The sequence below is a fragment of the Phyllobates terribilis genome, unplaced genomic scaffold (genome assembly GCF_046119375.1).
Source record: "Phyllobates terribilis strain yellow unplaced genomic scaffold, ASM4611937v1 Scaffold_11__3_contigs__length_659146591, whole genome shotgun sequence".
Taxonomy (NCBI): Eukaryota; Metazoa; Chordata; class Amphibia; order Anura; family Dendrobatidae; genus Phyllobates; species Phyllobates terribilis.
In genome coordinates, this window is record NW_027362771.1 from 291521724 (window position 1) to 291593812 (window position 72089).

Here is a 72089-nt window from a genome sequence, read left to right on the forward strand (position 1 = left end):
TCCTTGTTGGCACAGTAGCCGTGTTTGCGTGGGGTGTCCATCAACCAGCCATCCTCCACTCCATCCATCTGGACCATCGAGCATTGCACGGCACTCATCGGTGAACAAAACAGCTTTGAAGTCAGTCTTCATGTATTGTTTGGCCCACTGGAGCCGTTTCTGCTTGTGTGCAGTGGATAGAGGAGGTCGACAGGATGGCTTACGCACAGCTGCAAACCTCTGAAGGACTCTGCATCTTTTTGTTCGGGGGACGTTGGAGGCACCAGCAGTTTCAAAAACTTGTCTGCTGCTATGATAAGGCTTTTTTGCCGCTGCTCTTTTAACCTGACGTAATTGCCTGGAGGAAAGAGTCCTCAATTTTCCCTTATCAGCACGCACACAAGTGTACTGTGAATCAGCTACATACTTCTTGATTGTGCGATGATCAGGATGAAGTGTCTTGGCAATGTTGATTCTAGTCATGCCTTGACCTAAACACTCCCCAATTTGTTGCTTCTCAGCAGCCGACACATCCTTTTTCTTTCCCATTTTGGCAGAAAATGTAGGCTGCTTAATAATGTGGGACAGCCTTCTTAAGTAGTCTTGCCTTTCATTGGACACACCTGCCAAACTAATTAGCACAGGTGTCTGCAATTGCTTACTGTGATATAAAGAGCCCTGACACACATCACCATCAATGAGTTTAACTGACAAACAAACAAATTCTTCCCTTATCACTCCTAAACACTTTTTGCATAATAATTTGGAACACAGTGTACATGTGCTTTTCCACAAAACACCAGTGGTTCATATAGTGAATCTTACAGTTCTAACTTGCCAACCGTGGTCTGTATGGAGTTGTTCAATAAAGGGCCCAAAATTAAGATAACATAGACGGGAGAGGTCTCTATGAATACGAGTTCCTAAGTATTTGATACCCTGTGAGGGCCAGGCAAAGGGAAAGTTGGACTGGATGGAATCCTGTATGGATCTGGGGAGGGAGACATCGAGGGCCTCAGACTTCGCTGCATTGATTTTAAAATTTGACCATGTAACAAAGTGATCTATTTCAGCCATAACAGCAGGGATGGATATATGTGATTGAGTGATATATACTAGGACATCATCAGCAAATGCAGAGCACTTGTACTCGGAGCCTCCCACCTCAATCCACCTAACATTGGGGTTATGGCGAATTGATGAGAGCAGGTGCTCCGTCACTAGGATGTATAAGAGAGGGGACAGAGGACATCCCTGCCTTGTCCCATTGGTGATTATGAAAGGTGATGAAAATGTTCCATTTATCTTCAGCCTAGGTGACGTATTGCGATACAGGGCCGTGATTTTGCCTATAAAAGGGTTCCCTAGACCCCTACCCCAAGCTTTTCAAGGGAATAATATATGGCATGCCAGGAGACTCCATGTAGTGCTTTCTCAGCATCCAATGAGAGTATCTAACTACACATTTTTAACTGCATCTAGCCCAGGAAATACTTTGTGCCTAGTAGCTGTGTCTGCTAGTCAGCGGATTATCCCAGCTGTTAAGCAAGCTACACCACCTGTAGTTTGGACACTTAATTTTTTCAAAGGAAATGGTTCGGGCCCCCGGGACACTCATTGAAAAGCATCGGGGAGACACCCCAAGGCATAGGGGCTGGGACTGGTGGTAGGACGCCTTGCGGTGGACCGCCGAGCTCGATCCTTGTAAAAGCTTTTTAACTGCAGCAGCTTTAGTGGACGCTACTGGAGCTGGAATTACTCGGCTGCTGGCATGAGACTTGCCCTCCAATAGATCCTTGTAAAAGGATTTAAAGTGTATTCATTCAAATTAGAGAGACAATTTAAATTAAAAAGCTTAGACCTGCCTCCACCACAGGGGGGCTCGCTCGACCCACCAGCGGACAGGCACCAGTATTGGGAGAGGGGGGCTGGCCGTCAGGGTCCACCGCAGCTCTGGCACAAACCCGGTGACACGGAGGTCGCACGGGCAGGAACGGACTGGCCGTGTCGGCTTCGCCCTTTTTTGGTTTTAGAAGGGCATGACATGCCTATATCTGTGTCTCCCCCTCCTTTTACTCCTCCACCTCTTTTCTTTTCGCATGACTATATGTACTTATCACTTTTCCATGTGTTAGTTGTGTCTTCTGAGCAGTTTGTCAGCTTTTGAAGGTGTTTTCTATGTATTTCTATGTGTTTTTGCTTGCCTACCATTGGTTTTAACGGTGCTCGAAGGTGTTCGACGAACAGTTCAACGAACAGTTCGGCGAACATACGGGTGTTCGACGAACCAAACCGAACTCGAACACTACAGGTGTGGCTCAACACTAGCTAGGACCTCCAAGCCATAGAGAGCCGGTTCATGCCATGTGTCCGGCTTGGATACCCAGTAGTTATAAGGCACAGAGGAATCACGGAAGACGCTGGTACGGTCAGCAAGGTGCTTTTTCAGCATCTTCCAAAACTTTTCCTTCCTTGTCAGAGTACCCCGCGCATCATGGCCTGGGCGCTGGGAGGGGCTGAGAAAACTGTCCCAGACCATTGACAGTGTTCCCCTGCCTCTATTCCTCCTGGTTTGTGTCTCCCTCACCTCCTTGGTTGTCCAAGAAACTGTGACCTCTGCCACCAGCATTGTCAGCGCTGTGAAGTTTCTGGTACTGTAACATTTTATTTGACTTCTCTGCCACAAGAAGGAGAGATGGAAAGTTCTCTTTGTCTAGAAGTGTGACCAACTGGGAATTGCTGTCGCCCAAAATGCGCACAATGTGAGGGTTACGGGAAAGGCAGAGGAACATAAAGTCAGCCATGTGTGCCAGACTGCCAACAGCCAAGACTTCCCTGTCCTCACCAAGAGGACAGTTGTCCATGTTCTCCTTTTCCTCCTCCTCGTCCTCCTCCTTGTTTCCCTTCTCCTCAGGCGATCCACGCTGAACAGATGGTATGAATGTTGTGTAAGTACTGTAACGGGTCTGGGAGGCGGAACCTCTGAGCAACTATACAAGGGGGCGGTCCTTGTAAGGAAGCGGGTGGCTCCCAGGGAAGATGGGCAGGAAATCACGGCAAGTGACAGGGACAGTCTCTGGGTAGAAGGGCAGGTAGTCACTGCAAGTGACAGGGACAGTCTCTGGGTAGAAGGGCAGGTAGTCACGGCAAGTGACAGGACAGTCTCAGGGTAGAAGGATGGGTACTCACGGCAAGTGACAGGGACAGTCTCTGGACAGGCAGGTGGTCACGGCTAGTGACGGCAGAGCCTCCAGGAAGGCTAGCAGGCAGGTAGCAGGCGAGCGCTCCTAGGTGAGCAGGCGAGAGTCTCTGGACAGGCAGGTGGTCACGGCAAGTGACGGCGGAGCCTCCAGGTAGGCTAGCAGGCAGGTAGCAGATGAGCGCTCCCAGGTGAGCAGACAAGAGTCTCTGGACAGGCAGGTGGTCACGGCAAGCGACGGCAGAGCCTCCAGGTAGGCTAGCAGGCAGGTAGCAGACGAGCGCTCCCAGGTGAGCGGGCAGGCTGGTCCATAGACAGACTGACAGGTGTCGGAAGGCAGACCGTCGGACCGCAGGCTTGCAAGCAGGTAAACGGATATCTGGCAGGTATCAAGCAGGAATCTGGCAGGTGACTGGCAGGTAACAGGCAGGAATCTGGCAGGTGACTGGCAGGTAACAGGCAGGAATCTGGCAGGTGACTGGCAGGTAACAGGCAGGAATCTGGCAGGTGACTGGAAACGGGACCTGAGGGCTGAAGCAGAGTGAAGGCTTTGCAACAACATTGCTCGGGCACCTCCATTTTGGAGGAGGTGCCTTATAAATGGTGAAGTCCTCCGGCCATTGGCCGGGGACTCCTTAGGATGGCGCGCGCGGCCCCTTTAAGAGAGGGGGAGCGCGCGCGCGCCCTAAGCACAGTGGCCGGGAAGCAGCGCGCGCTGCCAGCAGAGCGGGAGGAAGATGCCGGGCACAGAGCGGAGAGGTGAGGGGAACAGCGTCCCTGCCTAGCAGGAGGCAGGGACGCCGACGCTACAGTACCCCCCCTTTTAGGCCCCCCCTTTTTTAGGCCAGAGAGAAATTTATCAAGGATGAGAGGGGCATGGATGTTCTCCCGGGGCTCCCACGTTCTCTCCTCAGGACCAAACCCCTTCCAATCTACCAGAAAAAAGGTTTTTCCTCTTACCCTTTTGGTGGCCAGAATGTTCTCTACCTCAAACTCGTTCTCAGCGGAAACCGGAGCAGGAGGCGTACCTGTAGACTTGGAAAAAGAGTTAAGTACCACGGGTTTGAGTAGAGATACATGGAAGGAGTTAGGGATCCGTAAGTTGGCCGGGAGTTTTAATTTATAGGCCACCGGGTTGATCTGTTTGATAACTTCCAGTGGGCCGATGAACCGAGGCCCTAACTTGTAGGAGGGAATCTTGAGCCGGACATATTTGGACGAGAGCCAGACTTTATCTCCAGGACGGAATTGTGGAGGATCCAGGCGTTTCTTGTCAGCGTGTTTTTTCATCCGTTCGGACGACTGAAGGAGTGCGGATCGGGTACTCTCCCAAATGGAGGAGAATTCGCGAACGAGAGATTCCGCAGCCGGATTGTCCACCGAGGTGGAGACGGGAAATGGGATCCGAGGATGCTGACCGAAGACTACAAAAAACAGGGATCTGGAGGAAGATTTGCTCTCGTGATTATTGTAAGAGAACTCGGCCCATGGTAGGAGATCCACCCAGTCCGAATGGTGGGCATTAACGAAGTGCCGGAGGTAACTGGTCAGGTTCTGATTGATCCGCTCCACTTGACCATTGGACTATGGATGGTAAGCGGAGGAGAAGTCCAGAGTGACGTCAAGCAACTTACATGTGGCTCTCCAGAAGCGTGAGGTGAACTGAACCCCACGATCTGACACGATGTGGAGGAGCAGGCCATGGAGACGGAAGATGTGGCGGATAAAGTCTTTAGCCAGTTCGGGTGCAGACGGGAGACCCGGCAGGGGAATGAAGTGCGCCATCTTGGAGAAGCGATCAGCATCCACCCAAATGACCGTACAACCGGCAGAGACAGGAAGATCCGTTATAAAGTCCATAGCAATATGCTGCCACGGGGCAGCAGGTACTGGAAGAGGAAGAAGGCGACCGGCTGGCAGGTGTCTCGGAACTTTGTTGCGGGCGCAGGACACACAGGCAGAAACAAAGTCTATTACATCCTTGTGCAGGGTAGGCCACCAGTAATGCCGGGTAATGAGCTGGAGGGTCTTTTTCTGACCGGCGTGGCCAGCTAGCTTAGACGAATGACCCCAGTGTAGGACCTTCTTCCGATCAGGTACAGTTACAAACGTCTTACCGGGAGGGAGACGATTTAGATTCACGGGAGCCACTTGCATTACTCTGGCGGGATCAATGATGTGCTTAGGTTCCTCCTTTAGATCAGACACCAGGAAGGATCGGGACAAGGCGTCAGCTTTGATGTTTTTGTCTGCCGGGCGAAAATGAAGAACAAAATCAAAGCGGGCAAAAAACAAGGACCACCGGGCTTGGCGCGGGTTAAGTCTCTGGGCGCTCTGAAGGTAAGCCAAGTTCTTGTGGTCCGTGTAAATTATTACCGGGTGAAGAGCCCCCTCGAGCAGGTAACGCCACTCCTCCAGTGCCAGCTTAATGGCTAACAATTCACGGTCTCCAATAGAATAGTTGCGCTCAGAAGAGGAGAAGAGTTTGGAGAAAAAACCGCAGGTTACCATTCTTCCGGAAGATGACTTTTGGGCAAGTACCGCCCCGGCTCCGGAGGAGGAAGCGTCAACTTCTAGGAAGAATTGTTTGTTGCCGTCCGGACGATGCAGCACTGGGGCGGAGGAGAAGGCCTGTTTTAAGGAAAGAAAGGCCTCCTCAGCTTCGGGCGGCCATCTTCTGGGATTAGTACCCTTACGGGTGAGCGCAGAGATAGGGGCAGTCCGGGAAGAAAAGTGCGGTATGAAGAGGCGGTAATAGTTGGCGAAGCCCAGGAACCGCTGAATAGCCTTCAACCCCTCTGGTCGGGGCCACTTCTGGATGGCAGACAGTTTCTCAGGATCCATTTGTAGGCCGGTCTGAGAGATTATGTAGCCCAGAAATGGAAGAGAGGTCTGCTCAAAGATGCACTTCTCATATTTAGCATAGAGGTGGTTCTGCCTGAGCCTGAGCAGGACCTGACGAACATCCCTTTGGTGAGTAGGAAGGTCCGGAGAGAAGACCAAGATGTCGTCCAGGTACACCACCACGCAGGAGTAGAGAAGGTCACGGAAGATGTCATTGACCAACTCTTGAAAGACGGCAGGAGCGTTACAGAGACCGAAGGGCATTACAAGGTACTCATAGTGGCCGTCCCGGGTGTTGAATGCCGTCTTCCACTCATCCCCCTGACGGATACGGACCAGGTTATACGCCCCACGGAGATCCAGTTTGGTGAAGATTCTAGCCCCCCTCAGGCGGTCAAATAATTCAGGAATGAGCGGGAGGGGGTATTTATTCTTCACTGTAATCTGGTTAAGGCCTCTATAATCTATACATGGACGGAGTGAGCCGTCCTTCTTTTTGACGAAGAAGAAGCCTGCTCCCGCCGGGGAGGTGGATTTCCGGATAAATCCCCGGGCCAGATTCTCCTCAATATATTCTGACATGGACCGGGTCTCCGCTGCGGACAAAGGGTAGATACGCCCACGGGGAGGAGTAGAGCCGGGTATCAGATCGATTGGACAATCGTATGGTCTATGAGGGGGTAATGTCTCTGCTTCTTTTTTATTGAAGACATCCGCATAAGACCAATAGGGAACCGGTAGACCGGGTAGACTGACTGGGGTAGGAGAAGGACGAGCAGGATGAACGGGAACTAGACAAGTCCTATGGCAGTCCTGTCCCCAGCGAAGGACCTCTCCGGTCTGCCAGTCAAGCACGGGTGCATGTTTCTGGAGCCAAGGTAGGCCTAACAAGAGTGCGTGAGAGAGTCCAGGCAGAACATGAAAGGAGATGCTCTCAAAATGCAGCATTCCCACCTGCAGAGTTATGGATTCGGTGATGAGTTGGATGGGATGTGGTAAGAGGCCCCCATCCACGGCGGCGACAGATAAAGGTACGGCCAGAGGTTTGGTGGGAATGCGGTATTTCTCTACCAGAGACTGAGAAATGATATTTCCAGCAGCTCCTGAGTCAAGTTGAGCCAGTTCGAAATAGCGGTTCTCTCCGCAGGTGATAGAGACTGACAGCATCAGAGATGGAGAGGGTTTACTTTTGTCTAGGGCGACCTCTCTGAGCGATCCTAGACACAGGCGTTTCCCGACCTCTCTGGGCAGGAACGGATCCGGTGCTCCTTACTGCCACAGTAGAAGCAGCTCCCCTCGGCACGGCGTAAGTCTTGACGGGTTTTGACCATCTTGGTCTGGTCGACCTGCATAGGCTCAGGTGAGTGTGACTGGGGAGTAACGGAGGGAGTGACGGGTTTCTGGAAGGTGGGGGCTAGACGTGGAAACCTCCTCTCACGAGTGACCTCTTTGGCGCGCTCCTGGAATCGGATGTCAATCCGGGTGGCAAGTGTTATTAAGTCGTCGAGAGTGGTAGGAATGTCCCGACCGGCGAGTTCATCTTTAATACGGCCGGACAGACCCACCCAGAAGACAGACACCAGAGCGTCGTTATCCCAGGCCAGCTCCGAAGCAAGGGTACGGAACCGTATGGCATATTGGCCCACGGTGAGATCTCCTTGACGGAGGCGTAGCAGAGACGATGCGGATGAGGTCTTCCGTCCGGGTTCGTCGAAGACTTTCCGGAAAGCCGTGAGAAAGGCTGGCAGGTCGGACACCAGGGGATCTCCTCTCTCCCACAGAGGATTTAGCCAAGCCAGAGCCTCCCCCGTGAGGTGGGACATGATAAAGGCTACTTTGGATCGGTCGGAGATAAACTGGTGGGACAAGAGTTCAAAGTGCAGGGTGCACTGATTTATGAAGCCCCGAGCTTGAGCGGAGTCACCTCCGAAACGAGGAGGTGCAGAAAACCGGGATCCGGAACAGGATACCATGGTATTGGTGGGCAGCGAGTCATGACACTAGCGGTGGTTGGAGGTGGAGCAGACAGTGTCCAGGCGAGAGTTGACACTCCGCAGGTGACTCAGGATGGACTCCTGTTGGGACCTCTGACGGGACAGTTCATGACATAGGTCCGAGAGCGAGGGAGCTTGGGTGCCACCGGATTCCATGGCCCGAGCAAACTGTAACGGGTCTGGGAGGCGGAACTTCTGAGCAACTATACAAGGGAGCGGTCCTTGTAAGGAAGTGGGTGGCTCCCAGGGAAGACGGGCAGGTAATCACGGCAAGTGACAGGGACAGTCTCTGGGTAGAAGGGCAGGTAGTCACGGCAAGTGACAGGGACAGTCTCTGAGTAGAAGGGAAGGTAGTCACGGCAAGTGACAGGGACAGTCTCAGGGTTGAAGGACGGGTACTCACGGCAAGTGACAGGGACAGTCTCTGGACAGGCAGGTGGTCACGGCTAGTGACGGCAGAGCCTCCAGGTAGGCTAGCAGGCAGGTAGCAGGTGAGTGGTCCTAGGTGAGCAGGCGAGAGTCTCTGGACAGGCAGGTGGTCACGGCAAGTGACGGCGGAGCCTCCAGGTAGGCTAGCAGGCAGGTAGCAGATGAGCGCTCCCAGGTGAGCAGACAAGAGTCTCTGGACAGGCAGGTGGTCACGGCAAGTGACGGCGGAGCCTCCAGGTAGGCTAGCAGGCAGGTAGCAGATGAGCGCTCCCAGGTGAGCGGGCAGGCTGGTCCATAGACAGACTGACAGGTGTCGGAAGGCAGACCGTCGGACCGCAGGCTTGCAAGCAGGTAAACGGATATCTGGCAGGTATCAAGCAGGAATCTGGCAGGTGACTGGCAGGTAACAGGCAGGAATCTGGCAGGTGACTGGCAGGTAACAGGCAGGAATCTGGCAGGTGACTGGCAGGTAACAGGCAGGAATCTGGCAGGTGACTGGAAACGGGACCTGAGGGCTGAAGCAGAGTGAAGGCTTTGCAACAACATTGCTCGGGCACCTCCATTTTGGAGGAGGTGCCTTATATATGGTGAAGTCCTCCGGCCATTGGCCGGGGACTCCTTAGGACGGCGCGCGGCCCCTTTAAGAGAGGGGGAGCGCGCACGCGCACCCTAAGCACCGTGGCCGGGAAGCAGCGCGCACTGCCAGCAGAGCGGGAGGAATACGCCGGGCACAGAGCGGAGAGGTGAGGGGAACAGCATCCCTGCCTAGCAGGAGGCAGGGACGCCGACGCTACAAGTACTATCATCTTTCATCTTTAACTGTCATGCTAGGTGTGGAAAAGACTAAGTGTAACATGAAGGGAAGAGGGGAAGAGAGCCCAGACACTAGGAAAAGGGGGAGTGGAGATCTCCTAGGCTGATCTGATAGCACTCTGTCTCCCCTATCGTTCCTATATTGGTTCCTCACCAATCACAGCACAGGAACCTAAACCCTGTATTTCCCTAAAGCTTGGCCCTGGATAAGGAAGGGGGGATGAGCACTAGTCAGTCCCCATTAACGATTAAATAAAGACAACAAGGGAGACAAACATGGGGGAAAGTAACTTAGCTTGAGCAGACTTTAGAGAGATTACACGACACGTTCTCCTAACTCCAAAGAAGATATAGGCCGACAGCAATAGCTCCAAACCTTCACAAGGGAACATGTGAATATCAACGGCACCTCCCTGTAGCAAACAGAAAGTATTTAAACACCCAGGCCTGTGTGTCAATTAGCAGGAGGGAGGAAGCCGCCGGGTCTTAGAGTGAGACAGATCTAAGAAGGTGTCTGTAATGCCAAATGAAGATATCTTCTGCAAATAACTGTCTGTCACAACTGACACACCCGTGACAGTAGTGCAGGAAACCAGCTCCAGTTCCTTCTCCTGCTCCTCATTATCATGAAATCCGCATTGAGAAGAGATGAGACTGGGCTGTGTAGTATCACCCTTTATAGTTCCTTGCTCCATCTCATCGTGCTCCGCCTGCAATGCCTCCTCTTTAATTGTGAGCAGCGAGTGTTTCAGTAAACAGAGAAGCGGGATGGTGATGCTAATTATGGCATCATCGCCACTCACCATCTTGGTCGAGTCCTCAAAGTTTTGTAGGACGGACAGATGTCAGACATCCATGTCTGCTCATCAGCTCTTACGTGCGGAGGCTCACTTGAATACTGATGGGTGTGTTGAAGCTCATACTCAACAACTGCCCTCTGCTGCTCACAAAGCTTTCATAACATCTGTAACTTTGATTTCCAACGTGTGGTCAAATTGAACACCAGTCGGTGAGCTGGAAGCTGCAAACACTGCTGAACCACAGCGAGGGTAGTGGAAGCTGTAACTGACTTTCTTAAATGGGCACACATGTGGCATACTTCACAAGCAGCTCAGGCAGACACGGGTACATTTTGAGAAACTGTTGAATCACTAGGTTGAGCACATGGGCAAGTCATGGTACGTGTACGAGGTTGCCAAGCTTCAGAGCCACCACCAGGTTCCCGTCATTGTCACACACGAACATGCCTGAGTGTAGTTTCAGCGGTGACAGCCACAGATCTTCCTGCTCTGTTACAGCTTTCAATAACTCTGCAGCGGTGTGTGGCTTATCACCTAAGCATATTGTCTTCAGCACAGCCTGTTGCCGCTTGGCCAAGGCACTGCTGCAATGATTCCAGCTTCCAACTGATGTGGGCATTTCAGAGATGGAGGCTGAAAAGGAGGAGGTTAAGGAGCTGTAGAATGTGGGGGCAACCCTGATTGACTCAGGGCCCGCAATCCTCGATGTGATCCATCCCAGGGTCCGACTGAGTCCCGGCTTCCAAAATATTAACCCAGTGTGCTGTCAGTGAGATGTACCATTCCTGGCCACAAGAACTTGTCCACGTGTCCATGGTTAAGTGAACCTTCCCAGTAACTGTGATGTTGAGGGCACTTGTAATGTTCTGGGACACATGCTTGTGTAAGGCGGGGACGAAATAGTGGTGGCTGGGGACCAAGTACCAAGGACGGCCACCGCCATGAGGTTGCATAAAGCTTGCATCTTCACGAGCCTAAAAGGCAACATTTAAAATTCAAGCAGTTGAGAAATGTGTCCGTTTAGTGTTGTGGACTGTGGGTGGTTGGCTCCTTTTTTGCGCTTGCGTTCAAAGGACTGGGGTAGGTAAAAACTGAATGCTGCACTGGATGTGAATGTACCTGCTGATGATGATGGTTGCAAGTGTGAAACGACAGGTGCAGGATGGTAGGCATCTTTGCCTGCAACAACGACGGAAGCTTGACATGCAAGTATAACAGGGAAAAAGGCAGTGGTGTCAACCGCAGACACTGTTTCTGGACCCTGGCATTTGACCCAACTACTCGGGTGCTTTTCTGTCATGTGCCTGAGCATGCTGGTGATGGTCAGGCCTGCCACACTCGGGAAGACCTAACAGTCAGTTGGACTGGAAACTTCCCTAGTATTAGTGTTTTGGGGAACTTGTGCCCACCTTGTGTCTGTGGCCACCCCACTGCTCTTTCCTGTCTGTTGTGGTGGTATGCCTCCCTCCCCCTCTGTGCTGTTGTCCTCGCTATGCATGTCACCGGCCAGGTTGGGTCAGTGACTTCATCGTCCACAACCTCATCTTCCACGTACCCACCCTGGGCCTCCTCCTGACTTGCTAGCAATTGTGCCTTATCATCATCATTCACTTTTTGCACATTTAATTGCACTTTCCTACCGTCGCCTTCATGTGACCGTGGCTGCTCAAATATTTGGGCATAGCTACATGCGATCTCGTCTTGCCTTGCTTGAAGTGGACTGAGGGAGACGCCAGAATTAGTGTTGAGCGAATTTGCTCTGCGAATGTTCTAAATTTTCTAATTCGGCACGAATATGGCACATTTGAATTCGTGGTCGGAATGGCAAGCAAAATTTGTTAAAATCGGAAATTGTTCAACAAATAAGCAAGGGAACGCGAATATGGGGCAACCACAGCATTTTGAACAGTTTTGCTAGCATAGTGCAAGTGTATGTTGAGCGGGGAGACATGGTAGATGAGTGTGGGGGTTGTGGAGAGGTCAGAACAAGTCAGATCAGTGGCGTGCACTTTTTCTTTTTTTGGGTAGGCGGTAACTTTAAGTCAGGAAAGCGCTGCCAGCCATTCAGAGCGCAGGAAGCATCTACACTGTCCAGACAAAAGGACTTGTGCAATTGGTTGCTGAAATCACATGTCCACCCTATATAAAAAGTGGCCATGTTCCCTCAGTGCCATTCTATCTATGTAACTGCTGGGGAGAAAGATGGAGCTCAGTGTGCTCCTGTGTAATGACAGATATTAGCTAACTAGATGGGCGATTGTGTGGAAGTCAGATAATGTATATAATTCCTGGCCTGTGTACCTGTGCAATCGATGGTGCAGCACATTTTTTGTTTTCTTGTGCAAGTACTAAGTCTGACAGAAAGAGCAGGGCCTATGCCATAGAACAGCGTTGTGCACCGCTTGTATTGAGCTCTATGCATGAGTATACCTTCAATCTATTTTTGCACTTGCTAATGTGATCAAGCAAGCAAGTGCAGCCCACCTTTTCATTTTGTGGGTTTGAAATTCTGCTCTATGCAGAGTCTGCAGAGCTTCTGATTGCAGAGCACAAAAGCCTTTTTTTCTGTTGCTATTGTGATAATGCAGGCTGTGTTAGCCCAGTTTTTCCTTTTTTGGTGGGTGAAATGCAGCTGTATGCACAGTAAAACAAATATATATTTTTTGTCGGCAGGCAGAGTCCACAAAAGTTTTTGTAGTGTCGCAAACGTGATCAAGTCTGCTAAAAGCCAGATACTATTTTAGTGGCATTGAACTTCAGCTGGTTTCACAGTAAAAAAATGATTTTTTTTCTCTTGCTAGGCACAGTCCAAAAAATATTTTTTTGTGTGACAAACATGATACACTGTGCTATAAGCCAGCTACTACGTCAGTGGCATTCAAATTCAGCTGTACGCAAAGCTTATGCAAAGTAACAAAAGAAATATTTTTTGCTCTGAGTAACGTGATACAGCAGGCTAGATCTGAGTTTCAAATATTTTGGAGTATATGTCATACTGGGCTCATCCACAGTGAAAAAAAAAGTTTCTTCTGTTCCTAATCTGATACAGCAGGGGACATCTCAGTTTGAAATAGTTTGGAGAATATTTCGTATGTTATACAGGTGTTATCCACACTAAAAAAAAATACTTTCTTCTGTTACTAACGTTATACACAAGGGGACATCTCAGTTTGAAATTGTTCGTATCATATCTTTTATGATATACACGCCTCATCCACAGTAAAAAATATACTTTCTTCTGTTACTAATGTGATACAAAAGGGAACATCTCAGTTTGAAATTGTTTGGAGAATATCTCATATGTTTTATCGGCCTCATCCACACTAAATTATTTTGTCTGTTAGTAACGTTATACGGAAGGCCATTTCTAACCTTGTCATTTAGTGTCACTGAAATTCAGGTGTGTGCAGAGCTGTTGCAGAGGAAAAAAAACAAGTTTTTCTTTAGTTAATAGCATGCTCTTACCACAGTATCTGAGCAACATGAGTGGGAAAAAGAGAGGTCGTGGTGGAAGGGGGAATAGGCTTGGTGGTCAAGGTATACGTGGGGTAGGTGGTAATGTTAGTGAAAGCACTAGTGAACCAACACAAACAGGTCCTTTCCAAAAACAACTGACAACTTCTGTTACTGGACGGCCTACTCCACTCCCTTTCTTTGGCAGCTGCACAGCGATACGCCTTGTTGATAAGGCCCAGAAAGAGCAGATGCTCCAGTGGATGGCAAGCTCTGCTGCAAGTGGCCTCCACTCTTCTTCCTCCACCTCAACATCACACGCAGTACAGTCCACAGAGGTGGCATTCCAATTACCCATGCTTCCCCTCGCGTCACAACAGTCCAACTGGCCAACTGACTGTAGCGAACCACAGATGGGCGAGTCTGTAGAACTGTTCATCCATTCTATACCATGGACATCAAAAGTGTACTCCAAACAGTCATAGAGTCAAAAAGAGGAAAGCATCTGCACCGATGCCCAAAATTTTTTAGCTTGGATTCGAGGCAGGACGAAGTAGGGTCCGAGCAGGTTCCTGACCCTCGTCACCAGACGTTAATTGCAGGGGAGGGAGGTGATCCCGATGAGACTCAGATACCTGTACTGTGCTGTCAGGGCAACAAGAGGAGAAGGGTCACTGTGAGGGTGAGAAATAGGATAACACATTGGATGATGACGAGGTTGAATATCCTACTTGGTGTGAGTAGCTCATCTGAGGAGCTGGAGGAGGAAGACGAGGTTACATTTCGCTGTACAGCGCAGACACAGAGTGATGCAAGCATGAGGAGCACTGCATCCTTAGCCACAACCGTGGCTGTGGCTAGCAGCGGTCATGGGTCTGCAGCTCGCAGGGGCGACAACGGTTGCCTAGCATGGGCCTTTTTTGTCACCGCAAAGGATGAGCCAACTCACGTTATCTGCAAACTTTGCAATAAAAAACTCAGTAGAGAGAAAAACTGCAATAATTTGACTACTACACGCATGAACGTTCACATGCTCAAACAGCATGCGTTACGCTGGGAATCTCACCGCGGACCAGCAGACCACAACAACCATCAGCTGCCCCATCAAATGCATCCGCTGCTTCTTCCTCCTCCTCTGTTACCATGCCAAGTATTGTCATGCAGCTCTCCCATTGCAGAAACTCTGGTTCTTTACCCGCTCCAGTCAGGCTGAGTGACAGCCCGTCCGCTGTAACGGAAGCAGACACGCCTGCTGTGTTTGTTTCACCGAGCACACAGCATGTTTCTCAATCCACCGTAACATCTGCACCTCACTCACGGTCCAGCAGTTTGTCCGATTCACCTTACTCCGCCCTCTCTTAGCACCACATCCAGCCCTCGGTCCCGCAGTTGAGGTCACGTAAAAGATTGTTTCATCCTACACATGACAAAGCTAAGAGGTTAACTCCATCTCCAATCTGTTGGCCACGGGAATGCTGCCTTTCCGCCTGGTAGATACAGACGGTTTCAGAAAGCTGATGACCATCGCAGTCCCCCAGTACCAGTTGCCGAGTCACCATTACTTCTCTAAGAAAGCTGTGCCTGCGCTACACCAGTATGTCGCAGACAACATCACCCGTTCCTTGTCTAAATCTACATGTGCCAGGGTGCATTTCACCACAGACACCTGGACAAGTAAGCATGGCCAAGGGCGTTACATCTCGCTGATTGGGCACTGGGTGACTCCGGTGGCTGTGGGGGTAGATGGGGAAGGGGCTGCTCCACAAATCTTGGAATCCCCAAGGCTTGCAGAAGAAACCTCTGTATTTCCCACTTCCTCCACTGTTTCTGTGTCCTCCACCTCCTCTACGGCCTCCACCTGCGCACTCAACCTTTGCCTTAAAGAGACACGCATTCCAAGGGTGCAGAGCGAATCCACACCACCTCCGTTCTGCGCAATCAGAGCTCACTGCAATCAGGCAGTCTTAAAATGAATATGCCTTGGAGATCGCAGTCATACAGGTGAAGAGTTGTGGGCAGCTCTCCAGGCTCAGTTTGAGCAATGGCTGTCTCCGCAGAACCTTGATCCAGGGAAGGCCATGTGCGATAACGGTATGAACCTGTTAGCGGTCCTAGGCCGAGGCAAGCTCACACACGTGCCTTGCATGGCTCACGTCTTCAACCTGGTGGTACAGTGATTTCTCCATCTCTATCCTGGCCTGGATGAGCTGCTTCACAAAGTACAGAAGCTGTTTGCTCACATCCGCCGTTTGCACCCCTCATGTCATTGTCTTGCATCGATACCGAGGTCTTTGTCCGTGCCAGTTAACAGGTTGATCTGCGATGTGCCAACATGGTGGACTTCCACTCTGCAGATGTTTCAGTGACTGTGGCAGCAGCAACGAGCTCTGACGCAGTATGTCATGTCGTATAGCCTGGGCCAACACAGTACGGATGTGGGGCATATCACGTTTATGGAGTGGGAACAGATTAAGAACCTCTGCACCCTTCTGCAAAGTTTTGAAATGGCTACTAAACTGGTTAGAGCTGAAGATGCTGTCATCAGCATCACTATTCCGGTCATCTACAGTCTGGAGCAGACTTTGAATAACCTGCGGCAGGAGGTGGTGGTCCCAGAAAAGAGGAGCATGCGGAAGGGATGAGAATGTCTCAGAGTTCCAGACTCTCATCACACAGGCGGATGCCAAGTGACGGTGGATTCTTGCGATCCAGGGGGTTTGGTGATACCAGGCAAACTGTTAGGTGCAAGAGCCGAGGAAGTAATGGAGGAGGAAGAGGTGATGGGCAAGCAGCTGTCAGAGGATGAAGAGGATAATCATCCCCTCTCGGTTCAATGAGGTTGGCAGGAGGGGACAGAGGAAACAAGCATCAGTGTTACACAGCCCACAATACAGCCTGGCTTTGGACCTCCAGGAAGAGCCCAAAATATGAGGGCATTCTTGATGTACTATCTGCAACTAGATCCCCGTAAAATTAGGATTCAAAATAATGCTGCCTACTGGGTTGCCACTCTGTTATATCCACGTTATAAGAGTTAATTTAGCCACATGCTTCCCACCTTAGAAAGGGACCCGCTTATGTTGGAGTATCGAAACAAGCTTTTAAGCAACCTTAATAGAGCTTTTACCCAAGATAGCAGTGAAGCACACAGTGTGCATCGCAGCTGTAGTCTTTCAACCTCTTGCACGTCAGTTTGTCAATGCCAAAACATTAGCAGCAGCAGCAGAGTAAGTGGCAGAAGCAATTTCTGGGAGTCCTTTCACACATTTTTTAGACCACCTCATGCACCAGCACAACAGATTAGAATCTGACACTTGGTGAATAGAGATGAGCGTTGTTCTACTCGAACTGTTTGCCAATCTCAAATTCGAGCTGTTTTGGGCGGTGTTCGAGCCGTTCGGCGAACACGAACAATTTGAGAAAAATTCGGCTGTTCGAGGTTATGTTCGATAACTGTTCGTGCACCAAAATCATAACTGGATTTTTTCTCAGTAATGATGAAAATTAATGTTAATACGCAGTTTGAGTGTACAGCGGGGTGGGGGGAGGGGCAGGGGATGGATCTCTGCAGGAACAATGAAGATCTCCATTTTTTTTTCTCGTTCCCGCATTTGCAGTGGGGAGGAGCAATCTGTCAGCCTATCAGCAGCGCACACACGGAGCGAAGTGCTTTTTTTCACACAAGCAAGGGCATGTGTCATTGGCAGTGTATGTCACATGTCCTTGCCCTATAAGACCAAGCCATTTTCCCCGTCGCCACCATTTTCTCACTGCTGCAGCTGCGTGTTAGACGGCACCGCTGTTGCTGTGTGCGCTATACCTTGTTAATTTCAAGCCAATTTTCGCACAAATATACAGATAGCTTGGAAGTAGGGAATAGTTGTGATTGCAGTCCTTTTAAGGACTAGGTTACAGCATTTCCTACGACTTTTATCAGGGAGGTCTGTGCTCTTAAATAGATAGGTTGTGGGAGTAAAGACTAATTGTAATTGAAGTCCTTTTCAGGACTAGGTTACATGAGTTCCTATCAGTTTTTGCCAGGCAGGTCTGTGCCAGTGCTGTGCAAGTTTTTTTCACAGCATTTGGCTGAATCTAGCAAAGCTAATCCTTTTTGGCCTATTGCAGAGTGTGTTAGTCAGTGGAGTAGCCTATCTGTGTTGCAAGATATAACACCTGTGTATAGAATACCAATTTTTTTACTGCACCTAGTGAAGTAAAATCTTTTGGGCATAGCATCATTCTATTAGTCCATCTATACTGACCTCCATCAGGTTGCAAACTGAATATAATTTTTTTCTGCATCTAGCTCTGAAAAAATAGTTGGGCTTCTAGCGGTGTGTGGGACTTGGTCTATTAGTCCATCTATACTGACCTCCATCAGGTTGCAAATTAAAAATAATTTTTTTCTGCATCTAGCTCTGAAAAAATATTTGGGCTTCTAGCAGTGTGTGGGACTTGGTCTATTAGTCCATCTATACTGACCTCCATCAGGTTGCAAATTAAAAATAATTTTTTTCTGCATCTAGCTCTGAAAAAATATTTGGGCTTCTAGCGGTGTGTGGGACTTGGTCTATTAGTCCATCTATACTGACCTCCATCAGGTTGCAAATTAAAAATAATTTTTTTCTGCATCTAGCTCTGAAAAAATATTTGGGCTTCTAGCAGTGTGTGGGACTTGGTCTATTAGTCCATCTATACTGACCTCCATCAGGTTGCAAATTAAAAATAATTTTTTTCTGCATCTAGCTCTGAAAAAATATTTGGGCTTCTAGCGGTGTGTGGGACTTGGTCTATTAGTCCTTCTATACTGACCTCCAGCAGGTTGCAAATTGAATATAATTTTTTTCTGCATCTAGCTCTGAAAAAATAGTTGGGCTTCTAGCGGTGTGTGGGACTTGGTCTATTAGTCTATCTATACTGACCTCCATCAGGTTGCAAATTAAAAATAATTTTTTTCTGCATCTAGCTCTGAAAAAATATTTGGGCTTCTAGCAGTGTGTGGGACTTGGTCTATTAGTCCATCTATACTGACCTCCATCAGGTTGCAAATTAAAAATAATTTTTATCTGCATCTACAGTACCTCTGAAAAAATATTTGGGCTTCTAGCTGTGTGTGGGACTATTTGTATTAGTCCATCTATACTGACCTCCATCAGGTTGCAAACTGAATATATTTTTTTCTGCATCTACCTCTGAAAAAATATTTGGCCTTCTAGTAGTGTGTCGGACTTTCTCTATTAGTCCATCTATACTGACCTCCATCAGGTTGCAAATTAAAACTAATTTTTATCTGCATCTACAGTACCTCTGAAAAAATATTTGGGCTTCTAGCTGTGTGTGGGACTATTTGTATTAGTCCATCTATACTGACCTCCATCAGGTTGCAAATTCAAAATAATTTTTTTCTGCATCTAACCCAGCCAATAGTTTTATCCTAATACCACAGTTTGGCCACTCAGCTCTGCTCGGTTACCATCCATTGTTTTTTTGTGCAAACAACTCCAGAGTTGTGAATTAGTTAACCACCAAAATGAGTGGAAAAAGGCCTGCTGCTGGTGGAAAGGGGAATAGGCGTGTTGGGAAGGGGAAAAAAGGTTGTGTCCGTGGGGTAGGTGTTAAAGCAACAGTAACATCTGCAGAAGAAAGACCATCTTCCAGCCAAACTAAAATGTCTACTTGTTTTAGCGGACAATGTGATAAGATCCCTTTCTTACGGCCACGCCAATCGGTACAAATTCCAGATGAGGCACAAAAACAGCAGGTGCTTCAACGGATATCAAGTGCTCCTTTAAGTGGGCTCTCCTCCACATCAATTTCAACATCACAAATACTCCAGTCCTCAAAGGTGTCACCCAAATCGCACTTGCTTCCACACAGCTCCCAAATCTCCAGCTGCCCGTCTGAGTATGAGGTAGAACAGATGGTTGAGTCTGCAGAGCTGTTTACTCATACTATAGCCTGGGAATCAGAGGTCGACTCCAGCGCTTCTGTGAATCCAGACGAGGAAATGATCTGCACTGATGCCCAGAATCTTTATGAGTCGGATCCAGGACCAGACGCAGAAGGTTCTGACCATAATGTAGACCCTCATTCCCAAACTGTAACTCCTGTTGGTGGAGACAATGAGGAAGACGATGATAAGACTCAAATACCTGATTGGAGCGACAACTTTAGTTTTTTGTCAGGGCAGGAACAGGTTGGCTCTGAGGATGACGGGTGTGATAACGCACAGGGTGATGATGATGAGGTCGGAGATCCCACTTACTGTCAACCCACAGTCAGCCAAGAAATGAGGTCAGCAGAGGAGGTGGAGGAAGATGCTAGTGACGACGAGGTCAGGTTGCGCCTTCCTGGACAGAGACGTAGTACTGGAAGCACGTCAACAACTGCATCCTCAAACACAACTCTGCCTCTCACCACAAGTCGTGGTGGCTCTTCAGGTCGCATGGGTGCTAAGCCTTGCATAGCCTGGGCATTTTTTCAGATCGATAAAGATCACCCAACTCGTGTTATCTGTAACATTTGTCAGCAAAAGCTAAGTAGAGGCCAAAAAATACATAGTTTGAGTACTTCATGCATGAACCGGCACATGGACATGAAGCATAAGTTGCAGTGGGAAGCTCAGTGTGCTACAATGCGGCCTAGCCGGCCGGGCCAATCACCGTCTGCCATATCTTGTGCATCCGCGGCCTCTTCATCCTCTGTGACTGGGGGGACAGCAGTCACACCTGTTTTGGGGCGCAGACCTGCCACCTCTTTACCCGCAACAGCCAGCGTGATTGGCAGGTCATCATTTTCTTTGGAGGTGGTAACACCAGCTGGTGTTGAGCGCTGTCCGACATCGATAGCACCACCTTTGGATCAAGGCAACCTAACATGTCCGCCTGCATCTTCCTCACAGACCGGCAGTTTGCCGGGGACACCCTTATCAACCCCGTCTAAGCACAATAGCCAGCCCTCGGTCCCTCAGATGTGGACAAGTAAAAGACCATTTCCTCCTAGCCATGAGAAAGCTAAGAGGTTGAATTTCACCATCTGCAAGCTCTTGGCTACAGAAATGCTGCCTTTCCGCCTGGTGGACACAGAGGATTTTCGAGACCTTATGTCCGTCGCAGTGCCCCAGTACCAGATGCCCAGTCGGCACTACTTCTCAAAGAAAGGTGTGCCTGCGCTCCACCAGCATGTCGCACACAACATCACCGCTTCTTTGAGAAACTCTGTGTGTGACAGGGTGCATTTCACCACAGACACTTGGACGAGTAGGCATGGACCGGGGCGTTACATGTCGCAGACTGGGCACTGGGTAACTATGGTGACAGCAGGACAAGGGGCTGCTGTCCAAGTCTTGCCGTCCCCACGAGTTGTGCGTCAATCCTCTTTATGTCAAAGTTCCTCCACTGCTTCTGCCTCCTCAACCTCCTCTCGGTCTTCCACCTGCACCCAAAGCCTGTCTGGTCATGCCACAAGCTTTCTAACTGCGCAGAAGGGATCCTGCACACCTCCTTACTATGCTGGCAGTAGGGCTCAACGTCATCAGGCGGTTTTTACATTGAAATGTCTGGGAAATGTGAGTCACACAGCTGAGGAGTTGTGGTCAGCTCTGGAGAACCAATTTCATGAATGGTTGTCTCCACTGGACCTGAAACCAGGGAAGGCCGTGTGCGACAATGCTGCAAACCTGGGTGCGGCCCTTCGCCGGGGCAATGTCACACACGTGCCTTGTATGGCTCACGTGTTGAACCTGGTTGTCCAGCAATTTTTAGCCCACTATCCCAGACTAGGTGGCCTTCTGCAGAGGGCACGGTCGCTGTGTGCTCACTTCCGCCGTTCGCATCCCGCAGCTCAGCGACTTACATCTCTACAGAAGTCGTTGGGCCTGCCACTTCACCGGCTAAAATGCGATGTGCCTACCCGGTGGAATTCAACTCTGCACATGTTGCAGCGACTGTGGCAGCACCGACAAGCCCTGGTGCAATACGTTCTGACGTATAGCCTGGGCCAACGAGATTCAGAGGTGGGGCAAATCACGCTGGAGGAGTGGTCTCAGATCAGGGACCTATGCACCCTTCTGCACAGTTTTGAAATGGCGACGAAGATGTTTAGTGCTGACGATGCCATTATCAGCATGACTATTCCGGTGATTTACATGCTGGAGCACATGTTAAACAGAATTCGGAGTCAGGTGGTGGCACAAGAGGAGGTGGAGGAAGTAGAGGAGGAGGAGTTGTATGCGGAAGGGCTAACATCTGCAAGGTCCAGACGGTCGGCAGCACCAAGGCGGCAGGCATGTGAGGGTGGGGGAGATGGTTTTACCAGGGCGCATGGTAGCAGCCAAACTAGTGAGGAAGGTGCAGGAGCCCAGGAAGAAGTGGAGGACGAACTGATGGAAGACTCATCAGATGAGGGAGACCTTGATCACATTTCTGTTGTGCGAGGTTGGGGGGAGAGGACAGAGGAAGGAAGCATGATTGTTACCTCACCACCAACACAACAGGGACTTGGTGCTCCTGGATGCGCAAGACACATGAGTGCCTTCTTGCTGCACTACCTGCAACATGACCCTCGAATTGTGAGAATTAGAAATAATCCTGACTACTGGGTTGCCACACTGTTAGATCCCCGGTACAAAAGTAAATTTGCAGAAATTATTCCTGCCATAGAAAGGGATGCACGCATGCAGGAGTATCAGCAGAGACTGTTGCAGAATCTTACATGTGCTTTTCCACAAAATACCAGTGGTGCACGTAGTGAATCTCACAGTTCCAACTTGCCAACCGTGGGACCGTCAAGTGTTCAGCACTCAAACCGTAACAGAACCACAGTATCTGCTGGTAACATCAATTTTGCGGAATCATTTCACCACTTTTTTAGCCCATCCTTTGCAAGGCCACAGGAGACAAGAAGTCTGACACATAGTCAACGCCTAGAGACGATGGTACAGGAGTATCTCCAAGTAAACATTGAAGCCACGACTGTGTCACTGGACCCTTGCTCTTTTTGGGCTTCCAATCTGGATAAATGGCCGGAGCTATCCACTTACGCCTTGGAGATCTTGTCATGCCCCGCAGCCAGCGTTCTGTCTGAACGTGTGTTTAGCGCTGCTGGTGGTGTGCTGACAGATAAGCGCACGCGGCTCTCCACTGATAATGTAGACAGACTCACGTTCATAAAGATGAACAAATCATGGATCCGAAACGACTTTTCTACCCCTGTGTCATCCTGGGGAGAGTAAAAGCTTGATGATTGGTTAAAATCACCCTACCAACCGTTTTAAGCTTTCAAATTACTAATCATGTTTATCTGTATCTTGACTGGAAAATAATTTGGGCTTTGTAGCAGTGTGCAGCACTGATCCTATTAGGCCATCTATACTAAAGCTTCACCAGATTTAAAATTAAAAATAATTTTTAGCTGCATCTAGCCCGGAAAATAATTTTGGGGCTCCGAGATGCGCAAGGCACATAAGTGCCTTCTTGCTGCACTACCTGCAGCATGACCCTCATATTGTCAGAATTCGAAGTAATCATGACTACTGGGTTGCCACACTCTTAGATCCCCCAAACTTTTCGATCAACCTTTTCATTTTAATAAAGACCAAAAAAATGGTCATTTTTGAAATTATAAGCATTAGCAGGTTGTTAGAAACTGAAATCAAGCAGTTTTCAACTCAAAACTTTATTCTAGGTGATGTTACATTTTCACATAGGACCCCTTGTTCGAAAGGAGCTTCTGAACTCTCTCGTCCATTGAATTTGTCAGGTTTTGGATGGTTTCTGCTTCAATTGTTTTGCATGAGGACAGAATACCCTCCCAGAGCTGTTGCTTAGATGTGAACTGCCTCCCGCCATCATAGACACTCCTTTTAATGATGCTCCAAAGGTTCTGAATGGGGTAGAGGTCAGGGGAGCATGGGGGTCACACCATAAGTTTGTCCCCTTTTATGCCCATATCAGCCAGAGATGCAGATGTTTTATGTGCAGCATGAGATGGTGCATTATCATGCAGAAAAATGATCTTGCTGTGAAATACACGGTTCTTCTTCTTGAACCATGGCAGGAAGTGCTGTTTGAGAAAATCCACATACATTATGGAGTTCATCTTTAGCGCCTTCAGGGATCCTAAAGGGGCCGACAATCTCTCTCCCCATGATTCCAGCCCAAAACATTACTCCACCTCCTCCTTGTTGGCGCTGTAGCCGTGTTTGCGTGGGGTGTCCATCAACCAGCCATCCTCCACTCCATCCATCTGGACCATCGAGCGCTGCACGGCACTCATCCGTGAACAAAACAGTTTTGAAATCAGTCTTCATGTAATGTTTGGCCCACTGGAGCCGTTTCTGCTTGTGTGAAGTGGATAGAGGAGGTCGACAGGATGGCGCATGCACAGCTGCAAACCTCTGAAGGACCCTGCATCTTGTTGTTCGGGGGACGTTGGAGGCACAAGCAGCTTCAAAAACTTGTCTGCTGCTATGACAAGGCTTTTTTGCCGCTGCTCTTTCAACCTGATGTAATTGCCTGTAGGAAAGAGTCCTCAATTTGCCCTTATCAGCACGCACACGTGTGTACTGTGAATCAGCTACATACTTCTTGATTGCCAAGACACTTCATCCTGATCATCGCACAATGTTGATTGTAGTCATGCCTTGACCTAAACACTCCACAATTTGTTGCTTCTCAGCAGCCGACACATCCTTTTTCTTTCCCATTTTGGCAGAAAATGTAGGCTGCTTAATAATGTGAGAGAGCCTTCTTAAGTAGTCTTGCCTTTCATTGGACACACCTGCCAAACTAATTGGCACAGGTGTCTGCAATTGCTTACAGTGATATAAAGAGCCCTGACACACATCACCATCAATGAGTTTAACTGACAAACAAACAAATTCTTCCCTTATCACTCCTAAACACTTTTTGTATAATAATTTGGAACGCAGTGTACATGTGCTTTTCCACAAAACACCAGTGGTTCACGTAGTGAATCTTACAGTTCTAACTTGCCAACCGTGGTCTGTATGGAGTTGTTCAATAAAGGGCCCAAAATTAAGATAAGATAGATGGGAGAGGTCTCTATGAATAGGAATTCCTAAGTATTTGATACCCTGTGAGGGCCAGGCAAAGGGAAAGTTGGACTGGATGGAATCCTATATGGATTTGGGGAGGGAGACATCGAGGGCCTCAGACTTCGCTGCATTGATTTTAAAATTTTACCATGTAACAAAGTGATCTATTTCAGCCATAACAGCATGGATGGATATATGTGATTGAGTGATATATACTAGGACATCATCAGCAAATAGAGAGCACTTGTACTCGGTGCCTCCCACCTCAATCCACCTAATATTGGGGTTATGGCGAATTGATGAGAGCAGGTGCTCCGTCACTAGGATGTATAAGAGAGGGGACAGAGGACATCACTGCCTTGTCCCATTGGTGATTGTGAAAGGTGATGAAAATGTTCTGACGCACCCCCTGGGCCTTGGGACACCCGGAGCCGGACCCTTTTTGGTGGATGCTGGTGGTTGTAGTCTTCGTGGCGGCGACCCGGTTCCGTGGCTCAGGGCGGTCAAACCAGTGGCGGAACTATTTATGTGGTTTTCATGTTTAAATGTCCGACTACGCCACCCGTGGATTGCGGTCAGAGTGAACCGCCGCTACAGGGCAGACCACTGAGGCTGGTGTTGTGGGTGCAGCAGAGCGTAGCATAACTCCCCACGGGAGGAGTATAGCCTCAGGGCAGTGTATGCGGAGGATGGGGGTGATGGTGCAGGGCAGCAGCAGTAACGACACGGAGTCAGTGATGCAGTTCAGGGCCTTTACTCACAGTTCTTATTATCCAGACCACGTCTGCAGGTAACGGCTGCCCACGTCGTGCTGTGCTCACCAGGTGAGGGGCTCAGACAACTCCCAGATAACTTTGGAGCACTTCACAGGACCCCCTTTGTGTGTCCTTTGTCTGGCCTTTCTTACCAACACTTCTGTCCGGCTGCCTCGGGCCTCCTCTTGGTAAACTTGGCGCCAGTTTCCCTGACCCTATGTGGTGCCTTCCTAGCGGGTGTAGCGAGGGGCTGCGCCACATAAAATGTCAGAGCCTCCGGTTTCTAGCTGAGGGTCGTTTCCTGCCTCCACTAGTTCGGGGACCGGTCTCCCCCTTTGGCCTGACCCCTCCACGCAGGTGGATTCGGCGTGCGGTGGCGACTCGCCCGTCCGCACCCCTGGGATCCCTTCATTTCTCGTTCCTGGAGCCTTCTCCGCTCCTCTTCCTTCCTTCTCCCTCTTCCAGGCCTGGGCCTCTGTTACTAGGTCCGCCTCCGGAGCAGAGCTCATGCAGAGCCCCTGCTCCCTGCCACTTCTGCTCAGACTTCTCTGCACTGAACTAAGATGGTGCCCACCTTTTATACTCCCTTCTCAATGCACCCAGGAACTGCTTCCTCCCTGCTCCTGCACTACAGGGTTCCCCTTCCTCAGTGTTCCCTCCCCCCACTCCAGCCAGGGACAGGGACTGTCGTGCCCATCTCAGGGGCATATTGGTCGCCCTGCCCCACGGCAATGTGGTGTAATGCATGCAGGTGTCGGGTCCTGATCCACACTCCATCCTTACCTGAGAGTGAGATATCACACCTCTGGGTGAGGTGCAATACGTCTGTAGCAACCGAGCCCTCAGGGTGCTACAGTTCCATTTATCTTCAGCCTAGGTGACGTATTGCGATACAGGGCCGTGATTTTGGCTATAAAAGGGTCCCCTAGACCCCTACCCCAAGCTTTTTAAGAGAATCATATATGGCGTGCCAGGAGACTCTATGGAATGCTTTCTCAGCATCCAACGAGAGTATCTAATTACAAATTTTTAACTGCATCTAGCCCAGGAAATACTTTGTGCCTAGTAGCAGTGTCTGCTAGTGAGCGGATTATCCCGGCTGTTAAGCAAGCTGCACCACCTGTAGTTTAGACACTTAATTTTTTCAAAGGAAATGCTTTGGGACCATGGGATACTTAGTGAAGAGCATCAGGAGGCACCCCAAGGCATAGGGGCTGGGACTGGCAGTAGGATGCCTTGCGGTGGACAGCCGAGCTCGATCCTTATAAAAGCTTTTTAACTGCAGCAGCTTTAGTGGACGCTACTGGAGCTGGAATTACCGCGGCTGCTGGCATGAGACTTGCCCTCCAATAGATCCTTGTAAATGGATTTAAAGTGTATTCATTCAAATTAGAGAGACAATTTAAATTAAAAAGCTTAGAGCTGCCTCCACCACAGGGGGGCTCGCTCGACCCACCAGCGGACAGGCACCAGTATTGGGAGAGGGGGGCTGGCCGTCAGGGTTCACCGCGGCTCTGGCACAAACCCGGCGACACGGAGGTGGCACGGGCAGGAGCGGACTGGCCGTGTCGGCTTCTCACTTTTTGAATTTTAGAAGGGCATGACATGCCTATATCTGTGTCTCCCCCTCCTTTTACTCCTCCACCTCTTTTATTTTCGCATGACTATATGTACTTGTCACTTTTCCATGTGTTAGTTATGTCTTCTGAGCAGTTTGTCAGCTTTTGGACACCTTTGAAGGTGTTTTCTATGTGTTTCTATGTGTTTTTGTTTGCTGCCATTGGTTTTAACGGTGTTCGAAGGTGTTCGACGAACAGTTCGACGAACAGTTCGGCGAACACACGGGTGTTCGACGAACCGAACCGAACTCGAACACTATGGGGGTGGCTCAACACTATTGGTGAACGACTGAAGAGGATGCTGGAGGAGTATCTAGAGCTTAACATGAATACCATAAAGGAGGATTTGGACACTTTTACATTTTGGTCTTCAAAAGTGGATGAATGGCCTGACCTTGCCTGTGATGCCTTCGAGGTTTTATCATGCCTGGCAGCCAGCGTTCTCTCAGAAAGTGTCTTCAGCGCTGCTGGTGGTGTCTTGACGGATAAGCACAGCCGGCTGTCCCATGAAAGTGTAGACCGCCTAACTTTCATCAAGATGAACAAGTCATGGATCTACAAGGACTTTTACACCCCAATTGCAGACTGTACAGAGTAGGCGATGTTGTCGTTTTGAGCGTGCTGCATTGATCTCGTGGAATTGCAGTCTGTCATATGGCTTCTGTGCCTGCTCCTGCTGCTGTAACTCCTGCTGCAGCTGGTTTTAGGCCCTAATTTTAGGAAATGTAGAGAATTCTGATTGGGTCTCCATCTATTGGGTTGGCTGTAGTGGGAGAGGTTTTTGTCTTCGTTAAACTACTTGTAGTCTGATGAAATTGATGCCACTTCGGTGGTGTTAGGCCCTCATTTAGGGGAATGTGAATAGTCCTGGTTAGGTCTCCATCTCTTGGGTTGGCTGTACTGGAAGAGGTGTGGGTCTTATTTACACTATTTCTACTGTTGTGAAATTGATTACACTTTGCTGGCGTCTGCCACTAGTTTTTGGAAATGTGGAGAATCCTGATTGGGTCTCCATCTATTGGGTTGGCTGTAGTGGAAGAGGTTTTGCTTTCCTTTGAAATACTTATACTCTAGTGAAATTGATGCCACTTAGGTGGTGTTAGGCCCTCATTTGGGGAGATGTGAACACTCCTGGTTAGGTCTCCATCTCTTGGGTTGTCTGTACTGGAAGAGGTGTTGGTCTTATTTACACTATTTCTACTGTAGTGAAATTGATGCCACTTTGCTGGTGTCTGCCGCTAATTTTTGGAGCTGTGAAGAATCCTGATTGGGTCTCCATCTATTCGGTTGGCTGTAGTGGAAGAGATTTTGGTCTCCTTTGCAATACTTATACTCTAGTGAAATTGATGCCACTTTGCTGGTGTTAGGCCCTCATTTAGGGAAATGTGAACACTACTGGTCAAGTCTCCATCTCTTGGGTTGTCTGTACTCTAAGAGGTGTGGGTCTTATTTACACTATTTCCACTGTAGTGAAATTGATGCCACTTTGCTGGTGTCAGACGCTAATTTTTGGAACTGTGAAGAATCCTGATTGGGTCTCCATCTATTGGGTTGGCTGTAGTGGAAGAGGTTTTGGTCTCCTTTGCAATACTTATACTCTAGTGAAATTGATGCCACTTCTGTGGTGTTAGGCCCTCATTTGGGGAAATGTGAACAGTCCTGGTTAGGTCTCCATTTCCTGGGTTGTTTGTACTGGAAGAGGTGTGGGTCTTATTTACACTATTTCTACTATAGTTAAATTGATGCCACTTCGGTGGTGTTAGGCCCTCATTTAGGGAAATGTGAACACCCCTAAACGAGTCTCCATTTCCTGGGTTGGCTTTACTGGAAGAGGTGTCGGTTCTAATTACACTATTTCTACTGTAGTGAAATTGATGCCACTTTATTGGTGTTAGGTCCTCATTTAGGGAAATGTGAATACCCCTGGTTAGGTCTCCATCTCCTGAGTTGGTCGTAGAGGAAGAGGTTTTGATCTCCATCCATTTGTATAGTTATACTGTAGTGAAATCAATTATTTGATGCAGATATTGTTCTCCACAAAGGGGTACACAAACATGATAAACTCAAAATTGGTTTATAATAGACAAGAATCAAATGCATCTGCTGCTTCCTCCTCCTCCTCTGTTACCGCGCCAAGTATTGTCACGCCGGTCTCCAACCGCAGAAGCTACGGTTTTATACTTGCTTCAGTCAGGTTGAGTGAGAGTCCGTCAGCTGTAACAGAAGCGGACATGCTTGCTATCTTTATGTCACTGAGCACACCACATGTTTCTCAATCCACCAAAAAATCTCCACCTGCACTTCACTCATGGTCCAACAGTTTGTCCATTTCACCATACTCCACCCTCTCTCAGCACTGCAGCCAGCTATCGATACAGCAGTTGAGGTCACATAAAAGTTTGTTTACTCTTACACACGACAAAGTTAAAAGGTTGAACTCCACCAACTCCAATCTGTAGGCCACGGAAAGGTTTTAAGCCCTAATTTTCTTAAATGTGAACAGTCCTGATTGTGTCTCCATCTACTGGATTGGCTGTAGTGGAAGAGGTGTTTGTCCTAATTATAATATTTGTACTGTAGGGAAATTTATGCCAATTTGCTGGTGTTTGTTTGCCACTAATTTTTGTAAATGTGGAGTATCCTGATTGGGTCTCCATTGGGTTTTGCTGTAGTGGAAGAGTTGTCTGTCACCATTATACTAGTTCTACCCTAGTGAAATTAATTCTTTGGAGCAGATATTTTTGTCACAGGGGTACACAAGAAAATCTAAATAGTTTTTTTTAGTACCATGTTATATAAAGCAGGCTATATTTCATCTTTCAATTTTTCGGTTCTGTTATTGTTCTCTATACAGGGTTACAAATTAATAATGAGAAAGTACAACGCGTGTGTGCCCATTTGAGAAAGTCAGTTATAGCTTCCGCCACCCTGGCAGTGCTTCAGCAGGAGGAGGATGGGGAGGAGAACATTGACAGTCATCTTCTTGGGAAGGACAGGGAAGTCTTGCCTGTCTTGGAAATCTTGACACCCCTCTTTCAGTCTGTGGGAAAGCTATATGAGTTTCGCTTAATGACCTTCAGTGGCCTAAACCGTGGCATTGCTTATGCATGTTATTTCTCAAAACACATTGCAGATCAGGCCATTGTCCAACTCTGTAGTGATTAAATTCAAGACATAAAGAAAGATCTTTGTCTGTGGCTAAGCACCAACGAGAAGTGTGAGCTGATGTTGGTAGGGCTGCCATTGCTTATGCAAGAAGCTGCATTAGAGGACTTCCTGGGAGAAATGACAGCTGGAGTGATACGGTTTCACCGAGCTAAAGAATATGGCTGTGGTGAAATACAACTCTCACCGACAAGCTGTGGACTGGCTCCGTACCATCCTTGGACACATTCACTTTGTCCACGTGTCTGTGGTTAGGCGGTCCTTCCCAGTAGGTGCACTGGGGAGGGCACGGGTAATGTCCCGGGACCCAGGCTCTTCTCCATCTACATCTTCAGCCTGGGACAGCTCGTAGTCTCACGGCTGTCAGTATCACCACTATGCTGATGACACACAGTTCTACCTCTCTGGACCTGATATCATCTCCTTACTAACCAGAATCCCACAATGTGTGTCCTGTATTTCATCTTTCTTCTCTGCTAGATTTGTAAAAGTTAACGTGGATAAAACCGAATGCATCGTCTTTCCACCATCTCATTCATCCCCCCAACTGACCTATCCATCAAAGTAAATGGCTGCCCACTCTCCCCAGTCCTGCAAGCTTGACTCTGATCTGTCCTTCAAACGTCAGATCCAAGCCCTATCCACTTGCTGCTGACTCCAACTCCAAAGTATCTCGGGGATCCTCACATTCCTCTAGAATCTAGAAAAACATCTAGAAAAACACCAGTGCATGTGATGCGCCCTTCGGGCCATGGGGTACTCAGTGCTGGGCCTGTCATTGCTAGAGGAGATGTCACAGTGACAGTGACCCGGTCCGTGACCCAGGGCGGTCAGTAAAAAGGGTGATTTTATAGTTTTTATGTATGCAATTCGTGACGCCACCTGTGGTATGCACCAATAGGTAGCCGCCGCTGCAGCGCAGGTCCTCTGGAGCTGGTGTTTAATGTGTGGCACCCCTGAGGGTTCGGTCGCCACAGAAGTACTGCATCTCACCCAGAGCTGTGGTATCTCACTCTCAGGTAAGGAAGGAGTACAGCTCGGGACCCTAACACCTGCATCCAACACATACCCGCAGTGGGGGTAGGGCGAGATTGCTCCTAAGGGAGAGCACAGTCCCGGGTCCCTAGCTGAGGGGAGGTGCTATGTAGTGGGTGTGGGTGGAGAAAGTAGCTTAGGGGAGCACATAAGAGGAAGGTATACATAGAGAAGCCATCTTGTTTAGAGAGATCAGAACAGTGAGCAGTGAGTGAGAACAGTCTACAGTGAGAGGAGTGGAGCAGGGCTTTGCAGGCGCTCTGCTCAGGCGGAGGGCCTAAGGAGAGGCCCAGGACTGAAGGAGAAGGAGAGAGGAGCAGGAAGGGCTCCAGGAATGAAGAAGGGACCCCAGGGGTACGGGCAGTGCTGGAGGCCACCCGTATGCCCGAATCTACCAGGAGGTGGAGGGGTCGGACCACACAGGGGGGACCGGTCCCTCAACTAGCAGAGTACTTTATGTCTCAACTAGAAACCGGAGGCTGCAGTATTTCAAGTCCTGCAGCCAACAGTCCATATCAGTCTCACCAAGAAGGTAGCTATAGAGGACCCAGGGGACGGAACAGACGTCGCCCAACAAGGCCCGCAGGTACCGGATTGGGACACTTGGTATGAGGTGCAGGGAGACGGCCAGAGAGAGGACACAGAAGGGGGTCCCGTTAAGTACTCTGGAGATATCTGAGGGTTGCCCGAATGACTCCGTGAGTAAGCGCAGCACGACGAGGGAAGTTACACTGGTACCTTTAACTTGGACTGTAATAACCGTGAGTAAAGACCCTGAGGACTACACTCCATTGTCTCTGTGATTATTGCTGTGCCATCAAATCCTGCACTACAACGCCCAGCATCACCTATAACATCTACACTGCCCTGGAGCTAAGCTCTGACTGTGGAGAGCTGAACCAACCCTGCTGCACTAATACCAGCTCCAGAGGTTCTGCACAGCAGCGGCGGCTCCACATAGCCGCATACCACAGGTGGCGTCACGAACTTTGTACATAAATCCCCTGTAAATATTTCCCTTTTGAATGACCGCCCTGGGTCACAAACCGGGTCAACGCCACTGTGACATCTTACCAAACGACGACCGGCCCGGCACCGAGTACCCCACGGCCCAGGGGCACGTCAAATGCAGCAGAGTTGGATTGGCTCTCCACAGGTAGAGCTTAGCTCCAGGGCAGTGTAGATGTTGTAGTGAAGTAGATGATGCTGGGCAGTGTAGTACAAGGGTGATGGCGCAGTTAATAGTCAGCCCACAACTCAATGGCGGTTTCCTCTTATGTTTACTTGCGGTGATTAGGCAGACCGGGACACGGATGCTGGCTAGAAGTGGAAGTCCGGGCATCCTAGAAGCAAGTAAGGAATCCACCTTGCCAGGTGGAGTTGTAGGCCTTCCCTTTTGCACTAATCTCTCTGGCCCTGCTGCTTGTAGCTGTGCTGTGGCCCTCGTCCCTGAGTACAACATTCGTATGCTCACCCATATGGCAGGCATCTCGGGCCTTGCTGATGCGTCGCTCCCACGTGGCGGTGCCGGGCCCTGCAGTGCTGCTGCGCCTCCGGGCATCTGGTGGGGCCAGGAGACCTGCAGTCTCTTGCTCTCCGGTTTCTGCTGCTGGGCCTTCGGTGCCCCACAACCTCGGACTCCGGTGTCCGGTTCTTCCGTGCTCCTATCCTCAGGGGTGAACTGCCGCGCAGCTCCAATCCCTAGGTCTTACCTCTTCAACGTCCTGACTTCAACTCCTCTCACTAAGTCTAACTAACCCCACCTCCAGATCCCAGTTGCTAAGGGGAGAAGCTCCCCTTGCTGGTCTGGAGCCAGGAAAGTGTTGCATGCTAGTATACCCGACAAGGGGACCCCTACTTGCTTCCAGGCAGGGCATCACCTCTTGTGAGGGAGGCAATGCCACTGTGGCAACCGGACTCCTGGGGTGCCGCATTCCCCCCTAGTTAACTTCAGTACTCCCGGACTGAGGATACCTTTTAAAATTAACAATTACCAATAACAATTCACATTACAAACAGTTTACAAAATCTCAAAAAACAAAAACTACCAAAACCCAAGCAAAAACGTACAGCAGTCACTGCGGCGCTTAGTCTTTACACCACTATCTGGGTAACTGAAATTTGGCTGGTGGGAACCACATCAACCCACTTTGTGAATCGTCCCTGGGCGTGGTTTCAGGGCACTCTTTCTGTGGGCCTAGTCTTCAGCCACGCCTGCGGTTTATTTTCTAGGCCAATTAGTAACTATATCCACCATTGTCTCGACCACACCTAGTCCTGTGGTCCAATTGTCCATAAATTTAACAACTATATATATCTAGTATTATTTAACGATTACAACTATTTATAACACACTTTTATTCTCTTACACTTTAGTTCCTCCAGCGGGCACGGAGCTGACCTCTAGTACTACGGGTTGATCTACGTAGTACATTTGTTGTCACTGACCTACCTTGGTCCCTAGTGTCTACCCCTGGTGTGGTTGGTTCAGTGTGAACTACACTACAGGTAGTCTGAGGTAACACCGTTAGGCTGGGTAATCTCCTACCAATTCTTTGGCTCACCCTGGGTATGACAGGTTCACTGCTAGCAGAGGGTAGATTCTCCTGATCTGCTGCTGATGAAGCATCTGTCTCTGAGGCTGACTGGTCTTCCAGATGTCCTCTGCAGCTTCCAGTGAGGCCGCTTGGAGAAAGGTTAGGACAGGTACCACAATTGCTTTGTTCACCTGCGTCCAAGACCGGGGAAATTCTCAGAGGACTGTCTGAACCATTTCCTCCACTTTTTCTGTGGGCCGAGGGCTGTCTTGATCTTCTTCTGTGTGTTTCAACTGTTCAGGACACATCTTCAAGTGATCTCTTGAGACTGGCGCTGAAGTTTCCCCTACATCTTTACTGATGAGGCACACTTTGGTGTTATCGTAATTTGAGGGTAGGATGGTGTATGGCTCAACCTCCCACTGGTCATCTAATTTGTGGACTCGTCTCTTCCTTTTGAGTACTTGTTCTCCAGGTGACAAGGGAACTGCAGGTGTGTGCTGATTGTAAGTTTTCTCCTGCTTCTGTCTCGCCTATGACAAACTTCTTGTTACGGATCCGGGTGGTGGAACCTCTGTGCCGCGGTGCAAGGAGGGACCCAGAGGGGCGTGACTAAGTATCAACTCAGACCGACCCTGGTCGTATGGCGGCTAACGACTCCGTGACCAGGGAAGGACCGAGCAGAGGGACCAGGTGCTACTCTGGGGATGACCTTGTAAGAGAGCAGGTGGCTCTCACGGGTCAGCAGACTGGGACTGACTGGTATAGCAGATGGATACAACAGGCAGGCAGAAGTCTCTGGACAGTTGATGGGTGGTCACTGCACGTGATGGCAGAGCAGGTTGAAGTCTCTAGGTTAGCAGACAGGTGGTCACGGCAAGTGACAGCACGAGCCTCCAGGTAGGCTATCAGGTAACAAGCGGGTAACAGGCGAGTGCTCCCAGGTGAGCAGGCTAGCAGGCACGGCAGGTAGTAGGCAGGTAACAAGCGAGTGCTCCCAGGTGAGCGGGCTAGCAGGCACGGCAGGTAGCAGGCAGGTAACTGGCAGGTGCTTCCTGGTAAGCAGGCGGACTTGCCCATAGACAGACTGGCGGGCAGAATGGAAGGCAGACTGTCAGGCTGGAGAGTAGTCAGACTGGCGGACTGGAACAGTAGTCAGGCTGGCAACTGGACCTGAGGGCTGAAGCAGAGGTAAGTATACTGTGCAACAACTTTTGCTCGGGCACCTCCATTTTGGAGGAAGTGCCTTATATATGGGAGGTCCTCCGGCTATTGGCCGGGGACTCCTTAGGATGGCGCGCGGCCCCTTTAAGAGAGAGGGAGCGCGCGCGCGTGCCCTAAGCACAGTACGCGGGAAGCTGCGCATGCCGGCAGCAGCAGGATGAGGAGCACGGGAGGACGCCGCGCGGGGAGAGGGGAGGTGAGAGGGACGGCGTCTCTGCCTGGCAGGGGGCAGAGACGCCGATGCTACAATACCCCCCCCTTTACGCCCCCTCTTTTTTAGGCCAGTCAAAAATTTTTCTAGGAGAAGCGGGGCATGGATGTTCTCCCTGGGTTCCCAAGTTCTCTCCTCTGGACCAAACCCCTTCCAATCCACCAGAAAAAAGGTTTACCCCCTTACCCTTTTGGTGGCCAGAATATTCTCTACCTCAAAAATGTCCTCAGTGGAAACCGTTGCAGGGGAGGAACCTGGATTGTAGGAAAAAGAATTAAAGACAACAGGTTTGAGGAGAGATACGTGGAAGGAGTTGTGAATCCGTAAGGTGGCTGGAAGTTTTAGCTTGTAGGCCACTGGATTGATCTGTTTAAGGACTTCAAAAGGACCGATGAACCGAGGGCCCAACTTCTAGGAAGGTCTTTTGAGCTGAACGTGTTTGGAGGAGAGCCAAACCTTGTCTCCCGGACGGAATTGAGGCGGATCCAGACGTCTCTTGTCAGCATGACTCTTCATCCACTCGGAGGACCGAAGAAGTGCGGACCTAGCACTTTCCCAAATGGGGGAAAACTCGCTGACCAGAGACTCCGCGGCAGGGTTGTCCACAGAAACGGAGACGGGAAATGGAATCCGGGGATGTTGACCATAGACTATAAAGAACGGAGACTTGGAAGATGATTCGCTCTCATGGTTGTTGTAGGAGAATTCGGCCCATGGCAGGAGATGCACCCAATCAGTATGGTGAGCGTTAACAAAGTGCCGGAGGTAGCTGGTAAGGATCTGGTTGATCCGCTCCACTTGACCATTGGACTGAGGATGATAAGCGGAGGAGAAATCCAGGGTGACATCCAGCAGCTTACATGTAGCTCACCAGAAACGAGAGGTGAACTGAACCCCACGATCCGACATGATGTGGAGGGGTAGGCCATGGAGACGGAAGATGTGGAGGAAGAAGTCCTTAGCTAGCAGTGATGCAGACGGGAGACCAGGCAGGGGGATGAAGTGAGCCATTTTAGAAAAGCGGTCGGCGACCACCCAAATGACTGTACAACCGGCAGAGACAGGGAAATCTGTGATAAAGTCCATAGCAATGTGTTGCCACGGAGCATCAGGTACGGGAAGAGGCAGGAGATGACCGGCTGGTAGATGTCTGGGAACTTTGTTGCGGGCACAGGACGAACAGGCTGAGACGAAGTCTACCACATCCTTGCGCAGGGTAGGCCACCAGTAATGCCGGCTAGTTTAGATGAATGACCCCAGCGAAGAACCTTCACACAATCAGGTACTGCTATAAACGTCTTACCGGGTGGAAGACGAGTCAGATCCAAGGGGGCCACATTCATCACTTGGAGGGGTCGATGATGTGCATAGGCTCCTCCTCTTGATCGGAGGACAGGAAGGATCGGGACAAGGCGTCGGCTTTGACATTCTTGTCCGCCGGGCGGAAGTGTAGGACGAAGTCGAAGCGGGCGAAGAACAAAGACCACCGGGCCTGGCGCAGGTTGAGTCTTTGGGCATTCTGAAGATATGCCAGGTTTTTGTGATCCGTATAGATGATCATCGGGTATAAAGCCCCTTCCAGCAGATAACGCCACTCCTCCAGCGCCAATTTAATGGCTAACAGTTCTCGGTCTCTTATGGAGTAGTTGCACTCCGAGGAAGAGAAGAGTTTGGAGAAGAAGCCACAAGTTACCATTCTCCCGGAAGAAGACTTTTGGGTGAGCACCGCTCCGGCTCCGGAGGAGGAAGCATCAACCTCCAGGAAGAACTGTTTGTTGCAATCTGGATGGTGTAGCACTGGGGCGGAGGAGAAGGCTTGTTTTAAGGAAAAGAAGGCCTCCTCAGCATCGGGTGACCATTCCTTGGGATTTGCTCCCTTACGGGTGAGCGCAGATATGGGAGCAGTCCGAGAAGAGAAGTGCGGGATGAAGAGACGATAGTAGTTGGCGAAGCCCAGGAATTGCTGAATCGCCTTCAACCCCTCCGGACGGGGCCACTTTATTACAGCAGAGAGCGCCTCAGGATCCATTCGTAGGCCTGTCTGGGAGATAACATAGCTCAGGAATGGAAGAGAGGTCTGCTCGAAGAGGCACTTCTCGTATTTTGCATAGAGGTGGTTCTGCCTGAGCCTAAGCAGGACCTGACGAACATCCCTCCAGTGTGTGGGAAGATCCGGAGAGAAGACCAAGATATCGTCCAGGTATACCACCGCGCAGGAGTAAAGAAGATCACGGAAGATGTCGCTGACCAATTCTTGGAAGACAGCGGGAGCATTGCAGAGACCGAAGGGCATCACACGGTATTCATAGTGACCGTCCCGGGTATTGAATGCCGTCTTCCACTCGTCTCCTTGACGGATACGGACCAGGTTATACGCTCCCCGTAGATCCAACTTGGAAAAGATCCTGGCGCCCTTAAGGCGATCAAACAACTCTAAGATGAGCGGCAGGGGGTATTTGTTTTTTACCGTGATCTGATTGAGTCCTCTATAATCAATACAGGGGCGTAGCGAGCCATCCTTCTTCTTGACAAAGAAGTATCTGGCTCCAGCCGGGGAGGTAGATTTCCGGATGAATCCCCTAGCCAGATTCTCCTCAATGTATTCGGACATGGCCCGGGTTTCGGCCGCCGACAACGGATAAATACGGCCACGGGGTGGAGTGGTGCCAGATACCAGGTTGATCGGACAATCATATGGCCTATGGGGTGGCAGTGTCTCTGCTTCCTTTTTACCGAAGACATCCGCATAGGACCAATAAGGAGCCGGAAGACCGGGTAAATTAGCTGGGGTAGGTGGTGGACGAGCGGGGCGAACTGGAAGCAGGCAGGTCCTGTGGCAGTCCTGACCCCACCGGAGTACTTCACCGGATTGTCAGTTGAGCACGGGTTCATGTGTTTGGAGCCAGGGTAGACCTAGCAAAAGGGAGTGGGAGAGTCCGGGTAGCACATGGAAGGAGATTTTCTCAGAGTGAAGCATTCCCACCTGCAGGGTTATGGGTTCAGTGACGAGCAGGATGGTCATCGAAAGGAGTCTTCCATCCACGGAGGCGACAGACAATGGTTCTGCCAGAGGTTTGGTGGGAATCCGGTATCTCTCTACCAGGGACTGGGAAATGAGGTTTCCAGCAGCTCCAGAATCCAGGTGAGCAATTTCAAAGTGACGGTTTTCACCCCAGGAGATAGAGACAGACAAAGTCAGGGTTGGAGAGGGCTTACTTTTGCCTAGGACGACCTCTCTGAGCGGTCCTAGATACTGGAGTTTCCCGGCTTCTCTGGGCAGGAATGGATGAAGTGCTCCACAATAGAAACAGCTTCCCTCGGCTCGGCGTGACTCTTGGCGAGATTTGACCATCTTGGACAGGTCGATCAGCATAGGTTCGGGCGAGTCCGCCCGGAGAATGACTGGTTGAGAAGCAGGTCTCTGAAAAGTAGGAGCAAGGCGGGAAAATTCTCTGTCCTGAGTAGTCTCTTTGGTACGTTCTTGGAACCGGATGTCGATCCGGGTAGCTAGAGACACCAGGTCATCCAGGGTGGGAGGAATGTCCCGACCAGCTAACTCATCCTTAATCCGACCGGAGAGACCCTCCCAGAAGACAGACACCAGAGCCTCGTTCTCCCAGGCAAGCTCAGAAGCGAGGGTATGGAACCGTATGGCATATTGGCCCATGGTTAGACTCTCTTGGCGGAGACGTAGCAGAGAGGAGGCAGAAGAGGTTTTCCGTCCTGGTTCATCGAAGACTTTCCGGAAAGCAGCGAGGAATGATGACAGGTCGGACACGAGGGGATCCCCTCTTTCCCACAGGGGATTTAGCCATGCCAGTGCCTCCCCAGTGAGATGGGACATGATGAAGGCCACATTGGCCGGGTCGGAGATGAACTGGTATGCCAAGAGTTCAAAGTGCAGGGTGCACTGGTTTATGAAACCCCGGGTTAAAGCGGGGTCGCCAGCAAAACGTGGAGGTGCCAGGAGCCGAGGTCCATAGCCAGGTGCCATGATGGGACTGGATTGTGGTGCCGCAGGAACAGGCACCACTGGACCGGGGATAGACACAGACGAGTCAGACAATGCGCCTAGGCGAGAGTTAACAGACCATAGAAAGGACAGGACCGAATCCTGTTGAGCTCTCTGACGTAAGACTTCCTGGTGCAGGTCGAAGATTGCGGGGGTCTGGGGCCACCGGGTTCCATGGCCCGAGCAAACTGTTACGGATCCGGGTGGTGGAACCTGTGTGCCGCGGTGCAAGGAGGGACCCAGAGGGGCGTGACTAAGTATCAACTCAGACCGACCCTGGTCGTACGGCGGCTAACGACTCCGTGACCAGGGAGGGACCGAGCAGAGGGACCAGTTGCTACTCTGGGGACGACCTTGTAAGAGAGCAGGTGGCTCCCACGGGTCAGCAGACTGGGACTGACCGGTATAGCGGATGGACACAACAGGCAGGCAGAAGTCTCTGGATAGTTGACGGGTGGTCACGGCACGTGACGACAGAGCAGGTTGAAGTCTGAAGCAGGAGCCTCCAGGTAGGCTATCAGGTAACAAGCGGGTAACAGGCGAGTGCTCCCAGGTGAGCAGGCTAGCAGGCACGGCATGTAGCAGGCAGGTAACAGGCGAGTGCTCCCAGGTGAGTGGGCTAGCAGGCACGGCAGGTAGCAGGCAGGTAACTGGCAGGTGCTTCCTGGTAAGCAGGCGGACTTGCCCATAGACAGACTGGTGGGCAGAACAGAAGGCAGACTGTCGGGCTGGAGAGTAGTCAGGCTGGCGGACTGGAACAGTAGTCAGGCTGGCAACTGGACCTGAGGGCTGAAGCAGAGGTAAGTATACTGTGCAACAACTTTTGCTCGGGCACCTCCATTTTGGAGGAGGTGCCTTATATATGGGAGGTCCTCCAGCTATTGGCCGGGGACTCCTTAGGACGGCGCGCGCGGCCCCTTTAAGAGAGAGGGAGCCGCGCGCGTGTCCTAAGCACAGTGACCGGGAAGCTGCGCATGCCGGCAGCAGCAGGAAGAGGAGCGCGGGAGGACGCCGCGCGGGGAGCGGGGAGGTGAGAGGGACGGCGTCTCTGCTTGGCAGCGGGCAGAGATGCCGATGCTACACTTCTCTCCACACATTCTTGCACCTTACGGTACTGTTGCTGCCGCTCTGTATCCCAATCTGCATCTGGTGATGTCGTCTCTGGTGTTAAGACTCCCATGTCTAAGTCGATGGGTAGCTTACCAGGTCTTGCTCTCATCAGGTAAGCGGGTGTACAGTTGGTGGAGTTCACTGGGATGTGGTTATATAGGTCAACCAAATCTGGTAACTTCTCCAGCCAGAAGGGGCAACGTCTTCAACAGGTCTATTACTACCTGGTTCATCTTCTCACACAACCCGTTGATCTGGGGATGATACGGCATCGTTCTGATTTTCTTGCAGCCGTACAAGTTACAGAATTCCTGGAACACCTCTGCTTCAAAGGCTGGACCCTGGTCGGTAAGCACCCATTCAGGGTAGCCGTGCGGGCGACAAAAGTGCTGTTGGAACTCTTTTGCTGCCGTCTGAGCCATCTGGTCTTTCACTGGCACTACTACCAAGAACCGGGAGTAATGGTCTACTATGGTGAGAGCGTAGACATAGCCTGACCTGCTTGGGGCTAGCTTCACATGGTCCAAGGCTACCAGTTCAAGTGGTTGTTTGGTGATTATGGGTTGCAGGGGAGCCCTCTGGCTATCACAGTCTTTTAGTCTCAGGTTGCATGGACCACATTCTCGATACCATCTCTCGATTGCTTTCCTCATGCCAACCCAGTAGAATCGCTCACGTAGCAAGACTTCCAACTTCTTCCACCCGAAGTGTCCTGCTCCATCGTGGTACGCTTCTAAGACCAATGGCGCATCCCGCCTCGGAACTACTACCTGCCAGACCAGTTAGTGGGTCCGGGAGTTGATACTTCTTCGACACAGCTTTCCCGAAGAGATGAACAGTTTGCCCTTCTCCTTCCACAACTGTTGGGTCTCCTGTGGAGCATCTGGATCAGGGTGCGAGTCAGCTTGTGTCAGCTTTACCAGGCGGACAGCCGGGTCGCTATCTTGCGTCTCTGCCCATCCATGGTGGGGCAATGGGTTGAACATGTCCTCTCTGTCGGCGGAGCGCTTGTCCCTCATACAGTGGATGCACTGGGTCACCCCGTGACGATGAAAAGTGGGTAGCTCTATCTCCTCCAGCTCTTCCGGGTCTTCTCCCCCATCTGGCAAGTTGGGCATCCTGGATAGCGCATCAGCATTTGTGTTCTTATGCCCCACCCAATACTTGATGGTAAACTCATAGATAGACAGTCGAGCCATCCATCGTTGCTCTATGGCACCAAGCTTCGCAGTCTCCAGGTGCATCAGCGGGTTGTTATCTGTGAAGACTGTAAATCTGGAGGAGGCAAGGTTATGTTTGAAGCGCTCTGTTACAGCCCAAACTATGGCTAAAATCTCCAACTTAAAGGAAATATAGTTGTCGGGGTTCCTTTCCTTGGGCCGGTGCTTCCTGCTGGCGTAGGCAATCACTCTCTCTCTGCCCTGCTGTACCTGGGACAGCACCGCTCCCAATCCCACGTTGCTGGCATCCGTATGGGGTAAAAATGGTTGGCCATAGTCGGGGTAGGCCAGGACTTCGTCTCCAGTAAGAGCCATTTTCAGTCAAATGAAAGATTCGTCTTCTGGTTTACCCCATTTGAACAGAGGTTTCGGGTTCTTGGCCATCTTGGACTGGCCCACTAAGAGGTCCTGCATGGGTACAGCTATCTTGGTGAAACCCTTGATGAATCTCCTGTAGTAGCCCACCAGCCCGAGGAACTGCCGCACTTCCTTAATAGTGGAGGGTCTTGGCCAGTCCTTGATCACAGTGACTTTTTCAGGGTCTGGTGCTACACCTTCGGCGCTTACCACATGACCTAGGTACTGCACCTTGGGCTTCAACAGGTGGCACTTGGATGGCTTTACCTTCAGGCCATAACCAGATAGGGCTTCGAACACCTTGGCCAGGTGCTCCAGGTGGTCTTCATATGTCTTTGAGAAGACAATTACATCATCTAGGTACAGCAGGACGGTATCGATGTTTTTGTGTCCTAGGCAACACTCCATTAACCGCTAGAAGGTTCCTGGGGCGTTGCAGAGCCCGAATGGCTACATAGTTACATAGTTTATAAGGCCGAAAAAAGACAAGCGTCCTTCCAGTTCAGCCTATTTCTTGTGCACTGCAGCTATTCCGCAGCGTTGATCCAGGGGAAGGCAAAAAAAAAACATGCAGTATAGGCCAATTTACATCATTGAGGAAAAATTCACTTCCCGACTCTAATCTGGCAGTCAGATTAAATCCCTGGATTAATTAACTAAGCATAAGATGTAATTTTATTGTTCTCAAGAAAGGCGTCCAGGCCTCTCTTGAACTCATTAAGTGAGTTGGACATCACCACTTCCTCTCCCAGAGAGTTCCAGAGTCTCACGGCTCTGACCGTAAAGAATCCCCTTCTATGCTGGTGCAGGAACCTCCTTTCCTCCAGACACATAGTGTGCCCCCTCGTCTTTGTCACCATCCTTGGTATAAACAGGTCATGGGAGAGATCTCTGTACTGCCCCCTGATGTATTTATACATGTTTATGAGGTCTCCCCTAAGCCTTCTCTTTTCCAACGTAAATAGGCCTAATTTTGACAACCTCTCTGGGTATTCTAGTCCCTCCATTCCCTTTATTACCTTAGTCGCTCTCCTTTGTTCCCTCTCTAGCTCCAATATGTCTTTTCTGAGCACCGGAGCCCAGTTGAACTCGCTATGGCATGCAGTTGAACTCGCTGAGGCCCATTGGTTCTGTAAACGCGGTCTTTTCTCTGTCCGCCTCTGCCACAGGAACCTGCCAGTACTGGTGAGAACCAAAGTGGAGAAATAGTAAGCTGATCTCAATGGTGCTAATGATTCCTCAATTCTGGGAAATGGATAGACGTCCTTATGTGTAATGCGGTTAATCTGCCTGTAATCAACACACATCCTCATTGTACCATCTTTCTTTTTAACGAGAACTAATGGAGTTGCCAGGGGCTACAACTATCTCTGATCACCCCAGCCTCCTTCATCTCCCTTAACATTCCTTTGGCACATTGATAGTGAGTTGGGGGTACAGGCCGGTACCTCTCTTTAATGGGCGGATGATCTCCTGTGGGGATATGATGTTGGACCCCTTTAACCTGCCCAAAGTCTAGTGGGTGTTTGCTGAAGACTCGCTCATATTGTTGGACCACCCAGTATACTCCATGCTTTTGGTGCAAAGGGGTGGAGTCAGTGCCTACTTGTAGCTTCTGACACCAATCCTCCATCTGCCCCTTGGAGCCATTATCCTCCGCCGGTTTGGATGGAGGCAAGGGTTCCCCTGCCTTTATTGCATTGTTACTGACAGTGAACAGCTTAGCAAGGGTGGCATACCGGGGTAAATTCTCCCCACAATTCAGGATGCGTATCAGTACTCTCCCCTTGCGGACATCGACTACCCCCCTGGCTGTCAAGATGGTGGGCCTACTGTCAGAGTACACGGGTTCTACCAGGGCCTGATAATCTTGACCCCTGAAACCTATTGCTGTCCGACACCATATTATCATTTCACTCCTAGGGGGCATTGCAATGGGGAATGGATCACTCATCCTGACACTGCCAACTTCTCCACCAGACAGCTCTACCTGTTGTCTTTTCATCAGGGCTCTGATTTCCTTCTGCAGAACTCGCTGCTGACTGGAACTGGCAGTCTCTGCGACCTGTTGCAACAAAAGAATAATTTCTCCAAGACAATATTCTATCACATTGGTGCCTAAGGTTATCATAGGGTGACTTTCTCGGCCATCAATATCAACAATAATTATTCCTTGTGATGGCAGTTCTACTCGGCCAACTTTTATGGTCACCTCTTTATACCCCACCTGAGGCAAGGGCTGAACATTGCTGGCATAGATACTAAGATGTTCATCTGGATGGCGGGTAATGTCTGAATCAGTCCAGTATTGTTTATAAAGGATATATGACATCATGGTCACCTGGGACCCAGTGACCAGCAGTGCGTTCATTGGGATGCCATCAAGCACGACAGGTAGGACCGGTCGTCCTCCCACGTACTTGTCTCGCCAGCTTTGTGGGCCTGGTCGCCTTACTCCTGGGGGTTGGCCCTCTGCCCCAGGGGTTGCGCCTTTAAATTACAGAATCTTGCGTAGTGCCCCGCCTTTTGACAGCGGCGGCAGATGAGTTGTCCGTCCTGGTCGTAGCGATCGCTGTTCCTCCCTCTGGTTGGTGGAATTCTTCTCTGTCGCCACCACGGGACATCATCTGGACTGGAAGCCAGCTGGATCTTTTCCTTTGGAGACCCTTGCATGGCCTGCATGAATTTGGTTAACGCAGCCACACTTTTGGTCAGCTCCTGGATCTGAAGGCGCAGGTCTACAGATGGATCATTATCTTGGGTCTGCGCGTCAGCCTCCACAGGTGGTGGGGGAAAGGACGCCACCTCCTGGTGGTATGTGATAGCTGGACGCCGGAGGGATGCAGTGCCACTTGGAATTGAATCTCGCAGCATCCGGATGGCTCTGTCATTAAATTGTGCAAAGTCCAGATCAGGGTTTTGCAGAGCCATAATGCTCAGCTGTGTCCGGTGAGCGCCAGGCAGGAGCCCCTCAATAAACTGCTCAGTTAGCAATCTGTCCTCATCTCGCACACTGTCGGGGTCTACCTTTTTTGATGGCCTGCAGCGCCTCCTGCAAATTAAGAGCATAGTCCCGTACACTGTCCTGCACCCTCTGTATGCACCCATAAGACTTCATCTTTATTTCTGCTGCGGTGCGGGTGTCAAAGGTATCCTTCAACCGGGCCAGTATTTCCTTGATAGTGTCTTTGTCCCTGCCCGGCCAGGACTTCACCTCTCTCTGGGCTGCACCGATTAGCTGTCCTATGAGGATGCTGACTTTTTGTTCCTCAGACAGGGGTTATACTTTAAACAAACTGCGCAGTCTCTCCTCAAAGTCGGTCAGGGTGTGAGACTCCCCTGAGTACTGGGGCAACCACGCCGCCCCCGGTATATATGGCATTGATAACGGCATTACAGTGGCGGCAGCCGCACCCGCGGCTGAATCTTCTCCCATGCTGGCCATCTTCCTCCCCCCTAGTGAACCTCAGCCAGGGCCTGGGCGTCTGCTGACGTACCAGTATGCTGCTCTGCAGGCGGAAGGATCTCTTACCTGGCTGTTCCGGATCGGGGCTTCTTGCTTCCCCTCGGCAGGCGGCAAACCACAAGATAACACCGTTTAGTAAAATCTATGACACACAGGACCCGGTTATATAGGGCTTCGTGAATCCTGTTTGTGACGTCAAGTTGACGCGCCCCCTGGGCCGTGTGGTACTCGGTGCCGGGCCGGTCGTTGCTAGGGGAGATGTCACAGTGGCGGTGACCCGGTCCGTGACCCAGGGCGGTCAGTAAAAAGGGGGATATAGTTTTTATGTATGCAATTTGTGACGCCACCTGTGGTATGCGGCTATAGGTAGCTGCCGCTGCAGCGCAGGTCTTCTGGAGCTGGTATTTAATGCAGCAGAGTTGGTTTGGCTCTCCACAGGTAGAGCTTAGCTCCAGGGCAGTGTAGATGTTGTAGTGAAGTAGATGATGCTGGGCGGTGTAGTGCAGGGGTGATGGCGCAGTTAATAATCAGCCCACAACTCAATGGCGGTTTCCTCTTATGTTTACTTGCGGTGATTAGGCAGACCGGGACACGGGTGCTGACTAGAAGTGGAAGTCCGGGCGGCCTGGAAGCAAGTAAGGAATCCACCTTGCCAGGTGGAGTTGTAGGCCTTCCCTTTTGCACTAATCTCTCTGGCCCTGCTGCTTGTAGCTGTGCTGTGGCCCTCGTCCCTGAGTACAACGTCCTTGTGCTCACCCTTATGGCAGGCAGCTCGGGCCTTGCTGATGCGTCGCTCCCACATGGCGGTGCCGGGCCCTGCAGTGCTGCTGAGCCTCCGGGAATCTGGCGGGGCCAGGAGACCTGCAGTCTCTTGCCCTCCGGTTTCTGCTGCTGGACCTTCGGTGCCCCACAACCTCGACTCCGGTGTCCGGTTCTTCCGTGCTCCTATCCTCAGGGGTGAACTGCCGGGCAGCTCCACTCCCTAGGTCTTTCCTCTTTAATGTCCTGACTCAGTAAGTCTAACTAACCACGCCTCCAGATCCCAGTTGCTAAGGGGAGGAGCTCCCCTTGCTGGTCTGGAGCCAGGAAAGTGTTGCATTCTATTATACCCGACTAAGGGACCCCTGCTTGCTTCTAGGCATGGCATCACCTCTTGTGAGAGAGGCAATGTCATTGTGGCAACAGGACTCCTGGTCCTGATGACCAATTCTTTTGCCCAGTGAGGGTACACCAATGCTATTGGTCAGCAAACTAGTGTGAATATATTTTTGACACACAAGTAGCAGACTTTAAAGGGAATGTGTCACCCCCCAGGGCGATATCAGCAAACAGATAGGAGGAATTTGCTTGGCGTCCCCCGGCAAGAGTGTTCCAAAATCAGACATTTATTCCATTTTCGTTCCATTGCAGTGTGTCGGTCAAGCTATTCACACTAGGTGTCTGTAAAGGATAGTATTAGCAAGTTACAGGCCTGCTATTTAAAACCATGGTTCAATGTCAGACATAACAACTATAAGAGTGTTCCAAAATCAGACATTTCTTCTATTTTCATTCCGTTGCAGTGTGTCAGTCAAGCTATTCACACTAGGTGTCTGTGACAGATACTATTATTATTATTTATTTCTATAGCGCCATTGATTCCATGGTGCTGTACATGAGAATGGGGTTACATACAAAATACAAATATCACTTACAGTAATCAAACTAACAATGATAGACTGGTGCAGGGGGAAAAGGACCCTGCCCTTGTGGGCTTACATTCTACGGGAACGGGGAAGGAGACAGTAGGTTGGGGGATTGCAGTATCTCCGGTATTGTTGACATGTAAGCAAGCAAGGTTATGGCAGGCTGTAAGCTTGTCTGAAGAAATGGGTTTTCATGTTCCGTCTGAAGGATCCAAGTGTGGCCAATAATCGGACGTGTTGAGGCACAGAATTCCATACGATGGGGGATATTCGGGAGAAATCTTGGAGGCGATTGGGCGAAGAACGAATAAGTGTGGAGGAGAGATGGAGGTCTTGGGAGGACCGGAGATTACGTAAGTGAATGTATCGGGAGATTAGTTCAGAGATGTACGGAGAAGAAAGGTTATGGATGGCTATGTAAGTCAGTGTTAGTAGTCTGAACTGGATATGCAGGGCATTTAGGAGCCAGTGAAAGGATTTGCAAAGGGGTGTAGCAGAGGAGTAACGAGGCCAGAGATGGACCAGTCGCGCAGCAGAGTTAAGGATGGACTGGAGGGGTGCGAGAGTTTTAGCAGGTAGGCCTCAGAGGAGGATGTTGCAGTAGTTGAAGCGGGAGATGATGAGGGCATGCACAAGCAGTTTAGTAGATTGAGAGTTAAGGAAAGGATGGATTCTGGAAATACTTTTGAACTGGAGGCGACAGGAGGTGGAGAGAGCTTGGATGTAGGGTTTGAAGGACAGGGCAGCATCAATGTTTACTCTGAGGCAGCGGATTGTCGGTACAGGAGAAAGAGTAATGTCATTTATTGTGATATAAAGATCAGGTGGGAAAGATATGCAAGATGGGGAAAGATGATGAGTTCAGTTTTGTCCACATTGAGCTTGAGGAAGTGGGAGGAGAAAAATGAGGATATGGCTGATAGACATGCTGGGATTCTGGACAGCAGAGAGGTGACATCTGGGCCAGAGAGGTAGATCTGGGTGTCATCAGCGTACAGATGGTACTGGAAGCCCTGGGATATTATGACCTGTCCCAGGACAAGGGTATAGATTGAGAAGAGTAGGGGTCCTAGGACAGAGCCTTGAGGGACTCCAACAGAGAGGGGGCGGGTGAGGTTAGAAAATTACAGGGCTGCTATTAAAAACCATGGTTCTATGTCAGACATAACACCTATAAGAGTGTTTCAAAATCAGACATTTCTTCCATTTTCATTCCGTTGCAGTGCATCAATCAAGCTATTCACACTAGGTGTCTGTGAAGGATAGTATTAGCAAATTACAGGCCTGCTATTAAAAAGTTTGGTTCTCTGTCAGACAAAACACCTATAAGAGTGTTCCGAAATCAGATATTTCTTCCATTTTCATTCCGTTGCAGTGTGTCGGTCAAGCTATTCACACTAGGTGTCTGTGAAGAATAGTATTAGCAAATTACAGGCCTGCTATTTAAAATTGTGGCTCTCTTTCTCTGTCAGACGTAACACATATATCTGCTTTGCAAAATCAGCCATTTCTCGTGAACGTGGAAAATATTATCCTTCTTTAAAAATGGAGAAGGTGCATGGCAAGGGACAGGGAGTGGAAGTGATGGTGATGCATGCATAGGCCGAGGCCGAGGACGTGGCCGTGGGCAAACTGAAATTGTGCCACAACAAACACCCACATCTTGTCTCTCGACCTTCCTGTCCCAATTAATAGGGGACCGCAGAACACCACTATTGAACACAGAGCAGTGTCAAAAGGTTATTGGTTGTATAGCAGATAATGCTTTCAGTCACTTAGCCACCACCATCACCATGTCTTCCACATAGTCAAGTCTCAGTAGCCATATATTCCTCACCCTGATTCTCCTTCCTTCCACCATGCCGAGTGCCCAGAGACAACTGATCCCACACTGGGACACTCAGAAGATCTGTTCACTTTTCCATTTGTAGATTTGGGCGTCTCGCTTGGCCAGCTTCAAGTGAGTCAAGAGGAGAACGCGTGGAGCGATGCCCAAATATATGAGCAGCCACAGTTACACGTAGGCGACGGTGGGAAAGTGCAATTACTGTCGCAAGAGGTGGATGATGATGATGATTAGACACAATTGCCAGAAAGTCAGGAGGAGGACCAGGGTGTGAAAGTGGAAGACGAGGTGGTGGATGATATAGTAACTGACCCAGCCTGGCAGGGGGACATACAGAGCAAGGACAGCAGCACACAGGGGTAAGGAGGCGTAGCACCACAACAGGCAGGAAGAAGCAGTGTGGTGGCCGCAGACACAAGGCGGGAAAGCGTTCCTCATAATGCCAACACGATGGAAGTTGCCAGTACAACTGTTAAGTCTTCCCGAGTTTGGTTATTTTTTAATGACTCTGCAGACAACACCAAAATGGCCATTTGCACAACCTGCCAGGACTGCATCAGCAGGGGTAGCAAAACTAGCAGCATGACCACCAGAAACATGATCAGGCACATGGCAGCAAAGCCCCCACTAAGTGAGCCGAACCCCAGGGTCCAGCAACAGTGTCTGCGGGTGACACCACTGCTTTTTCTGCTGTTGTACGTGCACGCCAATCCCCTGTCCATGGCGCATGCCAAGATGCCTCCTGCCCTGCACCAGTAGTTGAACACTCTCAACTAGCACCATCAGCAAGCACGTCTGTTTCCTTGTCCCAGTGCAGCATTCAGTTGTCCCTACCCCAGTCCTTAGATCGCAAGTGCAAATACGCAGCCAACGCTCCACAGGCCACACTACTAAATTCACACATTTTGCGAATGCTTGCACTCAAAATGTTGCCTTTTAGGCTAGTGTAGACGGAAGCTTTCTTCAACCTGATGGCAGAGACAGTACATCTCGCTGACAGCACACTGGGTTAAAATAGTGGAAGCCGGGACCCAGTTGGACCTTGGGACGGAACACGTCCTCCCGACGCCAAGGATTGCGGGCCCTGAGTCAATCAGGGTTGCCCCCACATTCTACAGTTCCTGCACCTCCTTCTCCTCTTCAGCCACCATCTCCGAAATGACCACATCAGTCGAAAGCTGGAAGCACTGCAGCACTGCCACAGCCAAGCGGCAACAGGCTGTGCTGAAGCTAATATGCTTAGGTGACAAACCGCACAACGCTAAAGAGTTGTGGACAGCTCTGAAAGAGCAGGCAGATCAGGGGCTGACACCCCTGACCCTACAGCTAGGCATGGTCACGTGCGACAATGGCCGGGACCTGGTGGCGGCTATGAGGCGAGGCAAGCTCAGACACGTACTATGCCTGGCCCATGTGCTTAACCTTGTTGTTCAGCGTTTTCTCAAAACCTACCCGGATCTGTCAGATCTGCTTGTCAAAGTATGCCTCCTGTGTGCCCATTTTAGAAAGTCAGCTACAGCTCCCGCCGCTCTTGCCGTGCTTCAGCAGCATTTGCAGCTTCCATCTCACCGACTGATCTGCGATGTCCCCACGCATTGGAACTCTACATTGCAGATGCTGCTAAGGATTTGTGAGCAGAAGAGGGCAGTTGATGACTACCAGCATTAACAAGGCTGTCTGTATTCAGGTCAGACTCCACACATAAAACCTCAGGAGTGGACATGGATGTCAGACATTTGTACCATCCTCCAAAACTTTGAGGACTCCATCAAGATGGTGAGCGGCGATGACGCCATAATTAGCATCACGATCCCCCTTCTCTGTCTTCTGAAACGCTATCTGCTCACAATTAAATCTGCAGGCGGAGCATGATAAGATGGAGCAAGGAACCATACAGGGTGATTCCACACAGCACAGCCTCATCTCATCCCAATGTGGATTGGGTGACAAAGAGGAAGAGGAGGAGGAAGAACAGGAGCCAGTTTCCGATGGTACTACCTCCACAACTGTCATACCGTCCGTTCAGCATGGATGGCCGGAGGACAGGAAGGAGGACAAGGAGCAGGATGAGAAAGAAAGAGTGTTCAGTAGTCCTCTTGGTGATGACATGGAAGTCTTGCATCTTTGCAGTCTGGCACACATGGCTGAGTTTATGTTATGCTGCCTTTCCCGTGACCCTCGCGTAGTCCAAATTTTGGGTGACAGTCATTACTGGTTGATGACACTTCTAGACCCAAGCTATAAGGAGAACTTTCTGTCTCTTATTTCCTTTTGCGGACAGGCCTAATAAAATGGAGCAGTACGAGAAGGCCCTTGTTGCGGAATTATTTAAAAAATTCCCATATGAAAACGCTGGCGGCAGAGGTCACAGTTCGTTGGACAACCAAGGAGTACAGGCAAGAGAGACACAAATGCAATCCAGCAGATGCAGGGGAACACTGTCAAAGTTTTGGGACAGTTTTCTCAGACTCTCCAATAGCACAGGCACTGAGGCGCTGGGCATTCTCCCAAGGAAGGAAAAGTTTCTGAAGATGGTGAGGGAGAACATTGCCGACCGTACAAACGTCCTCCGTGATTCCTCTGTGCCTTATAATTAATGGGTATCCAAGCTGGACACATGCCACGAATTGGCTCTCTATGCCTTGGAGGTACTGGCCTGCCCTGCCGCTAGCGTTTTGTCAGAGCGGGTTTTTAGTGCCGCTGGTGGAATTATAACTGATAGGCGCTTCTGCCTGTCAACTGAAAATGCTAACAGGCTGACTCTTATAAAAATGAACAAGGGCTGGATTGGGCCAAACTTCTCAACACCACTAAACGATAGCAACGTAACATAAAATCAAATACAGTGTCTTTTTTTCTGAGAGGTCTAAATCTATTCCCATGCTCCTCTGTCTTCACACCCAGACATGGGTATACGCTTCCTGATTTTGCCTATTTGCTCTTGCCCTCCTCCTTCTCCGCATCCTCATCTTCCACAATCATATCACCACCATATATACCATGTCAACATATCTACGTCTCTTGCAAGGGGTATTGGAGTTCCTCCAAATTTTTCGCAGCCCTTGCTTCACTGCATAGCCAAACAGTATGGGAGACACTTCGTAATAATAGGAGCATTTTTTGCAGGAGGCCCTCCAACCTCTATGTCTCTTGCAAGGGGCATTGGAGTTCCTCCAAATTTTTGGCAGTCGTCGCTTCAATGCATAGGCAAACTGTATGGGAGACACACTTCCTAATAATGGGAACATTGTTTAAAAGAGACCCTCCGACCTCTACGTCTCTTGTAAGGGGCATTGGAGTTTCTCCAAATTTTTGGCAGCCGTTGCTTCACTGTATGGCAAACAGTATGGGATACATACTTCCTAATAATGGGAACATTTTTTGCAGGAGGCCCTCCGACCTCTAGGTCTCTTGCAAGGGGCATTGGAGTTCCTCCAAATTTTTGGCAGTTGTTGCTTCACTGAATAGGTAAACAGTATGGGAGAGATACTTTTTAACAATTGGAGCATTTTTTGCAGGAGACCCTCCAAACTCTACGTCTCTTGCAAGGGGCATTGAAATTCCTCCAAATTTTTGGCAGCCGTTGCTTCAATGCATAGGCAAACAGTATGGGAGACACACTTCCTAATAATGGGAGCATTTTTTCAGGAGACACTCCGACCTCTGCATCTCTTCCAAGTGGCATTGGAGTTCCTCCAAATTTTTGGCAGTCATTGCTTCACTGCATAGGCAAACAGTATGGGAGACACAGTTCCTAATAATGGGAGCATTTTTTGTAGGAGGCCCTCCGACCTCTACGTCTCTTGCAAGGGCCATTGGAGTTCCTCCAAATTTTTGGCAGCTGTTGCTTCACTGCATACCCTATAACTGAATAGCTGACCCTCTCCTTTCTAATGGGAACATGTCGTACTCGTTACTGTGGACCAGCTGTATGTGTCTTCCTTTTGTTACTGGGGTTTTTCCTAAAGTTTGGCAGCCGTTGGACTCACTACATACCCTATAACTGAATAGCAGACCCTCTGCTTTCTAATGGGAACATGTTGTTACTGTGGCCCAGCTGTATGTGTCTTTACATTGTTAGTGGGGTTTTTCCCAAATTTTGACTGCCCTTGAAGTTACAGCATGGGCTTTACCACTATAGGAGACCCTCTCCTTTATAATGGGAACATTTTTTTACTGAGACCCTCCTCTATGTCTCTTCAAAGGGGTATTGGGTTGCGTTCAAATTTTTGGCAGCCCTTGCAGTCACTGCATACAGAATAACAGTATAGGAGACCCACTCGTTAATAATGGGAACAACAAAGCATAGCCGACTGCTGGCCCTTTAAGAATAGTAAGGGCTGCCTTATGGCCCTATAAAAATAGTCTTTGTAATTTTCAAAGTCCCTCCATCATAAATGAAACAGGATTTGTTTGATGATGTGTTACACAGCACATGGCCAGAAAAGGTTGTGAAATGCAAAAGTGCAAAAACGCATCAAAAACGCTACTTGTGAACATAGCCCAAGGAGTGAAGGAGTATTTTTGTTTTTGGTTATTTATTTTGCCTTATATTCAAGTCATTAACCTGGAAAGGATGGTCCTTAACATATTTCCCAGGAAAATCCATTTTGGTTTCGTTTTTGTATGTTTTATTGTGAGTCCGTAAAAGTGGCGTAATACCTCTAACAACGTTGTTGACAGCAGTGACCTGGGAGTCAGAAATGCTTCCAAGGGTCTTCCCCATGCTGTTCCCATGTCATTTTAGCACTGTTCCCATCAATTTGGGCAATTTTTAGGCCCTCTGCAGACCGCCGGGGGGAACCGCTGGAAAAATGCTCGAGTTTCCCATAGACTTACATTGGGCTCGTTACTCGGTCTAAGCACTCGAGCATTCCAATTTGCTCGACTCGAACGAGTACCCAAGCATTTTAGTGCTCGCTCATCACTAGTAGCAGATTTTAAATGAACTATAATCTTTTTCAGCTTTCAAAAAAATCTGAATTAATACCTCACTATTTGATCACATCTATTGACCAATACTTTTGCCCAGTGAGGTTATACCGATGCTATTGGTCAGCGAACAAGTGTGAATAGATTTTTGCCACACAAGTAGCAGACTTTAAAGAGACTATAATCTTTTGCAGCTTGCAAAAAATATCAGGATTAATACCACAGTATTTGATCACGTCTGATGACCAATTATTTTGCCCAATGAGAGTATAGCGATGCTATTGGTCAGCGAACAAGTGTAAAAATATTTTTGACACACAAGTAGCAGATTTTAAATGGAGTATAATCTTTTGCAGATTGCAAAAAAACAGGATTAATATTGCAGTAATATTTGATCACCTGAGATGATGGACAATTTCTCTGCTTCCACAATACAGCATTGCTATTCAAATCAACCACATCTGGCAGTATGCTGCTAACAAGCAAATGGAGCAGTAAAATGGTGTATTTTTTGCTTTTCACCTAAATTAGCAGGATTATGAGTAAAAAGAATATTATCAGCCCTGATATCTAGGGCTATTAACTGGAGTTTCAGCAGCAGAAAGGATGTGCAATCAATCCTATTCCTTACTATACTAGCTCTCCACAAACTCTGTTAAACTATTGCTTACAGCAGGATTAATATTTTCTTCAGAATGAGGCCTTACATGGACTGGTAGAGTAGGTTTATAATAGTGGTGTGGAATCTCTGTTTAAAATAACCACCAATAATTCTCTCCCTTATTCAGATGCAGCTTTCCCTACTCAGCCTGTTTGACCGGTAGACTGTGACGAGCATAGGGTCCAGGGTCTTATATAGACATGATAACGCTATGTGGCTTTGTGGCCAGCCAATCACATTAATGCCACAACCAACAAGGCTATGGCACTACAGTGACTGTCATGCACACCTGTGTACAATCTAAATGTTACATGGTGTGTCAGTATATACACACATTTTCTGAAAGGCCACAGAGGCTGCAACACTATTAAACAAGAGGCACCACTAACCAAACAAAACCATGAAGACCAAGGAGTTCTCCAGATAAGTCAGGGACAAAGTTGTTGAGAAGTACAAGTCAGGGTTGGGTTATAATTAAATATCCTAATCTCTGAGGATCCCCCGGAGCACCATCAAATCCATTATCATCAATATGGTACCACAACAAAACTGCCAAGTGAGGACCGCCCACCAAAACTCTCAGCCAGGGCAAGGAGGGCATTAATCAGAGAGGCAGCACAGAGACCAAAGGTAACCCTAAAGGAGCTGCAGAATTCCCAAGCAGAGACTGGAGTATCTGTTCATATGACCACAATAAGCCGTACACTCCATAGAGGTGGTCCTTATGGGAGAGAGGGCAGAAAAAAGCCATAACTTACACACAAATAATGTAAGACTCATTTTCAGTTTGCCAAAAGATATGTGGGAGACTCCTCAAATGTATGGAAGAAGGTGCTGTGCTCAGTTGAGACCAAAATTGAACTTTTTGGCCACCAAGAAAACATTATGAAAAAAAAACCCACAAAAAACAGAGCTTGGTTAAGTTGGTATACATGCAGCACATAAACACACATTTACATTGGCCATAAATCTGATAAAATCTACAACAAGCAAAACTGAACATAAACCCTACTGTAAAAAAAATAAAAAGCAAAAGTGCATTTATGTGCATAGGGTTCTTAGTAACACTGTTTTTGATCAAAAATAGTATAAAAGCCACCCCACCATGGCACAGTGATCCCATTCGGGATGGTCCTACTCTATCTAATATTTAAACCCTTACCATGTGTCAAAGTTGACCTCAGTGTGTGAGTAAGGGCAGACAAAAGACCGGGTCCTGAACTGTGGACACTAGCCCAGGGAAGCTATATAAGTGTGATTTCCAGCTCATGGAAGGGAGGCTACAACCTGGCTTGCACAAAATGCAAACACGCAAAGGAAAAAAAACACAAAAACGGAGCTTTGATTTAAGTTGGTATACATGCAGCACATAAACGCACGTTTACACTGGCCATGAATCAGAAAAAGCCTACAAGAAACAAATATGAACATGAACCCTGCTGTAAAAAAATGAAAAGCAAAAGTGCTTTTAAATAACATAGGATTTTTAGTAACACTGTTTTTGATCAAAAATAGTATAAACGCCAACACACCACGGCACAGTGACCCCATTCGGGATGCTCCTACTCTGTCTAATATTTAAAACCTTACCATGTATCAAAATTTACCTCAGTGTGTGAATAAGGGCAGACAAAGGACCAGGTCCTGAACTGTGGGCACCAGCCCAGGGAAGCTATATAAATGTAATTTAAATAACATAGTGTTCTTAGGAACACTGTTTTTGATCAAAAATAGTATAAACGCCATCCCACCACGGCATGGTGACCATAATCGGGATGGTTCTACTCTGTCTAATATTTAAAACCTTACCATGTGTCAAAGTTGATCTCAGTTGGTGAATAAGGGCAGACAAAGGCCAGAGTGTAGCCTCCCTTCATTGAGCTGGAAATCACATTTATATAGCTTTCCTGGGCTAATGACCACAGTTTGGGACCAGGTCCTTTGCTATTGCAGTAGATGATGATGAGATACAGATTTCAACAAGTGATGATGTTAAGTCAACAAGTTCAGGAGGACAGAGTGCAGAAGTGGAAGATAAGGTGGTGGATGTTGAAGCCTCTGACCCAAACTGGGAAGGTGCTGACTGGCCCAGGAGGATATGTGGGAAACTCGGTACCCAGGCCTTGACCTTCTGTGGGATGTCACGGCAGTCAGCACCTGGGCCCGTACCCTGGGGTCACTCTTTAAAAGGGGTTTGTTGCTTGAAGGGATGAATAACAGTTTTGTCTTGTGACTAGTGTTGAGCGAACATGCTCGACACTGCTCGGTACTCGCCCGAGCATCACGCTACTCGGGATGTTCGGCGAGCACCGAGCATTTCCGGGTTACTCGGGTGGGAGCTCGGGTCTCCTCCCTGCATGTTTGGCCCTCTTTACAGAGCCAATGAACATGCAGGGATTGCCAGTAGTGTTGAGCATTCCGATACTGAAATATCGGGTATCGGCCGATATTCGCGGTATCGGAATTCCGATACTTAATTCCGATACTATTGCAATATCGTATACCGGAATCGGAAGTTCCCATAATGCAATGAGACATTTTCATTTTATTCAGCCAATGAGGATCCTAAGAAGTGTGGGCACATCCTGTTAGGCATGTAGGCATCTTAACTAATGGCATGGCTGTGATTGGCTGCTGAAATGATGTCATGATGCACTATAAAAGCCACCGCCGCCATTTTGAGCTCACTCTGCTGTGAATTCAGTTAGGGATAGGACGCTGTTGTTCTGAGGGACAGTTTTAGCTACCTATTTGCTCTATACTGCTTTACCCAAGCTACTTTCTAAATCACTGTGCCTTGCAGTGCTAGTGCACAGTTCCCTGTGCTGTTCACCGCTATCTGCAAGGTCTGTGTGTGTGAGTGCAGCTCACCCTGTAGTGTGTGCTTCAGCCAAGTCTGGTTGTAGTGCACTCAGTGTGTGTCACTGCCTCATACATTGTCCTTTTTTGCCAATTCATAATTTTTCCTGATATCTCCTATTAGTGTGGTGGTTCCATCTGTATTCAGCTAAATTGGTTCCAAACACACTATATAGGAGTAGATAGAGAAATTTTTTTCCGTCTTGCAGCACTAGTGCACAGTGCTCTGCATCTGTACTGTTCACCGCTGTCTGCAAGGTCTGGTGTGTGAGTGCAGCTCACCCTGTAGTGTGTGCTTCAACCCCGTCTGGTTGTAGTGCACTCAGTGTGTGTCACTGCCTCATACATTGTCCTTTATTGCCAATTCATAATTTTTCCTGATATCTCCTATTAGTGTGGTGGTTCCATCTGTATTCAGCTAAATTGGTTCCAAACACACTATATAGGAGTAGATAGAGAAATTTTTTTCCGTCTTGCAGCACTAGTGCACAGTGCTCTGCATCTGTACTGTTCACCGCTGTCTGCAAGGTCTGGTGTGTGAGTGCAGCTCACCCTGTAGTGTGTGCTTCAACCCCGTCTGGTTGTAGTGCACTCAGTGTGTGTCACTGCCTCATACATTGTCCTTTATTGCCAATTCATAATTTTTCCTGATATCTCCTATTAGTGTGGTGGTTCCATCTGTATTCAGCTAAATTGGTTCCAAACACACTATATAGGAGTAGATAGAGAAATTTTTTTCCGTCTTGCAGCACTAGTGCACAGTGCTCTGCATCTGTACTGTTCACCGCTGTCTGCAAGGTCTGGTGTGTGAGTGCAGCTCACCCTGTAGTGTGTGCTTCAACCCCGTCTGGTTGTAGTGCACTCAGTGTGTGTCACTGCCTCATACATTGTCCTTTATTGCCAATTCATAATTTTTCCTGATATCTCCTATTAGTGTGGTGGTTCCATCCATATTCAGCTAAATTGATTCCAAACACACTATATAGGAGTAGATAGAGGAGCCTTTCTGCAGCATTGGGCCCTGCAGCCCCAGCCAGATTAGTATTAGCCTATTTTTTGCAGCCTCATCTATTGCATTGTAGGTTACCTTCCTACATTGTAATAGCTACAAAAAGTTTGTGATACTATCGTTATTACATCTTTAGGCACATCCAGTGTCTTTTTGTGACAAAAAAAACCTAAATAAAGTTCACCAAACACTCCACTTTACAGTTGTGTAGGCCACATTAGCTCATATTAAAGTCTAGTCCACACTTTATAAAATTAGTGTTTCTTATACCTGTTAGCAGCTGTTCAGGAATAAGCACACTAAGCCCTTAGTACTTTTCTGCCTATCTTTATCAGTCTACCAAGATGAAGAAGGCAGGGAGTAAGGCATGTGGTCGTGGTCGTGGGCGTGGGCGTGGAGTTTCTGCAGGGAGAGGACGTGAGGATTCTGTGCCTGCAGGGAGAGGACGTGGGGATTCTGTGCCTGCTGCGGGCACCAGTGACTCAGCATCCCCCAGTTTTACCAGGGAACAGTCCTTTATGCGCAGCTTTGTAGGAGCTAGCCGTACCCCACTGCTGCGCGAGGACCAAATTGAAGCCGTTGTCGGATGGATGGCAGCTAACGCATCGACTTCAATTAGTTCCAGATCCTCTCAGGTCCTGAGCACTGAAGAGCACCCATCTGTCTCTTCACCACCTGCCAAATTGCCCAGGCAGTCAGAGAGCCCTGGACAGGAGCCATCTCTACTTCTGTTCTCTGAATCTCTTGGCTTGGAAAGAGGGGGCCAGCCAAGCAGAATTCGAGAATTTGAAGAAGAGGTAGTATGCAGTGATGCGCAACCGTTTTGTCTCTCTGAATCTGAAGAGGCGGGTGGGCCAGTGCCTATGGTCAGCAGCACACCTCAGTACGCATCTGATGATGAGACTCAGGTGCCACTTTCTGGTGCGTACTGTGCTGTCGAGACTACCCAGGAGAAGCAGTTGTTTGAAGAGGGTGGTGTAGATGATGAGGTCCTTGACCCATCATGGCGTGAGGGACAGGAAGGTGGTGGGAGCAGCTCTGAGGAAGAGATTCCCCGAACGGCCCAAAAAGGAGGGAGAGGGAGGGGGCAGACTTGGTTGCCTGTAGCCTCCACTTCGGCACCCATTAGGAGCATGGCTCTTCCAAAATCCAAAGCGGGCGCTCCCAAGACTTGCAGTGCCTGGTCCTTTTTTGACACAGTTGCAGATGACATTTGCTTTGTCAAATGCAAGCTGTGTAATCAGAAGGTGAAAAGAGGGAAAAGTGTCAGCAACCTCAATACCACAAATATGTGGAAACATGTGCGGACCAAGCACGTGGTGGAGTTACACAAACACACTGAAGACCTAGGCCAACCTACAGCGCCACCTACCACCTCTTCAGCTCGTGTTGTAGCCTCTTCCTCCAGCTCACACACAGCTGGTTCGGCTTCCTCACAGGATCGCCATGGAAGAATCTCTGGCACTGTTGTACAGAGACACAGTGTAATTCCACCCACAGCACCACTTTCCCAGTCATCCTCACACTCCCAGGCCAGTCTACAGCCATCGTTAGCACAGGCATGGGAGAAAAGGCGCCCATACTCGGCAAACCACCCCCGAGCACAGGCTCTGAATGCTGGCATTGCTAAACTACTGGCCCTTGAAATGCTATCATTCAGGCTGGTGGAGACTGACACATTCCGTAACTTTATGGCATTGGCAGTCCCACAATACAACGTGCCCAGCCGCTTTTATTTCAGCAGGCAAGCCGTCCCTGCCCTGCAACATCATGTGGAGGGAAAAATTAAACATGCGCTACAAAACGCCGTCAGTAGCAAGGTCCACCTGACCACTGATGCGTGGACCAGTAAGCATGGACAGGGACGATACCTTTCCCTCACTGCCCATTGGGTAAATGTTGTGGAGCCGGGTACAGATCTTGAGAGTGGCGCTGTACGTGTTCTGCCAACTCCAAGGATTGCAGGAATCCAGTCTGTACATTGACTCCTCCTCATACTCCAGTTCCTCTGAATCAGCGCTGCAGGAGCCGTCACGGTCTACCTCCACATCGACCCGTGAACGGTTACCTGTTATGATGACCGATATGAGCACAGCCGTGGCCAAACGTCAACAGGCCGTATTAAAATTAATTTCTTTGGGGAATCGAAGCCACACAGCGCAGGAGCTCTGGAATGCCATCAAGCAGCAGAGTGACGTGTGGTTTGTGCCAGCGAATCTCCAGCCAGGCATGGTAGTGTGTGACAATGGCCGAAATCTGGTGGCAGCTCTGGGCCTAGGCAACCTCACTCACATCCCATGTCTGGCACATGTGCTCAACTTGGTCGTGCAGAGTTTTTTGAGGGACTATCCGGATCTTGATGCACTGCTTCACAAGGTCCGCATAGAGTGCGCTCACTTGCGGCGTTCCAGCAATGCAAGATCACGCATTGCAGCTCTGCAGCGCCGATTATGTCTTCCGGAACATCGCATCATATGTGACCTACCCACCAGGTGGAATTCAACGTTACATATGTTGGAGAGGTTGTGTGAGCAGCAGGCAGCAGTAATGGAGTACCAGCTGCAGCAGGCGCAAACAAGTCGCAGTGCGCGCCGTTCACACTTCACCACCACTGAGTGGGCCTCTATGAAGGACATTTGCCACGTTTTGCGTGCCTTCGATTATTCCACGCGGATGGCGAGTGCAGATGATGCACTAGTCAGCATGACTATCCCCCTTATCTGCCTGCTTGAAAAAACACTGCAAGCACTAAGGGACGAGGTTTTGGAAGAGGTGGAGGATGAGGAGTCACAAATGCCATCTGCTTCTCTACAGTCTGCGCAACGTGGTTCCTCACAAAGGCCTAGGCAGGGGACACTTTGTGAGGAGGATGAGGAGGAGTCAATGGATGAGGAAGACATCTGTCCAGAGGAGGGAGGTACACAATGCTCTAGTAGTCAGTATCTAGAGCGAGGGTGGGGTGATGCAGAGCAGGCAGAGATCACGCCTCAAGCAGGGGACAGCGTTTCTTGGCCAGTTGGCAGTCTGCAGCACATGGTTGATTTCATGCTGCAGTGCCTCAGAAACGACCGCCGCATCGCCCACATTCTCAACACGGCTGATTATTGGGTGTCCACCCTCCTAGATCCTCGCTACCGGGACAACTTACAAAGCCTCATAACACCATTGAACCGGGAGCGTAAAATGCGGGAGTACCAAGACGCACTGGTGCATTCCATCATGTTCTCCATTCCAACCGAGAGCAGTGCTGCTAGTGCTTTACAAAGCAGCTCAGTGCGTCGAGGCAGTGGAGGAAGCTCTGCACAAAGAGGGAGCAGAAGCAGCGCCTCAGCACAAGGCAAGACCAGTATGGCCGAAATGTGGCAAAGTTTTGTGTCCCCGCCGCCACAAATGTCTACACCATCACAGACAGCTCCAGTCAGCAGGAGGCAACGTTTCCGTCAGATGGTGACAGACTACATGTCTTGCCCTCTTAGTGTACTCCCAGACGGCTCTTCTCCCTTCAAGTTTTGGGTCTGTAAGCTGGATACATGGCCAGAGCTTAGTCAGTATGCACTGGAGGTGCTAGCTTGCCCTGCTGCTAGTGTATTATCGGAACGCGTCTTTAGTGCCGCAGGTGGTGTACTAACAGACCGTCGCATGCGACTATCCTCCGATAACGTTGACCGGCTTACTTTTCTCAAAATGAACAAGGCCTGGATCTCTCATGAATTTGCCAGTCCTCTTCCAGAATAAATAATTGGTTGGCAACAGTATCCAGGTCTCCTGTTCTGTTCATGTTTCTACCACCTGAACTGTAATCCCTGAGCTCCAACACCGCCAGTTGGCGCTCGGAAGTGCCGTCTGCACAGTCAACACTTGCTGCCGTGTTATTGGGGTTCAGTAACGTCAGCTGTTCTCCTGCTGTGCGGACGGCAATTTCTCCTGATTTGTCCACATCCACTGTACTACACATTTTAAAGTTGCTCCAATTACTCCTCTGGCTCCTCTGTTTTCATTCTTATCCCTGGGCTCCAGCACCGCCAGTTGGCGCTCGGAAGTGCTGTCTGCACAGTCAACACTTGCTACCATGTTATTGGGGTTCAGTAACGTCAGCTGTTCCCCTGCTGTGCGGACGGCAATTTCTCCTGCTCTGTCCACATTCTCACTACTACAGATTTTAAAGTTGCTCCAATTACACCTCTGGCTCCTCTGTTTTCAGTATTATCCCTGAGCTCCAACACCGCCAGTTGGCGCACGGAAGTGCCGTCTGCACAGTCAACACTTGCTGCCGTGTTATTGGGGTTCAGTAACGTCAGCTGTTCTCCTGCTGTGCGGACGGCAATTTCTCCTGCTTTGTCCAAATCCACTGTACTACACATTTTAAAGTTGCTCGAATTACACCTCTGGCTCCTCTGTTTTCATTCTTATCCCTGGGCTCCAGCACCGCCAGTTGGCGCTCGGAAGTGCCGTCTGCACAGTCAACACTTGCTGCCGTGTTATTGGGGTTCAGTAACGTCAGCTGTTCTCCTGCTGTGCGGACGGCAATTTCTCCTGCTTTGTCCACATCCACTGTACTACACATTTTAAAGTTGCTCGAATTACACCTCTGGCTCCTCTGTTTTCATTCTTATCCCTGGGCTCCAGCACCGCCAGTTGGCGCTCGGAAGTGCCGTCTGCACAGTCAACACTTGCTACCATGTTATTGGGGTTCAGTAACGTCAGCTGTTCCCCTGCTGTGTTCACGGCAATTTCTCCTGCTCTGTCCATATTCACTGTGCTACTTATTTAAAACTTGCTCCAATTACACCTCTGGCTCCTCCGTTTTTAGTATTTACCCTGGGCTCCAACACCGCCAGTTGGCGCTCGGAAGTGCTGTCTGCACAGTCAACACTTGCTGCCGTGTTATTGGGGTTCAGTAACGTCAGCTGTTCCCCTGCTGTGCGGACGGCAATTTCTCCTGCTCTGTCCACATTCTCACTACTACAGATTTTAAAGTTGCTCGAATTACACCTCTGGCTCCTCTGTTTTCATTCTTATCCCTGGGCTCCAGCACCGCCAGTTGGCGCTCGGAAGTGCTGTCTGCACAGTCAACACTTGCTACCATGTTATTGGGGTTCAGTAACGTCAGCTGTTCCCCTGCTGTGCGGACGGCAATTTCTCCTGCTCTGTCCACATTCTCACTACTACAGATTTTAAAGTTGCTCCAATTACACCTCTGGCTCCTCTGTTTTCATTCTTATCCCTGGGCTCCAGCACCGCCAGTTGGCGCTCGGAAGTGCCGTCTGCACAGTCAACACTTGCTGCGGTGTTATTGGGGTTCGGTAACGTCAGCTGTTCCCCTGCTGTGTTCACGGCAATTTCTCCTGCTCTGTCCATATTCACTGTGCTACTTATTTAAAACTTGCTCCAATTACACCTCTGGCTCCTCCGTTTTTAGTATTTACCCTGGGCTCCAACACCGCCAGTTGGCGCTCGGAAGTGCTGTCTGCACAGTCAACACTTGCTGCCGTGTTATTGGGGTTCAGTAACGTCAGCTGTTCTCCTGCTGTGCGGACGGCAATTTCTCCTGCTTTGTCCACATCCACTGTACTACACATTTTAAAGTTGCTCGAATTACACCTCTGGCTCCTCTGTTTTCATTCTTATCCCTGGGCTCCAGCACCGCCAGTTGGCGCTCGGAAGTGCCGTCTGCACAGTCAACACTTGCTGCGGTGTTATTGGGGTTCGGTAACGTCAGCTGTTCCCCTGCTGTGTTCACGGCAATTTCTCCTGCTCTGTCCATATTCACTGTGCTACTTATTTAAAACTTGCTCCAATTACACCTCTGGCTCCTCCGTTTTTAGTATTTACCCTGGGCTCCAATACCGCTAGTTGCTGCTCAGAAGTGCCGTCTGCACAGTCAACGCTTGCTCCAGTGTTATTGGGATTCAGTAACGTCAGCTGATCCCCAGCTGTGTGTCCGGCAAATTCTCCTGCTTTGTCCACATCCACTGTAGTACGGATTTAAAACCTCCTCCAAATACACCTCTGGCTCTTCTGTTTTTAGTATTTACCCTGGGCTCCAGCACCACCAGCTGGTTCTCGGCAGTTCCATTGGCTCTTGTACCTTCTGCTACCCATCCGGGTTCCAGTACCGTCAGCTGGTTCTCGGCAGTGTCTTTGGCACGGGTACTCCCTCCTGCCCAGCCTGGTTCCAGCACGCCAGCTGTTTCCGGGTAGTGTCAACGTCACTTTGCCTCCAATGCGTTGTCCTGTCGTGTTGCGGTCGGGTTAGCCGACTCTATGGTGCCTGCAGTTTAGGTGACTCCTATGTGGGCTGCGGGATCTGGCAATGAAGGCTGGTTCCATAGTGCCAATAGGACAAGCACCCTCTGTAGGACTGTGGGTTTTGGTAACTGCGGCCGGCTCGCGGCCTTGAACTTTTTTTTTACATGGGTACCTTCTGCTACCCATCCGGGTTCCAGTACCGTCAGCTGGTTCTCGGCAGTGCCTTTGGATTAGGTGCCTCCTTCTCGGTATCCAAGTTCCACCAACGTCTGCTGGTCCTTGGTAGTGCTTTCTGGCACAGGTACCTCCTGCTTAGTAACCGAGTTCCAGTAACATCAGCTGGTCCTCGGTAGTTCCATTGGCTCTTGTACCTTCTGCTACCCATCCGGGTTCCAGTACCGTCAGCTGGTCCTCGGTAGTTCCATTTGCTCTTGTATCTTCTGCTACCCATCCGGGTTCCAGTACCGTCAGCTGGTTCTCGGCAGTGTCTTTGGCACGGGTACTCCCTCCTGCCCAGCCTGGTTCCAGCACGCCAGCTGTTTCCGGGTAGTGTCAACGTCACTTTGCCTCCAATGCGTTGTCCTGTCGTGTTGCGGTCGGGTTAGCCGACTCTATGGTGCCTGCAGTTTAGGTGACTCCTATGTGGGCTGCGGGATCTGGCAATGAAGGCTGGTTCCATAGTGCCAATAGGACAAGCACCCTCTGTAGGACTGTGGGTTTTGGTAACTGCGGCCGGCTCGCGGCCTTGAACTTTTTTTTTACATGGGTACCTTCTGCTACCCATCCGGGTTCCAGTACCGTCAGCTGGTTCTCGGCAGTGCCTTTGGATTAGGTGCCTCCTTCTCGGTATCCAAGTTCCACCAACGTCTGCTGGTCCTTGGTAGTGCTTTCTGGCACAGGTACCTCCTGCTTAGTAACCGAGTTCCAGTAACATCAGCTGGTCCTCGGTAGTTCCATTGGCTCTTGTACCTTCTGCTATCCATCCGGGTTCCAGTACCGTCAGCTGGTCCTCGGTAGTTCCTCAGCTTTCTTGTACCTTCTGCTACATTTCCAAGTTCAAGCTTTTTGAAATGGTTCTTGGTAATCACTCTGGATCTCCCTGACGAGGACCCTGAAGACGAGGACCCTGAAGACCAACCCTAAGAAGACGAGGACCCCGAAGACAATGACCCTGAAGACGAGGACCCTGAAGACCACCCCGAAGAAGACGAGGACCCTGAAGACCACCCCGAAGAAGACGAGGACCCTGAAGACCACCCCGAAGAAGACGAGGACCCCGAAGACGAGGACCCAGAAGACCAACCCGAAGAAGACGAGGACCCCGAAGACGAGGACCCCCGAAGACGACGACCCTGAAGACCACCCCGAAGAAGACCAAGAAGATGACCCTGAAGAAGTTGACCAAGAAGACAAAGAAGAGAAGACAAGCACCAAGATACAGAAAAACAAGAGACAGAAAACCAAGAAGCAGAAATACAAGAAGCTGCAGAACAAAAAGCGGAAGAACATTAAGCATAAGACTAAAAATCAGAGCAAAAGATAATATCTAAATTATAAGCAGAAGATGACTAAGCAGTGTATGGGGGTGAGTCCGTTCCTCCTCGTGGTGCCCCTGGAAAAGACCTGCTGCTGCAGGCCAAACTGAACGCGGACAAATCCTGTTGTAAATCTTTTGTGACGGGCAGAACGAAAGGTGTAATGTCCAACCTTTTATAGATAACAACTACAGGAATGCCTGTCACAAATAAGAATATGATGAAGAAGAAGAATATGAAGAAGATGAAGAAGTAGAATATGAAGAATGTAAAAAAAAGAATAATACGAAGAAGGTGAAGAAGAAGAAGGTGAAGAAGAAGTGGATGAAAAAGATGCTGAGGATGATGAAGGAGAAAGTGTGGGAGAAGTAAAAAAGAAGGTGAAGAGCATGGAAGTAGTGAAACATAAATATCTGACAAAATATAAAAATACTTAACATAGTTAATATTTCCGTAACTCAGAACATAATAAAAAAATATTAATTCCTGCTATTCCATTTGACTGGGCTAAACCTCTATGCCTTTATTGTCTCCCCCACCTCCCCCAATACATTCTACATTATTCTTAGTTGTTTTCCTTCATGTAGAAATAACCTACAAGGAAAGAAAGGGTTTATTTTAATTCCGATATTTATGTCCCATTGACTTGCATTGGTTTCCGGTATCGGAATCGGCGATATCCGATACTTTTTCGGTATCGGTCCGATCCAATCCGATCCGATATTTCCCGATATCGGAAGGTATCGCTCAACACTAATTGCCAGTCAGTCACTGTAATGCTGCAGCCATGTTGGTTGTGGGCATTACAGTGATTGGCTGGCCGCACAGCGTCACCTCGAGTATTTAAAACGGGGTGCCGCCATCTTGGACACAGTCGCTCCGGATTAGACAGTGTAGGGACAGCGCTGCTGATTTAGGGAGAGATATAAACTGCAAAATAGTTAGTGTAGGGTCTGTAAAGGCTGCCAGAACAAACAAACAGTCCTTTTCAGGACTAATATCCATCCCAGATACCAGGCAGGCAGGCTGTATAGGAGACACAGTGGTTATACCAGCAAACTCTGCATTACAGTCCTGTGTGCTCCTGTTGCTGAAATTGCTGGACTTAGCACCAGGTGTCGGGGGCAAGGAAAAATCCTTTTTTTTTCATCTAAATCCTCCTTTTTTTTCCTCCTTCACACTGTAAAAATACCCATCTTATTAATCTTTTGGTGTGTCTCCCCCCCCACCCCCCCCAAAAAAAGCGTGTCTCTGATTTTTCAGACACAAATATAACTGTTGAAAATAGTCTAGTGTAGGCTAGAGAAACAGAAGTGTTGTTTTGCACTTCCACGGTTCAAACCTCTGTATTATCCATTTTGGGCCATTTGTATTTAAAAAAAAAAAACTGTTTGAGTGTGTCGCTCACTGTTCAGCCACAAATATCTCTATTTAAAAAAGTGTGGTATACCCCAGTAAACAATAACTGTGGTTTTGCCATCCCACGGTAAAAAATCTCTATTATTCAGCTTTTGGTAGTTTTTTCCGTAAAGGAAAACAGTAGTGTCTCCTGACTGTTGTGACACAAAAATATATCTGTTGAAAATAGTCTTGTGTAGGCCCGACATCCCAGTGTGGTTTCGCAGTTCCACGGGTCAAATCGCTGTACTATCCAGTTTTGGGCCTTTGGTATCTAAAAAAAAGCAGTTTGAGTGTGTCGCTCACTGTTCAGCCGCAAATATCTCTATTTAAAAAAGTGTGGTATACCCCAGTAAACAATAACTGTGGTTTTGCCATCCCACGGTAAAAAATCTCTATTATTCAGCTTTTGGTAGTTTTTTCCGTAAAGAAATACAGTAGTGTCTCCTGACTGTTGTGACACAAAAATATATCTGTTGAAAATAGTCTTGTGTAGGCCCGACATCCCAGTGTGGTTTCGCAGTTCCACGGGTCAAATCGCTGTACTATCCAGTTTTGGGCCTTTGGTATCTAAAAAAAAGCAGTTTGAGTGTGTCGCTCACTGTTCAGCCGCAAATATCTCTATTTAAAATAGTGTGGTATACCCCAGTAAACAATAACTGTGGTTTTGCCATCCCACGGTAAAAAATCTCTATTATTCAGCTTTTGGTAGTTTTTTCCGTAAAGAAAAACAGTAGTGTCTCCTGACTGTTGTGACACAAAAATATATCTGTTGAAAATAGTCTTGTGTAGGCCCGACATCCCAGTGTGGTTTCGCAGTTCCACGGGTCAAATCGCTGTACTATCCAGTTTTGGGCCTTTGGTATCTAAAAAAAAAGTAGTTTGAGTGTGTCGCTCACTGTTCAGCCGCAAATATCTCTATTTAAAAAAGTGTGGTATACCCCAGTAAACAATAACTGTGGTTTTCCTCTTCCACGATTCTAATCTGCTCTTAATTACCCTTTTTCCATTGATAGTGCAAGTGTAATCTATTTTACTTCATTTACAATGGGCAAGGTGCGTGGCAAGGGAGGTGGAAGTGGACGTTCTGGTGATGGTTCGTGCAGAGGACGGGGCCATGGCCAAGGTGAAAATGTGCCACAACCAACAGCCACATCTTCTCGCTCCCACATCTTGACCGAATTACTAGGGAAGCACAGAACAACACCAGTATTGAGAACTGATCAGTGTGAACAGGTTATTAATTGGATAGCAGATAATACTTCCAGTTACCTGGGCACCACCACCTCCGGACTATCTTCCACACGGTCAACTCTTAGTAGCCGTGAGTCTCGACCGCATACTCCTCCTCACCCTGATGCTCCTTCCTCCCACCATGCCGAGTGTCGTCAGACAGCAAGTGATCCCACACTTGGACACTCTGAAGAGCTGTTCACTGGTCCATTTCCATATTTGGGCCCCTCGCCTGATACGCTTGAAGTGGTGGAAGAGGAGATCCCATGTTGCGATGCCCAAATATTTGAACAGCCACGGCCACAGGAAGTCGACGTTGGCAATCTGTCACAAGAGGTGGACGATGACGAGACACAATTGCCAGGTAATGAGGAGGAGGATCGTGGTGCGCAAGTGGAAGAGGAGGAGGTGGTGGATGATCTAGTAACTGACCCAACGTGGAAGGAGGACATGCAGAGTGAGGCCAGCAGCACACAGGGGGAGGGAGGCAGAGTACCCCAACAGGCAGGAAGAAGCAGTGTGGTGGCTGCAGACAGAAGGCAGGCATCCGTTCCCCGAAACACCAACACGAGGGATGTTGCCAGTACAAGCGGTAGGTCTTCCAGAGTCTGGAATTTTTTTAAAGACTCTGCTGATAACCCCAAAAAGGCCATATGTTCCACCTGCCATGCCAGCATCAGCAGGGGTGACAAAACTACCAGCCTGACCACCACCAGCATGATCAGGCACATGGCAGCAAAGCACCCGACTTTGTGGGGCGAAACCCAGGGTCCACGACCAGTGTCAGCGGGTGTCACCACTGCTTCTTCCACTGTTGTGCGTGCAATAGAACCCCCTGTTGTGTGTAGAAGGCAATCCCCTGTCCATACTGCATGTAAATATGCCCCCTCCTCTCAGTCTTCACTTGTTATGGCAGTTTCTCAAGAAACAGCATCAACGTCCACGTCCACATCTCACCGCAGCGTTCAATTGTCCATATCCCAGACCTTTGAACGAAAGCGGAAATTCGCAGCTAACGCCCCACAGGCCACAGTCCTAAATTCGCACATTTCACGACTGCTTGCATTGGAAATGCTGCCTTTTAGGCTGGTGGAGACGGAATCCTTCCGCAATCTTATGGCGGTGGCCGTCCCTCGGTACTCGGTCCCCAGCCGACACTATTTTGCCCAGAGTGCCATCCCCGCACTACACAAGCACGTGTCCCAAAGCATCTGCCGTGCCCTTAACAACGCAGTTACTGGAGAGTCCACCTGACAACGGACACGTGGACAATTGCTTGTGGCCAGGGACGGTACATCTCTCTGACGGCACACTGGGTAAACATAGTGGAAGCCGGGACCCAGTCGGACCTTGGGACGGAACACATCCTCCCCACACCGAGGATTGCGGGCCCTATGTCAGTCAGAGTTGCCCCCACAGTGTACAGATCCTGCGCATCCTCCTCCTGCTCCTCCTCCTCATGTTCAGCCTCCATCTCAGATATCACCACATCAGTTACAAGCTGGAAGCATTCCAGTACTGCCTCCGCCAAGCAGCAACAGGCTGTGCTGAAACTCATAAGCTTAGGTGATAAACCTCACACTGCTTGTGAGTTGTGGACAGCTGTGAAAGAGCAGGCAGATCTGTGGCTGAGACCGCTGAACCTACATCCCGGCATGGTCATGTGTGACAATGGCCGTAACCTGGCTCATGTGCTTAACCTCGTGGTTCAGCGGTTTCTTAAATCGTACCACAAGTTGCCAGATCTGCTCGTGAAAGTACGCCACCTGTCAGCTCATTTTCGCAAGTCGGCTACAGCTTCCGCCGCCCTTGCTGTGTTGCAGCAGCGTTTGCAGCTTCCGGCACACCGACTGGTGTGAGATGTCCCCACACGTTGGAACTCTACCCTCCACATGTTGCAAAGGATTTGTGAGCAGAAGAGAGCAGTTGTGGAGTACCAGCTGCAACAATGCCGTCGATATTCAGGTCAGACTCCACACATAAGACCTCAGGAGTGGACCTGGATGTTTGACATATGTACCATCCTGACAAACTTTGAGGAGGCCACCAAGATGGTGAGTGGCGATGACGCCATCATTAGTGTCAGCATCCCACTTGTCTCTCTTTTGCAACGCTCTCTGCAGAGAATTAAAGAGGAGTCATTGCAGCCAGAGTATGATGAGATGGATCAAGAAGCCACAGCGGGCGATCACACACAGCCCAGCCTCATCTCATCCCAACGTGCATTGGGGGACAATGAGGGAGAGGAGGAGGAGGAGGAGGAAGAACTGGAGCTGCTATCATGCGTTGTAGACGGTAGTACCTGTACAAGTGTCATACCGTCGGTTTAGCGTGGGTGGCTTGAGGACAGTGGGGAGGAGGAAGAGGAGGAGGAGGAGAGCATGGTCAGTCATCATCTTGGTGAGGACACGGAAATCTTGCCCGTTACCAGTCTGGTACGCATGGCTGACTTTATGTTACGCTGCCTTAACCGTGACCCTCGCGTTGTCAAAATGTTGGGTGACAGTCATTACTGGTTGGTGACACTTGTAGACTTTCACTCTCTTATTCCTGAGGTGGAGAGGTCTACAAAAATGGGGCAATATCAGAAGGCCCTTGCTGCAGAACTCTTAAAAAAATTCCCATCTGAACACGCTAGCGGCAGAGGTCACAGTTCGTTGCCCAACCAAGGCGTACAGGCGACAGAGATGCAACTCCAATCCAGCAGAGGCAGGGGAACACTGTCAACGTTCTGGGACAGTTTTCTGACACCCGCCCAGCTTACAGGCCCTGAGGCGCGGGGTATTCTCACAAGGAGTGGAAAGTTTCAAAAGATGGTGAGGGAGTACCTTACCGATCGTACCAGCGTCCACCGTGATACCTCTGTGCCTTTTAATTATTGGGTATCCAAGCTGGACACTTGGAATGAACTCGCTCTTTACGCCTTGGAGGTCCTGGCCTGCCCTGCTGCTAGCGTGTTATCGGAGCGTGTTTTTAGTGCCGCTGGGGAATTATAACTGATAAGCACACTCACCTGTCAAATGACAATGCTGACAAGCTGACCCTTATCAAAATGAACAAGGGCTGGATTGGGCCAGACTTCTCATCACCACCAAATGACAGCAGAGTAACATAAAGTCAAATCCACTGTGTTATTTCGGGAGGTGTATTCACATGCACCGCTTCACACCCACACATGGGTATACGCTTCCTAGTTTCGGCTGTTTAATCTTCTTCTCCTTATCCTCAGCCTCCACCACCACTATACCACCAGGGTGCCAGCATTGCAAGTTCCTCCGTCCTTATTTTTGGCAGCTTTTGCTTGCAAGGCATAAGCAAATACTATGGGACACCCACTCCCCACTAATGGGACTTATATTTGTAAAATGCTGTACTGCATGGCTCTTGTAAGGGGCATTGCAAGT